Source organism: Gordionus sp. m RMFG-2023, chromosome 2, assembly GCF_954871325.1.
Source record: "Gordionus sp. m RMFG-2023 chromosome 2, tfGorSpeb1-WG-v2, whole genome shotgun sequence".
Lineage (NCBI taxonomy): Eukaryota > Metazoa > Nematomorpha > Gordioida > Chordodea > Parachordodidae > Gordionus > Gordionus sp. m RMFG-2023.
In genome coordinates, this window is record NC_088776.1 from 47,900,259 (window position 1) to 47,961,206 (window position 60,948).

Sequence of the window (60,948 nt, forward strand, 5' to 3'; positions counted from 1 at the left end):
GTGGAGGCGACAGGGCAATTTCAACAATTCAGTCTAATTAACTCTCCCACTAGCCTCAGCAATATAAATATCAATCCCATATTGGTACAGGAGATTCTAAATAAAGGGGGAAGGGGATGTATGAAATGACGATCGACACAAAGACAAAGAATTAGGTCAATGAAACATGGTGTCAATATCAATGGTCGTAATTCGAAAAAGAATAGAATTAGTCGTTTAATTAAAAGGAATTCGTCACAAGAGATCGTTATACGTACAAGTGATCGATGTAGCTAAAAGAAATTCGTTATAAATTTTTATTAAAGATATATGGTTGACTGTTATTTAAGTTGATAATATTTAGCAAAATATCAGGTTGTTGATTAACCAAAAAATCTTCATAAAGAGAAACGGCTTTTCGTCATTAGAAAATTTATGCCGCAATCGAGCTCAATTAGAGATCGGATTTTTATTTTGGATCAAAAGATACAAGAAATCATTATCGTATAAGAGATCTTAAGGCAAAGTGGATATATTGACAAGAAGACCAGAATGCTATCGTTAATCGTTGACAAATTATAGCCAATTGCTTATCAAAACTTTAGTATAGGAGAAAAAATCGAACAAGAAGTCGTGGAAACCATCATTACTCGCAGACAAATTATCGTCAGTGGTTTACCGTCATTAGTTACTAGAAACCGTTAGAAACAAGCAAAGACTAGGATAATGTGGGAGTAAAACGAGATATAATTAAAAGAGCTAGAAGAATGTATCGGGAACCATGCCTTACTCGCAGAATGGTGGGGTGGGACTAATCTAAGTGGAAGGGTGTTGTAATTGTAAACCAAATTACAAAGCCGAAGGATATTCAAATCTACTCAAGAAAAAAGAATTAAATTTCGAATGCAAATGATTTAAAGAAAGAGGAATAAAAAAGAATGATTATTCAAATTAAGATTTTTTCAGTTTGTTTGTAAAACATTATGTAAATGAATTATAGAAAAGTATATATATATTCGAGGATATTTGTATAGATCATGATTTTACGAACTTAATTATAATTTTTAATTTTAATTTTTGATTATTTTAATTTTTTTTAATTTAGTTGATTATATTTTTAACTTATTATTTAATAAAGATTTAGTATCATTTTAGTTCTAACTTTTCTGATTTGACCAATATTATAGAAAAATATATATAATCGAGGATATAAGTCTGATTTAGTATCATTTTATTCTAACCTTTCTATATTTGACAACGGTTCTAATCTCTCAATCCTGTCAAAACTACAAAATGTTACAATAAAAAATAATAACATAAGACTAGGTTCAAGCCTACAATATTTGGAAAAAATTTCCAAGCATCCAAGATCTTAATAATTTAAAAAGATTTTCTCAAGCCCAATTCAATTCCTAATAATTTTTGAAAACCAAGCCAATATTTATTTTGAGAAATATTTTTTAAGCCCAGTCCAACCCATAATAATTTTGAAAAAATTTTCCCAAGCCTAGAGATATTAAATTTATTGAATTAACTCAGTTATGAATTTCTATATAAAATTAATAATTTGTAATATTTAGTAAATAATGTAATACTTTGACAATTGGTTTTAATATGGCCTCCTACAGTTGCACTAATTTTGAAAAAAATCATGCGAATTGGTAATAAGGGAAACTGAGAAAGCCTGCACAAAGCACTTATTAAAGAATCGTGACAAAATAAGGTGTCCCCTAAAATTATTTATGTTTTTTTTTACATTTTAAATTAATTGGTAAATCAGATATTTATCCTTCATGTGTAAATCAATTAAAAATTTAACTATCTCCGAGGTGGGAAAATTTTCAAAATTATATTGGATACGACTGGGCATGGAACCTCAAAATTAATATTAGCTTGCACCTGACATTAGAATATCTTTTACAAATTATTAAGGGTTGAGCTGGGCTTGGTAAACTTTTTTATAATTATATGCTTCCTAATATTGTGAGCTTGGACCTGGCATGGCACTATCGTAAAAAATGAATAAAAATCTCATTCCTCGTAATGTTCAAACTTGAATGTGCAGTACGGCCATTTTCATCAACTTTATTAATGGAAAAATATGCAGTAGTTCTGTCGTGGCCTTTATAACAATTCTTACTACCTTTTTATGGTTGAGTTAACATTGTCGTTCATGATTCTATTTTAGAGGGGGCTACCAATGCTGACATTGACAGAAATATCATTTTGCGTTCTTCTTTTACCAGTATCCCAAGGCATAGGCATATGACTCATCTTTATCCGGACGTATTGTGTTTTGTACACTGCTTTGGTAATCCGTCATTACTTTCATCTACAACCCTAAATGATATGAAATTGTACATTAATTATTTCCTTTCCAGACAACCTTCCAGATTTATTTTGTCGCTTTTTCCATCAAAAATAAAAATGTCAACAAGGATTTGCTCTTAATTTTATCAAATACACAACATAATAATTATTCCTTATTATTTAAAAAAAAATTAGCCTAAATTTATATGTCAATAAAAATATTTTCTTAAAAAATATATATATATAATTTGCATATAAGTTTCATTAGTGTTTAATAGCACTTTTGTTATTTAAATAGATAGCATTTTTTTTTACTTAACATAAAATATAGACAAATAATTTGGGAAAGGCAAGACATACATTAAATTTATCCGAAAAGCTACAATAACCCTATATAATAAACAACAATTTATTTTTTATATATAATTATAATTGATCATATTACCAAAAAGTATAAGAGTCGGTTATTTTTATTTTATTTGTCATGATTCTCTAATAAGTGGTTTGCCCAGGCCTTCCCAGTTTCCTACGGAATTCACATGTTTTTTTTTTACATCTTAAACTAACTGGTAAATCAGATAATTCCCCTTCATGTGATGATAAATCAATTAAAAATTTAACTATCTCTGAGGTGGGAAAAAATTTTCAAAATTATATTGGATACGACTGGGCTTGGAACCTCAAAATTTATATTAGCTTGCACCTGACATGATATTATCTTTAACAAATTATTAAGGGTTGAGCTGGGCTGGATAAACTTTTTAATAATTATATGCTTCCTAATATTGTGAGCTTGGATCTGGCCAGACATCTATCATAAAAAAATGAATAAAAATCTCATTCCCTGTCATTTTTGACGGGCTTTCTACTAGTTTTATTTAATTCAGGATATTTTTATATGGTGTATAAAAACATTGTTATAAATAGTCTAGAAGAATAAATTATGATTTCATCTTTTGCAGTATCCGTACTTTTTGTTGAAATTATCCCATAAGAAGTTGCTCCTGTAGGCTAAGAAGTAGCATCAAATCAAATATTGATTCAAGATATTAACAATTACGCTAATTTGCTGGTTTACCTCAGTGTCCTTATATATATTACGATTTTTTAAAATGTCATATTGTTATTTAATTTAAATGAGCTTTTGAGATATCATTTTATAGCAGTCCCCTCTTTGCAGCTAACGCATTGTTTTAATTGTTGAATCTACTATTGTTAAAAGGCCCCATTTGGATCGATTTTTAAAAACGGCTCGAATAAGATTTTAACCAAGATAATATTATAAAAGCCTGAAGAGTTTGCTCATAGATATCAGAAAGGTTTAGCCCTCTATTTGCCAAATTTCAGGTTAAATATCGCTCGACTGATAAATCGCTCGGCTAACCACACTATAAATCATTTTATTACTAAATATCGCTCGGCTAACCACACTATAAATCATTTTATTACTAAATATCGCTCGGCTGAAAAATGTCGCTCGGCTAACCACATAATAAATCATTTATTACTAAATATCGCTCGGCTGAAAAATGTTGCTTGGCTAACCACACAATAAATCATTTATTACTAAATATCGCTCGGTTGAAAAATGTCTCTCGACTAATGACATAATAAATTATTTATTACTATATATCGCTCGGCTGAGAAATATAGAACGGCTATAAATAATCCTTTATTTATATATTATATTTACGATCATATTCTAAGTGAGCTTTCATTTTCTTAATATTAATTGAGAATTATTAATTTTTATGAATAAAATAAGTGTTTGGACAGGTATAAAAATTTTCTATTATATATTTTAGCTTCAAAACTTTTATAAAATTAAATTCAATCATGATCCTTTTTTTTATAAAAGTAAAAAATAATAATATTCTACCCGCTAGATGGCGTCAATATTAGTAATTTTTATTAAAAATATAAAAATAATGAATGTTTTAATAAATTTTTCTTAATGAGATAAATTCTAAATACTACCACGTTGGCCTCCTAAATCAACACACCCACTTAGTAACATGACCCAATCCACATCATGTACGCAACCTTCTTCCATTGTACTAAGTTTGAGACTGTTCCTCCCTACAAAAGTGAAATAGTAAGTATAATCGGATTCTGTTTCAGATATTATAGCTTCAATACATTTATAAAATAAAATTTACTCATTTTTTACAATCATGATAGTAAAAAAAATATTTTTCTATCCTCTAGATGATGTTTTTAATATTTTTTATCATTCAAATTTAGAAAGCAAAAATTTTGGACTGGTCTATTTTAACTTATTCTACCAAGATGCACTAAAATGTCTAACGGTGTTTTTTTTATTGTATTCTTTTCTATATTTTAGTAAATTAATTAGTAGTCTTTTTTAAATTTTACCATTTCCATTGATCAGAGTAATTAATAACGAGAGTAATTTTTTTTATTGATGCATAATTATAATTCATAATTTCACGATATATATATAATAATAATGCTGTTATAATTTAAGTGATTATTTACATAAAATATTTCGGCATCGATGAAGAGAGGATTAAAATATAAATTTAAGATAATATAGTTATATATATTGACGAAATAAATAATATTCGTTATTCTAGAAATATAAGAAAGGGGCAGGCGAAGGTCGGGAAAAATAAACAACAAGTTCACTTCACTATATTATAAACCTAATTATGTATGTTGATGAAATATATCTGTTACTTTAATGGGCGAAGGGCATGCGAAAATCAGGAAAAAATAGGGAATTAAAATTTATAATAAATATTTTCATAATTACGAAATTTAAAAAATATTAAGTAGTGAGTTTATAAATGCATTTCTAAATATATTAATGAACTGAAATAATAAAATAAATTAACGAAAAGAAATAGAGCATTGGAAAAATATAAGTGTAGGACCCCTAAGCGAGTAGACCTGATTCGCGAAATATTCCAATAAAAAAATTGTAAATGCTATTATGTCTAAAAAATTACAACAACATACTTTTTATTTTAATGGATGGCGATAATAAAAAATTTACGTGATTTATGCAACTATTGTAAAAATGAATTAAAATTTTTCGGCATATATAATATATTAACTTAAAAACCCTTTAAAGAAATTAAACGACAGAATTAAAGATATGACAATGATCTAAGAGAATGAATTTGAAAGATAAATCTCAGAGAGTGAGAAGAATATTTATTAAATAATTATTATCCTAATTTCTAATACCCGAATCAGTAGATGTTATGATATAATACTTCACTTAATAATCATGTAAAAATAAAACGTTAATATTGTACAACTAAAAAGCTAGAACATTAATTCCCTTAGATAAATATAATTTAGTTGATATTATTTTTTCGAGTCCTTTCTGCTTTAATTCTACGTCGCTGATGTGGTTTTTTTGAGCCTTTTGGTTTCAAAACAGATAAAGTTTTATCTAATGAATGTAATTTATCTTTGTTTTTACTATTAAGTAAATTATTTAATGTATCATGACATTCTATCGATTCAGGAATTAAATAGTTATGATACTCATTATTTAAAAAATATTCTCCTGTTCCTGAGAAGGATCTTTCAAATTCTTTTCTTGTAACATTGTTATATCTTTAATTTTTTCGATTAATTCTTTTAAAGGACGTTGTTTCATATATTATTTTAAAACGTGATTCATAGATTCACAGTTGTTATTTAACCATAAACAATTTATTATTTTATTTTTTAGGGGAATGTAAACATGTTCATAAATTACTCTTTGAAATTTATTTTATATATGGCAAAAATATATTTAAATTTTGATTATTACAATAATTATATAAATCATTTAATTTTTTTATTATATATTTGGTCGTTTCGAGAAAATACAAGCCCATTAAAAGAAAAAATATCCTGTATAATTTTTTTAGACATAACAGCATTTACACCTTGTTTTTCCGACAAATATTTTCTTATATTGTCTTTTAAATGACGCGTGCATATTAAATGAGTATTAAATTTAAATATTTACAAAATAGGTTTTACTATAGCCTTTTCTTGGTCACTACCAATATGATATTTGTAATATTTATTTTATTTTTTAAAAATGCAGAATGTAAATGAGAAAAAAAAGTATATGTGGTCATATTAGAATCTCCATGCAAATATATTGGTCCTAAAAATATTGGGGATTCGTCTGTTTTATATCTCTTAACTGCTATATGTTTAAATACTATAGCAGTAAGGTATAGATCACCCAAATTAAATGTTTTATCAACGTCTAATATACAGAAGTCAGCTTGGTTTGACAAAAATTTATAGTTTTAATAATAAAATGAGTATAGCAAATTATCGATGGTGTTTTGTCTTTGATATGAATGATTAATTGGATAAATGGCGAAATATGTAGATCATTAGTAATGTGTAAAATATTATCCGCGAAATTTAGACGTACTTTTGTATTTTTTTTAAGCTTATAATTTAAGTTATAAATTTGTTTTAAATTTTTTGGAAAATTGGTGATATGTCATAAAAGATTTTATTTTGAAATAAACTTGTTTGACGCATCTGTCACTGTTATTTCAATTGATATATTTTATTTTAAGTTTTTCTGAAAATAGCCTTATTTCCTGAAATTAATTTTTATTATTTTTTTTATTTAAAAACAACTCGATATTTCGCGGAAAAAACCTATTTTAAAATTTAGGTTCAGGGTCCAAACTTTTTTAAAAATAATTTTTGTTTAATTTAAAAAAAATAGAATATTCATTAATAAAAGATTTCATGACTATGATATTTCCAATGAAATATTAGGGCATATGAGATTTAAAGTGGATACTTATTTAAATAATACTCGAACCCAGATATAAAATCCTATAATAGAAGAGAAGAGGTTCACTCATAACCTTGTTGTCAAAAAACAACTATTAAAAAGGTTATTGATGTTGTTCTTGATCAAATCAGGAATTAAATAAAAAGGGAGAATGGTAACAAACCGGTTTAGTTTTCAAATGGATATATCTCAAGACATTAGCGTTTATGATCAGATCAAGCAACCATTTGCCTACAATACATATATAATGGCAAAATAAAAGAAAAGCTTTTCGCACTTACAAAAGTGACAAACTCTTCTGGAAAAGGATTTTTTGATATCTTGAGTCAATACTTTTAAAACATGGAATTCAAATGAGAAATTTAATAGGAGAATTATTTGATGGTGCTGCAAATATGCGGGGTGAATTTGTTGGGATTCACGCTCTTATTAGACTAGAGGCTCCAGGCAGGGTTGGGCAAATTTTCAGAAAATTGTATTCGGATACAGATACAGATACTTTATAAAATTTTGTATTTAAGATACAAGATACTAGATAATTTAGAAAAGTTTCAATAAGATATAAGATACAAGATACTTGTATTTTTTTTAAAAAAAGTATCTAAGATACAAGATACTTGTATTTTTTTAAAAAAAGTATCTAAGATACAAGATACTTTTTTAAAAAACTTTAAATAGTCAAAATCAAAATGTATAAAGCTTTATTTTCTTATCTATAATATAAATTTATAAAAAAATATTTAAAATAAATTGTAGAAAATAACAAATTTATTATAAAAGATAATGCGATATTCCATTTAATAAAATTATATAATTAGTAAATAATAATAAATCAGCATCATAAATCAGCATTATTTTTTAATATTATTAATTTTTCGTTCAATCTTTAGACGATTTGGTTTATTATCCATATTAGCAAAGCTAAATAATCTTTCAACGGGGGCTGAGGAGGGTAATATTGTGTTATATTTAATAAATATTTCTTTTATATATTTATAACTATTTAACATATTTATACTCCGCCTGTCATCTTTCATATAATTTAGGACCTCTATTTCAATATCATTTATTGAATTATTAGAATTGGATGTGGTACTTTTAAGGCAAAAGTAATCATCATCTTCATCAATTGAAGATTTTGTTGAAGTATTAATTTCAATATTATTTTTAAAAACAATTAAAACTTCATTTAATAACAAATCCTGAAGGTATTTTTTTTCTTTTTCACCATCAATCCAACGATTTTTAAAATAGGGATGAGAAATAGTTGCCATATATGCACTTTTAAAATTGTTATCAAAATCATATATATTTTTAAATCTTTTATTCAAATAATTTTCTATGGCAACAGCTAATGGTTTGCAAAATTGTAGATTGGTTTGAATTAAATTTGTAATTTTTTTTAACGACATTTAAAATTGGAGCTGATTCTTCATAATAGCAGTTGATTTCACTCTGTATTTTGTCAATCGCTATAGCCAATGGGGCCATTATATTGCAATATTCTTCTAAATATTGAATTTCAATATCTCTTAATTTAGGAAATTCTAATTTTTGACATAATTTAGGAATGTCGCCTTTAAATTTTAATAAACTATGAAGACTATCATACAAACTATTCCATCTAGTACAACAAGGTGTAACTAATTGTTTTCCTAAAACTGCTTTGATAAGTTCTGCAGTTTTGTCCTATTATTTGCATTCCATAGCTTAGTACATTTAGCTATTGCAGGGTGATGAATTTTAGAAATGTTAGGAGAATCCTTAATAGCTCTCTCGACATCTGTTGTGGCAATTAGACTTATCGTACGAATGTGTTGAGGCAATGTTATTGAGGCTTCTTTAGACCCTTAAATAAACAAATAAATAATTTTATTTGAATAAAATTTTTTTACTAAATTTACAATATCATAATAAATTTTAAAGAAGTATTAAATAATACTTTCAATGATTTCGAATTCTATACATTCATCATCATTGATGTCAAAGTCATTCTCTACAGCTTCGACAGAATATCCAAACTCCTTGAAAGCTTTCTTAAAGTTAGAGCCGTTATCTGTAACAGTTGCTATAACTTTTTCGTCAATACCAAAGTCACGATGAATTTCTTTATTATGATCATCTTGAAGTACTTCAAAAAATTTGCCATTAAGTATGTTTAGTTTTTAAATTTATTGTTATAATTTTCGGTTGAAGAATCATCTGAAGACGAAGATAAACATATTATTCTATTTTCTTCTTCTATATTAAAATAGACAGATATAAAACGATTCAAATATGGTAGTTGTAATTGTTAGCAAATTGCTATATGACGTCCAACGTCATATATCAAAAATTATCTTAAAATATCTAAATTTTGATTAAATTTTTCATTTAAATCTTAAAACAATATCATTTTAAATTTTAATACTATTTAAATTAACCAATATAAATTTTTATTAAAGTATCTGTATCTTTTTGAATACAAAGTTGGTTAAGATACAAATACTTTTAAATAATATGTATCTTAGATACTGGATACAAGATACTTTCCAAAATTTTAAAAAAGATACAAATATCCGCGATACTGCCCAACCCTGGCTCCAGGTAGTTTTTTATATTTGGTGTTAGAGTCACATATTAAATCTCTGTATTTGTGAATCATGGGATAATATTAAAGGCAAAAATTTACTTGTATTATTGAACAGCCTAGCAACTTCTTTGGTAAATCATATAAAAGGATGGATGCTTGGGTAAAACAGAATAATTCATCTGGCTAAAGTAAGTGGAGAAGGCTGCAAAAAATAGGTGACACAAGGTGGTGGGCACATGAAATGGCCCTTAGATGGATATATGGTAAAGAGAGCTTGCTCCCAATATAGATAAGTGCACATCAATTTATAATAGATAATAAATCATTTGAGGCAAAAACCTCATAAGAAGCTCAGTCTTTGATCGATAATTTATGTTGATGTCATTATATCTTCAAACTAAAAATTTTAATATTTTATCAGCATGAAAAATGATAAAAGATGCTAAGTCTTCTGTATCATCGATAATTATTACATCGATTTAAAATAAAACAATAAAAATGGCTTCTAATTTAAATGAAACTTTTTCATATTTATAGCTCCCGGAGAGTATCTGAGTACAAAATGCTCTGTAAAAAGATCGAATAGGACGAGCGAAAAGAATATATAGTGACGAAGGCTAAGATGGTCCTTAAGAATCTATTGACCTTTATAGGGTCGAAGTATTTTGTCCTAAAATTGTTCAAATTATAAATAGCTTGCCGGAACTGTTTTTTGCGAAAGTAGCTTATTTTGAATGGGCAATATTTGCATCTTGATGACATAAGTAAAGGTATTTCTGAAAAGGCCTTGGAAAACTGGCACAATTGGCAAATATATTGAGTGTTAAATTACGTAACGAATTGTGTTCATTTGTCAGTGTATTCAAAGATTTAATATTAAATGAAACGGACTATGATATCGTATGTACCAGTGAGAAGTCAAATAAAGTAGATGGAATATTACAATATGATAATAACTCAGAGTGTGATAATAAATGTATCAAGTGTTTAATATGCGTGTATGAAATTCTTAAAAATACAATATGCACACAAGTGCATACACTAATTTATTTTTGGCATATACATTTTAACTTTGTCATTTACGCAGGTAATTGCGAGAGAAAATTTAGTAAATTAAAAATTATAAAAAATAGATTGAGAGCTAATATAGGCCAAGAAAAATTAGAAGCATTTTTAATGATGTCAGTTGAACGAGAGCAGATTGAACTATAAGATATTCTTGTTTATTTGCGCAAAGGTTCAAAGTTAATGAGAGATTTATTAACGTAAAAAATATATATCTTAATTCTTACATGTTGAATAATTGATACCTTTCGGTCAAAATTTTATATTAACATTTTTTTATAAATCATTTTAATGTGACATTTTTTTTATTCACTTTGTATTTAAATTTAATCGGTGAAAATTTTATATTAACATTTTTTTATATCATTTTAACGTTATATTTTTTTTAATATCAATTTGTATTTCACACAATTAGTTATTTTTTTTATTGTTTAAAAAAAGATATATAAAGAGAAATTGTTTTTGTTGAAAGATAAGAAAAATGTAATTTATTATATAAAATAAAATGTAAATTATGATTAAAAATAAAATATAATTTGCAATAAAATAAAATGTAATTATGATTAAAATAAAATATGAACGAGGATTTAACACAATTCTTACATGGAGGCCAAATTACGTCCGAACTTTGCGTAAATATTATATCAAAATTCGATCTTGATTTTACAATTTATATCTATTCTATTTTACTCCTTTATCGATTATAATTCTCTTACGATGGATGCTTTGAACAATTCCACATACATGACTGAATTCGTCAAGCTGGATTTTCTTAAATCTAGTAGCGATGACAGCGCCTACATAGGGAAATTGCAGAATTTCTTCGACACCAGCAAGATTTCCAACGGAGAAAAGGTTGCTTTGTTTCTCCGAAGTCTTCCAGATGACGAATTCAATAACATTGGAGCAATTTGCAGTGAGGCAAACTTCCAGGACCCAATCGCCCTGCTTGGCAAATTCAAGCTACAACATCCATCGAAGACTGAGAACGCCAAATGTAATTATTTTATGCTGCCACTCAAGGCTAGGAGGAGACGTTCTCGGATTGGGTTACACGCGTAGCACGACTCAATAAAGAATGCAAATTCAATGGCATTCAGCGCATTATTGAGAATGTGAGAGTTGCTTCGAAGTCCAAAGATGTCAGGAAAGCGGTCAGGAGCTCTATGACTATAGAAGATATATACAATCTAGGTCTAGAGGAAGACACCACTGAGCCAAGTGACATCAAGTGCGTGATGAAATTGCTTCATTTGGATGAATCACCTGGAATACAAGAGGTTAATCACATGGGCAGAGTCAAAAATAGTTACGTAATAACAAAACCCATTCAGGACTCTCACGCACATGGTAAATCTCTTAAGCAACCCCAGTTCATTAATGACAATCGTCCCGTACAACATTTCGATGAACGTTACGATGTACGCTGCGACTATTGCCGCGACAAACGATTCGATGGACGGCACAGCAACTTCCACAACAATCGTTTTGATCAAAGCTACGATAATTGTCACTATAACCACAACCGTTTCGATAATCGCAATGATAACTACTACGGCGATCGATACAACAATAGAGGGTACAACGTCCATGACAATCGCCACGACTATCATTGTGACCATCATCAAAGCCCTGATCGACGGGATGACTGCTATAGAGGTGATAACCGAACCAACTATTCCCGTCGTGGTCAGCACAGACACAACCCTCAAAATATTGATGGTTTTCCGAAATATTCGTCGAGGCCCAACCAGTACAAAAATGACAATAATACCTGTCATAAATGAGTGACATATTTGATAATATTTATTGCGTGAACATTAATAAATAAATTGTGCCGGTTCATTATTAGACCGTATTTTAATATTTTGTTTTATTTTATTTTTAGATATAAAAATTAAGTTTTGTTGAATCATAATGAAATTGTATTTTATGCGCTTCCCTATAAAAGGGAAGCGAAATATTGTAAAAATTATTATTAACTATTTTATTTTTGTTTTTAATATATTTTTTTTTGGTTGTAATAGTAAATTTTGAAATAAAATTATTCATTTTTTTGTGTGGGAAATTCAATAAAATTATTATACTCGGAGTTTTGCTTTCTATTCGGACTTATACGGCACTTTATATTTTGGAAGGAGAATGCGAAGAGAAAGGAGTATTAGGATTCGTGGGCAATCGTTGTTGGTAGAGGGGCATAATGGAGAGGATGATAGGTTGGGGAGAGTGACGTGGTTACCGGTTCAAGAAATAATGAAGGGTTGGGTCAATAATGAAGAAATTGACCGGTTAAAGAACGAGAGGATAGATGACAGACATTTGGATGTATACCGTGGACGTCAAGATATGCCAAGGCCGTTCAACAGTGGGGGACAGAGAGGTCGGAATGGTAGATGTTATAAATGTGGGGAGATGGGTCATATTGCGGTGAATTGTAGAGGTGTCAAATGTTTTGCGTGTGGGGAGATGGGACATATTTCGACATATTGTCCGGGCAGAGCAGAGAGAATACGTTGCACGGGTTGTGGAAGATTTGGACATGTGTTAAAGGATTGCCGAGTGGGAAAGGTGGAAACAAGGGCAGGTTTTCCACAGAGAGGAGAGTCGTCGGGGGTCGTGAATATGAGGAGTATGACGGAGATAGTTGGAAAAGAAGGAAAGGATATTGGAGAGGAGATGACGTGTTTCAAGTGCCGAGAAAGGGGACATTGGGCCAGAGATTGTAATAAAGATTGACTATATGATGGGAAGGAGAGTAAAATAATGACCGTGGCGTTAGGAGGAGGCAAGAAAGAGTTGAGAGTTAAAATGTTGCAGCAGGAGGTTCAAAGGGAGTTAATGTATCTGCCGAGTCCAAGGGTATGGTTCGATATCAACGGGAAGATGGTATCTATGTTATTTGATACCGGAGCAGCTATTTCGGTGATGGGATATGAGGATTTTAGAAGACTTTGGCCGGGTAGTAATATAATTAGAGACGTTATGCAAGTAAGGCAGTTTGATGGATCGGAGATGGAGATGATGGGAAGAGTGCATATTGGGGAGGTAGGAAGAGAAGGATGTAAAATGTTGGACTTATGGATAATTAACCGAGACGTTGAGCCGGTGATGGGATGGGATTGGATTACAAATGTAGGGCCGAGGTATGGATTCTGGGGAGTATTTGCCCGATGGGGAGTATTTGTGGCGATCGAAGAAGATATTCGGGAAGACTTGATAAATATGGTCCGAGTGAATGAAGAGAAGAGAATGTCGAGAGGGAATTTGGAATGGATGGAGGGCCTAGATAATATTGAAGTAGACGATGGAAGATCCATGTTTTGGGGGGAAAGCGAAGAGAATGCGAGAGAATATATGTTGGGGAGAGGTCCGATTTATGTAGATGGAGAAATAGGAAATGTCCAAGACAGTAGATATGGAGTATTGAGGCCGCTGGTTAGTGAGAAGAAGGGAGAGAATTTTGTAGAACAAGGAGTTGCGAAAAATTTGTGGGGGTGTGGAGAGGGAATAAAGGAGGTCCAAAAGGAGGTGGAGAAGTTAGTGGAGAGGTATGGAGAAATATTTGAGGAAGAGTTGGGTTGTTTGAAGGGTTATGAGGTGGAGATTCGGATGAAGGAGGGAAGTGTGCCGAAGTATTGTGCTGTACGTCGTGTACCTTTTGAATGGAGGCGAGAGGTAGAGCAAGAGTTGGATAGATGGGTAAAGGAAGATATTGTATGTCCGGTCGAATATAGCGAGTGGGCGACACCTTTAGTACCGGTGAAAAAGGCTAATGGGAAGTTGAGATTATGTGCAGATTTCCGAGTAACATTGAATCCGTGGGTAGTGGAAGTAAAATATCCGTTACCGAGGATAGAGGAGATATTGGCGAATTTGAAGGGGAGTTTATATTTTTCGAAGGTGGATTTTTCTAATGCGTATTTGCAGTTGAAGGTAAGGAAGGAGATGCAGAAGTTGCTGACCATAACTACGCCCAAGGGACTATTTGCGTTTAAGAGATTGCCGTTTGGGTTGAGTGTTTCGGCACCCATATTTCAGAGGACAATGGCGGCCGTTTTTCAGGGTTTGGAGGGAGTGTTTTATTATATGGACGATGTCTTGATAACAGGTATTACGCAGGAGGAGCATAATAGGAGGCTGGAGGAGGTATTTTGGAGAATCAAGGAGAAGGGATTGCGTGCTAGTAGAGAGAAAAGTGTGTTTGGAGTAAGGGAGGTTGTTTATTTGGGTCATCGGATTAATGGAGTAGAGGTTAGACCTTTGGATAAGAATATGGTGGGTATTGCAAACATGTTGAGGCCGAAATGCAAGTCGGAAATACAGTCTTTTCTGGGAATGGTTAACTATTATCACAGGTTTGTAGAGAATTTTGCGGAGATAGCGGCACCTTTGTACCAGTTGTTGAAAAAGGGAGAGAGATTTGATTGGGGAGATGAACAGGAGGAGGCGTTTGAGGAGTTGAAGTGCCGGATTGGAAAAGAGCCCGTCTTAGTGTGTTTTAATAATGAACTGGAAGTGATATTGGCGGTAGATGCGTCTCAAAGGGGAGTAGGAGGAGCGTTATTGCATCGTATAGAAGAGCTGGAGAGACCGGTGTTATTTTTTTCTAGAATTTTTAGGGCCGCGGAGACGAGATATTCGGTAATTGAGCAAGAAGCATTAGCTGTAATTTTCGGATTGACAAAGTGTCGGGAGTATTTGATTGGGCGTCGTTTTGTAGTCTATACGGATCATAAGCCGTTGATTCATTTATTCCGGAAGGATAACAAGGAGTTGATGATGTCGCCGAGGTTGCAGAGGTGGTTATTGATGGTGGGTAGTTTTGACATGGAGATGAGATATCGTAGAGGCCGAGAAAATTATTTGCCGGACATAATGTCGAGATGCGGAGCAGGGGAGGATGTGGAAGAAGGTAATACAGAGGAGATGTGTAAGAAGGAGGTAGCGATGGTTATGGTGGTATCGAGAATGATGAAGGGAGGTCCGGTAACGTGGGAGGAGATTCGGAAAGAGACGCAAAAAGATAGGGATTTGAGTCGAATAAAAGAATGTATAATGGGCCGGAAGCCGTGGAAAGAAGGAGATAGAGCTTATAAAAATGTTGGAGGAGAATTGACGGTGATGGACGAATGTGTAGTCCGGGAAAATAGGGCAGTGATACCTGGGAAGTTGAGAGGAATGGTTTTAACAATGTTGCATGCAGGTCATCAGGGAATGGAGCGTATGAAACAATGGGGACGAGAATATGTATGGTGGCCGAGGATGAATGTGGAGATTGAGGAACTAGCAAGACAATGTGTAGTATGCAATACTTGGGCCAGGATGCCAGCAAGAGATAGAGAAGGGACTTGGCCGAAAACAACTGAGCCATGGGAGAGGGTTCATGTCGATTTCTTCGAGTACGAAAAAAAGGATTATTTTCTAGTGGTTGATGCATTTTCTAAATGGGTGGAGTTTGAAGTTGTAAGAGGGTTGACAACGCAAGTAGTGGTCAGAAAATTGAAGAATTTGTGGGCAAAGTTTGGAGTGGCTAAATCAATCGTGTCCGACGGTGGACCAGCGTTTAGTAGTGCAGAGTTTGCGAAATTTTGCAAAGAAAATAGGATACGGCATATTTTATCTCCTCCATACCACCCAAGCTCCAATGGGCAGGCAGAGCGGATGGTGGGGTTGGTGAAAGATTGGTTACGAAAGGCAAAGTATGGTAAAGGAGAAGTATGGACATCGGTGATGTATTATAATAATAGTAGGAGGGGAGAGGATTTGTCTCCAGCAGAGAAGTTTTTAGGGCGCAGAACGAGGATTGGGTTAGATGCTCTGAGGCCAGAGTCTGAGGGTCCGAGGAGAGAACGGGAGGAGGAGGAACTAGCAAAGTTTATGGTGGGACAGTTGGTGTGGGCGAGGGTATATGGTGAAAAGGAGAAATGGCGAGCCGGAGTTGTGATGGAAAAGGTGGGAAAAAAGTTAAGTCGGGTCCGTTTTCAGGATGGTAAGGTTGGTGTGAGACATGAAGATCAGATACGCAGAGGAACGGAAGCGGGGCGAAAGTGACAGGGGCAAGAGGTCAACGAGAGGTCCGAAGTTAAAAAAATATATATAGGTCAAGGTCACGGGGGTGGTGTAGGTGGTCGTTCCGGAAGGCGGAAGGGAAAGGGGAAGTATGATATAAAGAGGGGTATATAATATATAAGGTGGGAATATAAGTCAAAGTATGATCGAGTCAAATTGTAAAGAAAAATTATAATGTATCAGAGTAAAATAGTAAAAGGAAAATTGTTTTTTTGAATTGTTTTTTTTTTGTGAAATTTGGTGGAGCTGAAATAAATATTAGAGAAATGTTTAAAAAAATGTTGAATTAAATAAATTAAGGAGAAATAAAATTATTAAAAAAAAAAATATTTTTTGGGAGTTAAGGTTAAATGATAAAAAATATAATAAAGTTAATAAAAGTTTTTCTGTTAACGAAAATAGAGAGAGAAAGAGAGAAAAAATAGAGTTAGGGAGATGGGGTATTGAAATATAAAGGAAATGATTTACGAGTAAGAGAGTGTTGAGAAAAAGAAAATTTTGAATAAGTAAGAGAAGAAGAAAACATAAAATTCATAATTTTATTCGGTAGAGGAAAATATCATTTTATTCGGTATGCCGATTATTAATAAGTAAGTCGTTATATATATATATGCAAGGAGAGTGATGAGGAAAGGGGAGGGAAGAAAAGGGGGAAAGCAGAAAAAAAAAAAATAATAATAAGAGAAGGTAAATGATTATGTGATATAGATATGTAGACCTGGGTACTCATTTGATGCGAAATACGATAATTAGTGCGGATATGGAACAGCTTGCTAGTGAATGGAGGGCTTTAGCCCAGGAAGGCACGAGATCAATGGAGGGGAAAAGAAGACCATCAGAGCACTCAGGGGAAACGGTACGTGAAGAAAGAGACAGGGTGATATGTTATGGTTGTGGAATGGCGGGACATATCCGCCGGTGGTGTCCCAAGGAACGGTTTGATACTATGGGAGGGCGAACCTGGAAGGAGTCGGAGCCAACGTCCGCATCTTCCGATAACAGAGCAATACAATCATATCAACGAATGGCGCCGGACACGCCAGTGTTACGGGTAGGAGAAGAGGAATATAGGCAGTTGTTGGAGCCAACGAGGTCCGATAAAGGGGGGAAGTGTCATAAATGAGTGACATATTTGATAATATTTATTGCGTGAACATTAATAAATAAATTGTGCCGGTTCATTATTAGACCGTATTTTAATATTTTGTTTTATTTTATTTTTAGATATAAAAATTAAGTTTTGTTGAATCATAATGAAATTGTATTTTATGCGCTTCCCTATAAAAGGGAAGCGAAATATTGTAAAAATTATTATTAACTATTTTATTTTTGTTTTTAATATATTTTTTTTTGGTTGTAATAGTAAATTTTGAAATAAAATTATTCATTTTTTTGTGTGGGAAATTCAATAAAATTATTATACTCGGAGTTTTGCTTTCTATTCGGACTTATACGGCACAACGTGATAATACCTACAACAGATTCTGATTACAAAGATCGTGATTGTCAATTGAATACAAACCATGCTATGAACATCGAAGTAATCGATGATGACGACGACTCAAACACAGACCTTAAAGAATATAATCTGCAGAATTTGAAAGTGTGCAATATGGGGGTTAACATTATCCAGATATGACGCGTACAACATAACGGTCAGCATCAACAACATACCCACGCTGATGCAAGTTGACACCGGTACGAGGTACACTATACTTCCGAAACTGACAGCTAAGACTGTAGGCATAACTACGATACGTAAGACGGATATGAAACTCACTGGTTATGACGGCAGCGCCATCAAGATATTAGGTCTTGCCAATGTGAACGTTAAGTATGAAGGTAACTCACAAACGCTGGAGGCTATAGTGAAGGATTGTGACAAGATCCCCCTGCTAGGGCGTATGTGGCTCCACGCCTTCAAAAACATTTTAAAAACGTTCTTAGTGGGTAACGTAGAGAATGATCTCGAGAAGGTAATCTTGACAACAAAAAAAGACCTCGAATCAACTTACCTACAAACCCAACATGGTCAGACAAGAGAAAGTCCACTTGAAGTTCAATGCCGTGCCTAAGATCATACATCCGAGGAGAGTTCCATATGTCAGGGTTGATGCGATGACACGTGAATTGGATGGCTGGCTGAAGGACAACATAAACCTTGCTCGAGAGGAATCTAGATGCCATGCACAAATGATCTGATCGCAAAGTTAGCTAAGGGCTGCCTTTACCAAGCCATTGTTCGATTTACAAAGAAGACTGCACCATGAACATGGGTGGCGTATTGCGTGGCGATCGTGAACGTTAATGGCCTTACCACTCAACTTATCCAAGGAAATCATAAGCCGAATTTCTTTGGAGAGTGGAATGTTGAATAATTGAGATTATGCCTTTCGGTCAAAATTTTATATTAACATTTTTTTATATATCATTTTAATGTGACATTTTTTTTATTCACTTTGTATTTAAATTTAATCGGGGAAAATTTTATATTAACATTTTTTAATATAACTTTAACGTTACATCTTATTTATATCTATTTACAAAATGATCGGTGCCTGATTTTATAAGTGCAGCAATTTTATTCTCTGTGTAAAATTGAATATATAATTAATTGCAATAATTTTATATGTGTAATTAATTGATTTTATATATTGAGTATGTATTATTTTATATTTAACACGTGATATATGTATTGATTTTATGGTATAATATCGTTGTAAATCTATGAACAATGAATATTGTTGACTTCTGAAAAATTGCGAAATTACGAGAATTATTTTTTTTGTTTTATTATGAATCAATTTAATTTTCTGAAAATATAAAATAAAATTCGATCTTTTTATAATAAAATTTGTAACTAATATAATGTCATACAATTAGAATGAGTGTAGTTCAAAAAAAAAACAATTTAAAATTTGAATGTCATTACCAAAACAAAAACAAGTAATAAAAAACAATTTAATGAATGCCATTACCAAAACAAAACAAGTAGTTTAAGGATAATTATAAATAAATAAATAAAAAACAATTACAACTAACAAATATTTTTTTAGATCTGCAATGAATAATTTTAGATGTGCAATTTTTTAAAATAAAATATATGATTATCGTGTCATACTATTCTATTTTTATTAAAATGTAAAATCGTTTGAACTTATTTTCAAGAGATAATAAAAGTCCTGTATTTAGAAGAAGCCACTTAAGGGTGGCCCAGGGCCAGGTAAAAGCGGGCCGAAGGCCTGCAAAATAGGGGGGTTATGGGGTTGAAGCCCCCATTAAAAAGAGGCCGCTATAAAAAAATGCCTACAAGGCCGTAACATCGTCAGTCCGCCCCTGTGTTGGAGGAGCTTTGTTGCATTCTATTGATGAATTAAAAAGGCCGGTGTTAATTTTCTTAAGGATATTTAGAGCAGCAGAGACAGGCATTCAGTTATTGAGCATGAAGCGCTAACCGTCATTTTTAGATGAACAAAATGGCTAGAATATCTAATTGGACCGGTTTGTTATTTACACCCATAAACCGCTCGTATATCTATTCAAAAAGGACAACAATAATGCTATCGCCCCGCAAAGATGGTTATTGCTAGTGGGTAGTTTTGACGCACAAGTGAAATGAAGCCAAGGGAAGCAAAATTATTTCCCAGACATTTTATCTAGATGTGGAGCTGGGAAGGATTTTGGGGAGAAAGAACAAGAAAAACAAAACGAGAAAAACGAGCAAGTGCTGATTAGAACGATGGCCGGAATATCCAGAGGTTGGCCGGTGACATGGGAAAAAATTAAAAGAGTAAGTTTAAAAGATCGGGAATTGAGACTAATCAAAGCGTGTCTAAAGGGACAGAAAATGTGGCAATATGGAGATAAAACGTTTAAATATATAGCGAAGGAGTTAGCAATAGTAGATGAAGATCTAGGGCGAGAAATTCGGAGTGTTATACCGTTCAAATTAAGGGAAGCAGTGATGACGAGGTTATACCGTTCAAATTAAGGGAAGCAGTGATGACAATTTACATGCTGGGCATCAAGAAATGGAGCAAATGGAACAATGTGAACGGAAATATTTGTGGTGGCCGGGAATGAATAAAGATATTGGAAATATCAGCCGAGCGTGTGTCAGATGTAATTCTTGGGCTCCGATACCTCGAAAAGACAAGGAAAGTGTGTAGCCGAAAGCAACTCAGCCTTGGGAGCGCATACACATGAATTTCTTTGAATTTAAGAGTAAAGTATATATACTCGTGGTGGACGCTTATTCAAAGTGTGTGGAATATAAAAAAGTAAGAGGATTAACAACTCAAATAGTAATAAAAACATAGAATAGTCTATGGGTTAAATTCGGATTTGCTACAACAATAGTATCCGACGGAGGTCCAGCTTTTATTATTAGACAGTTCAAATTTTGTACAGAAACCGGAGCATAACATATTTTGGTGCAACCGTATCACCCAAGTTCAAATGGGCAGGCGGGGAGGATGGTAGATGTGGTCAAGAATTGGATGAGGAAATTAAAGGATGAAGGCGGAGATATGTGGGTGACAGTGGCCTTTTACAATAACAGTAAAAAGGGGGATGAGCTATCACCAGCGGGGAAGATTTTAGGAAGGATAACTAAGATTTGATTGCCAGCAGTGCAGAGAAAGAGGCTGATCAAGATATAGGTGAATTTATGGTAGGACAGACAATATGTAGAGAGTGTTATGGGGGTAATAAAAATGGGAATCCAGAATGAGGTTGAAAATATGGGATGCAAATTAAGAAGAGTGGAGTTTTCAGATGGTAAAGTAGGTGTTCGGCACAGAAACCAATTCCGCAGATGAGTGGAACCTGATAAATCACGACCGGGACTAATAAAACGATAGAGTAAATGATGGGAAATTTATAAAAAAAATATATATAATGATAATGGTATATTGTCGAAAATTTTGTCAGGGTAAAGGTGGCGAAAAAATATATATCTTAATATAGTGCTCAATATATCCGAGGAAAATCTAAGGGGATAACTAAAACAAAGATAGGCTATGCTTGGGCGATTGATAATAACAGTGAAAGGGGAATAAATAATATCGGGGTTAATGGGACAAAATGGTTAATGGGATATATAAATGATTAATGGACGAAGTCCAACTAAGACGTGACTTCTACAGGGAATCATCTATATAGTCGATCAAAGAGGGAAGACTTAAGGACCTAAAAAACAACGATAAGAATGTTACTGTGCGAATCCATGGAAGTAGTGTTGTTAAACGGCTCGTTTTGAGCCGATTTTTAAAATCGGCTAACTCAATATTTTAGCCGGAAAATATTTGCTAAGCCTCATGATTTCGCTAATAGATGTCCAAACCTTTGTTCCTTCTACAAACAAAATCTTCAGGCTTGCGTAATATTATTCTGGGTGAAATATTGAGTTAGCCGTTTTTTAAAATCGGCTCAAAATGAGCCGTTTAACAACATTACTTGGAAGTATAATGAAAGGCAATAGTTATGGGAAGTCGGATGCGAGTTTTAAGTGCGAAGTTTGATTTTCAATTAGTGGGGGTGTATTATGTGGGACATTTTTTTAATGTTATTGTGAATTCATTCATGTTTGGTGATGAATATTTTTTTGGATTATTTTTCCGCAATCATTCTTTTAATATATTTATTATTATTATTTGTAAAAGAAATAAAGAGGATTAATGATAAAAAATTTTATGTCATAGTTTGTAAATAAATTATATTATTAATCAAGTAGATATAAAAAGAGAAAAAGACGAAATAAAATTGTTGTTTTATTCCAATTTTTAGGATATTAAGAATTATTTCCTTCGAAATTATTAGTTTTGAAAAAAAATACTTTAGTATATGGTTTGATATAAGAAAACTAACAACAAGAAAAAAAAAATAATAAAAAGGTAAACTAATATTTAAATTCTTATATACTTTTAGATAAAAAAAAACCCTCCAATTTGAGTAGTTTTTATAAATCAGTTGTGAAATATTTGCAATAAGAATAACTAACTTATTTTGTTTTTGCAAGCTCAGGCTCATTTTCCTCATTCTGAATTTTGGCATCCTGATTATTCCCATCCTTCCACCAAATTGACTAAATTTACATCTTCTCCTTCCCAATTAATATATGAGGTGCGTTGCTGCCAATAGGTATTTCAGCAGATATGAATAAATAGTTTTTTTAAACCGATTTGTTGGAACAACAGTTATTTTTCTACACATTCTTATTTTTAAAAAATTGATAAAACTAATATAAGAGCAGTTTAAATTTTTTTACACCCCTCCCAAATGGGCCTAGAATCAGGACTGATATATAATATATATTATTTAAAAACTAATTTAATTAAAAATATTAACGTAATATCTTACTTAATACAATAAATATAATCAAATCTGAGAATTGGGACAATCTTGCTTTTGCCTCACATGCTTTAGCAATATTATTAATGAAATTATTGTTTTACAATTGCGTAAAGTTTTTATTTCATTATTTGCAGCAATATATTTATTATATTTTTTATAAAACAAATAATGTTTGTAATAGATCAATTTTTTACTCTTGAAATCTATGTACAAAATTGTTTAATTATAAAACATTTAATTTTCAAATTTTATTTTATACTGCTAAGCAATGGCATAGCAATGATAAGATTTATTTATTAAGAGGGGGGGGGGGTAATTCTCCGGCCTTAGACCGGGTCCATAAAAAAATATAATATATTATTAATTTTTTAATAGTTATCTTTATGTCATTTTTGTTAAAATTGGCTGACTAGTTCTAAAATTTGCCAATATTTTGTGCTTCTATAATGAAATTCTCTGTAAAATTTTGTTATATGCAAAAATTTAATTAAAATAATTACTTTATCATTGAATAAATTATACGATCATAATAAATGGGAGGTTTGAGGGTGGGGCGAATTATTTTTCTCTCTATACCGAATGGAATTAATTCACAATTGAACACTAAACATTAATAAACAATTTAAAGATTGATGCTTTCAATTGTTTATTAATCATTAATTTGACCAAAATAATTTTACTAGTATTTTTTTCATTTATGCTGGCTATTATAGTGGTCAGACATTAATAGATTTTGTTTATTATTAAAATACTTTATTATAAATAACATCCCTTTATTTAATTATATATTTATTTCAATGATAATATTCAATAAAATAAATTTCAAAATGTAGAAATTTTATACAGATTATTATATTAAAAATTTATTGTAAATGACTGAATTTTATAAAAATATAAATACAATAAAATATAAGTAATTCTTGTTGCAAATAACGGTATTTAAAAAAATATAATTTAAGTACTTTTATTAAAAATATCATAATAAAAAAATATTATTATTAATAATTTTTTATAATTAAATCTGTAGGATAAAAAATTAAGAACATATTATAATCATATTGCAATTTTATGATTTGATTTTATAAAGAGGTCTACTTTTTTTTAAGATTTGGCCATTCATATAGAATCAAATTTTTATCTAGAATAATCTCCTTATAAATATATAATAATGCTAATCCAATTAAATGGTTTTCACCAGTACTATTTCTTAAATAGGCTTTATGTTGAAAATGACCTATCATTAGTGCGTACTAATCGGTAAAGTAGCTAAAATAAAAAACAATTGATTTAAAGTGCTTGGTCTCAAAGAGCACCGTCTACATGACAGGATTTTAACTTGATGCAAACCTCCCTCAAAAATCTATGCCTACCCTCCTAAAAAAATTTTCGCTGCTTTCGGCAGTGTTATTTTCCCATTATTAATTACATGTTTTTAATTATACTGGTACACTTTATTGTGAATATAAGAGTTATTTTTTAGATCATGAATTCAATTAAAAACTTCCTCATTTACAAGAAGGCATTATTATAGCATATTCTTTGGCAATATGAGTTTCAGAGATATATAACACTTATAAATTACATTTAAAAGGGTAGCAAATTTATTTGGAAAATTATGTCTATGATTGTTTGAAAAATATATATTTGGTGGATATCACTATCCAGCGTCTACATGACAGGATTTTCACTGGATGCAAACCCCCTTCAAAAACCTTTGCATACCCCCCTAAAAAATCCCTACGCCTTCAGCGGCGATGTCTTTTCATCATTATTTTCACCTATTTATTTATTGATACTCTTTTCAAATAATTTATAAAGGATAACTTAAATTAATCTATCTCTACTACCAACTATCGATATTTTGTGAATATAAAGAATTTATTTTTTAGATAATAAATTTAATTAAAACCTCCATTATTTACAATGAATTAATTATTATGGCATTATGAGCTTGCTGAAATATCTAAACCTTTTAAATTATATTTAAAAGGATAGTTTATTTGGAAAACAATGTGCATGATTGTTTGCAATATATAGATTTGGTCGATGAATTGTATTATAATAATACTATAATAAAAGTATTAATTTTTACATCAATAAACTTTGTTTTATTTCATTTCAAAATTTAATAGATAACCCCCTAAAAAATTTATCCTACCCCCATTAAAGCAACTCTACCCCCTACCCCCTCAAAAAAATAGGATGCAAACTGTTCCTACCTCTCCCGCTCATGTAGACGCTGTCAGTATCATTGTATTATAATAGGTCTATAAAAAAAGTAATAATTATTCCCATGTGTCTACCCCCTACTCCCAATTAAAATTGGACGCAAACTGTTTTTACGCCCACCTCCCCCGTTTATGTATTTGCTGTCAAAGAGAACTCTATTCTGTCAAGATTTTTTTTCAAAATTCGATATCACAAAGCAACTAATCATACTATCCTAATAAACTCTGAGTTTTTCTTAATATCCTCTCGCGTTTCACGTGTAAACAATTCAGTCTCAACCGGAAAAAAGAAAAAAAAGCTTATAAAATAAAATTACTAATAAATATTTCTTTTAATTAAAATTACTAATAAATATTTCTTTTAATTAAAATAAAAATGTATCCATCAGGGGAATAAAAATATTCATCAATCGTGAACGCATCAATATTTAAGCGATTAGATTGTCTAGAAACTACTCTAGGTTTAAAAATTCCAATCCCAAACATATTAGCGATATCCATTACTTTCTCGAATATTTCACGAAATATTTCCCTTGCATCATTTCTGATATTGATATTTTAACAATATCCTTTGTCCACTTTATAACCTTCATTAAATCCAAATCAATTTTTTATCGCATTTTGCTAAATTCAAAATTACAATTAAGTAAAAAATAAGCTCATTGAGATATTAAAAATGGTCGCTTAGTAATGGCCTTCTAAATATCATCTGCAGACTCATATTGATATCGTATATATATATTTTATTTCTAAATTGAAACCATTTTTAAATAAAATTATTCGCAATAAAAAATTTTTTGTTCGGAATTTATGGGTAGGGGGTTCAACTCTAACCCACCAGACTACCACAAAGTTTAAGAGTATTTGAGGATAATAATTTATCTATTTTATTATTAATATATTAAAATACCATAAAGAATAAATGACTAGGTTGTGTAATAATTTTTTAAATTTTCTTATTATTCGTTCAAAATTATATTTGAACATAAATACAATAAATTATAATACTATAGTTGATTTAAAGAATTTCACCTAAAGGATTACATTATAAGGTTCTTTATGTTTGAAATTTTAAGATGCCAAATATTAAATTTGAATAAAAATAAAACGTCCATCAATGTAAGATCATTATATATATTAAAATAAAATAAACTAATTTGAGATACGGCCAGTATCTATAATATGCCTATTTTTTATTTATGACATTTAAAATTCCAGTTTATTCATCATGAATAAGGATAATGCGATTGACATACTTGTAGTAGGAAGTTGTAATATTGATATGCATTGGTTAATTAAGAGATTTATAAATATTATTTTCAATTTATATATTCTTTTTTAAAATATATTCATAATATTATGTATATTAATCTTATAAGTTAATTTGTTTTCTTTTTAAATATATAATTATATCTTTTGAAATTTCTCTATAGGTTCATTTCAGAATTACCACATCCTGGAGAAACATTATTAGGATCAAAATTTGTTAAGGGATATGGTGGCAAAGGAGCAAATGAGGCTGTTGCTACATCTAAATTAGGAGCCTTGACTGCACTAATTGCTATGGTTATATTTTTTTTATAAGTAGTTATACAAATTTGATTAAAATAATATGCTTAGTTTAAATAAATTATTAAGGTGATAAAAAAAATATTTTAGTTTTTGTACCTAATAAAAATATTTTAGTTTTTGTACCTAATAAAAATATTTTTATGTTTTATAATTTCTTTTAAAAGTTAGGTGATGATGAATATGGGAAAGAATATCTCCAAAATTTAAAAAATCTTAATATTATTACAGGTTTAAGCCTTTTAATCATTTGATTTACTTGTTATTATTAAAGAAATTATTAATTGCCAACGCAATGAATAATTTCTATATTTTTAGCTAACCAAAAATGGTTAAACCTTATTTTTTTTCCAAAAACATTATTTCCACTTTGCAATTTTTTTCCTAACTTTCACTTTGTATTTCTGAAAATATAGCTCAACTTTGAAGAAAAATAGGTTTTTTTCTACACCTTTTATCTAGCTATATTAGATGATTTATAGCCATAACACATTTATAACTGTCAATATTTTTAATATTGGATGCTTTTTGTGTACATTTATAACCTGAGATGTTTTTCTAGTATGATTTTTGGTTCTTCTCTTAATACAACCCCCCCCCCCCACTCCCCACTAATAATATGTGTAGGGAATCATCAGTAAGAAAAAGTGTTACTAAAAAGATTTAGTGGGTGCTATTCACAACACTAGCTTTGTACTTTTTATAGTCTCCTATTCTAATGGCTAGAAGTATTTGACTTTCCTACCATGTCAAAAGATATAATATTTATTTCATGGGTTTTTGTACACATGAGATATCCAGAAACCTTAGTGAGGTACAACAGACCACATTTGTCAGTTATGATTTTATTTTTTATCAAATCAAGCCAATTTTTTGTTTTTTTTAAAATATCGGTTATCAGCTGATACAGAATTTGTCAATGAACCTATAAAATGTCATCTTAATTCATATATTTTTAAATTGATTAATATTTAAGAATATATATATATATTTATATATACAGAACATACATATATAATTGAAATGATAATTTTTAAATAAATATCTAAATAATTGAAAATGTTTAAAATATAATAAAGACAATTTAAAAAATGTATATGTTAGCATGCGCGTACGCAGGAATTTGGTGTAGGGGGGGGGATAATTAAAATTTTTTAAATAAAATTATTGTTATTTAAAAATATCAAGCATAAATTTATTAGGACTAATAACTATTTCTAATATACAAATTTAAATTAATATGAATTATAAAAAATTAAATATACAAACCAGTATATAAAAATATATTTGAATTAAAAAATATTAAATGGATATAACCGGTGGCATATAAATACTTTAAATAAATCTGAATTATAAAATATTAAGTGGATATAACCAGAATATGAATGACTATAAAATAAATAACCCATAATAGAAATTTAAATTTTTTTGAGCCTTTAAAATTTATATATAAAGTATAAAAAATTTAAATGTTGGAAATATGAACAATTATATTTTTTATGTTAAAGAAAAATATATAAGACATTAAAAAATGATTGCACAAAAAATATTATAGAAATATTAATATTTTTATAATGTAAAATCGAATTTTTGTCGGGATTGAGCTAATTTTTCAATTATCTAATCCGTGCTTGGCGTCAAATGCCTATGAATATTCAAAAGGGCCAGACCATTCAATCTACTTTCAGAAGTTGTACTTCTTAGGTATGTTTTTAATCTTCTTAACCCTTTTGCACCCGACATATTTCCCGTGAACAAAAAATTTTTTTTTTCCAAAACTGAGTTAAATAAGACACAAATAACACATTTTCAACGTTTTTTATTTTAAAAAGTGTATATATATAGAATTATAAAATGTTACCAATTGTTATCATTGGGATATTCATATGAAAAAAAATATACAATTTTTGAATGATAAGAAATAAAACAATTGCGATTTTTATTTAAACATAAAGATATTTTACATTTTAAACATTCAAATCTGGTATAACCATTTTTTGCAATTCTTGCATCTTTGGCTGTTAGCCGCCGAGGGCCAATGCCCTATTTTATCGAATCTAATATCTGGGATTGGATGAAAACTATTCAATTTCTTTCTTTTTTTCAATCTTCAAATTATGTTTACCTTCTTTTCCATAATTTTCCTTTCCAACCATCATTAATCCTTTAGTTATCCGAGCTTTAAACGCTAAAAGAGATATATATTTATCATCTTTCTGTTTGATGTGGCGTCTATAGAGTAACCACGAATTCACCACACAGGAATCTAATAAATGAAAAAAAATTCGCATGTAAAAGCGCTTCCATTTTATGTCAATTCTGTATAGTTCAATTAACATATCATGGAGATCCACTCCGCCCTAACCAGCATTATAATCTTGAATTATAGCCGGAATTTCGACATTGATAAAAGATTTTTCAGATACCGACCATCTTTTCGTTCGTGATGTGGGATTTATACCCATAAATGATGATATCGTGATAACCAATTTGTTATCAAACCATTTGCAAATTATAATATTATTATTAGAATCCACTTTATAATCAAGGGACCCTCTTCCTTTTTTCTTTAAGATTTTATCATCAATCAGATGGCATCCTAATAATCGATTAGATCTAATGGTCCCCGACACGATAAAGCCATTATCTTTGAGCGCAACTGCTAAATTATATGAAGAAAAAAAGTTATCCATATAAATTTTATGATTTTTATGTGGGGGAACAGTTTCTAATAGTCGTATAACAATATCTCCGCTAATTCCCATCAAAGTTTTTTTTATATTTGTGCATTTTCCTAAATATATTTCGAAATCATATAGCATTCCAAATGATCCACATAAAGCGAAAATTTTAATTCCCCAATTATGCGGTTTTGAGCTAATATATTGTTTAAATTCACATCGCCCTTTGAAGGGGACTATCATTTCATCAATTGATAATTTTTCCTCTAATTGAATCTTTCTCATGTTCATTTTTAATGCACTAATAAATGGTCTTAGTTTGAAAAGTTTATCGTAATTAGGCTGGCCCTTAAGGATTATATTATTATTATCATTAATATGAAAGTATTTTCTCAATTCCAAGAATCTGTTTCTTGTCATGCATTGAGAAATTCGAGGAATCACTGTCTCTATAGCCCAATATTGCCTTATTGATGGCAATTTAACAATGCCCGTATAAAAGTGAATTCCGAGAAATTTTTCAATTTCACTACTATTTGTATTTGTTGATTTGCCAGATAATTGAAATAAATAAATATTCGTTTGCTCTACTAAATTGTTAATAATATCATCGTCTATAAATTTTTTAAAATATTTGTAAGGCCAAATTTCCTTATCAGTTGGAGGCAAAAATTCTTGTTTAAATTCTGTATTATATTTATATAAATCCTTATTTCGCCATAGGTTTTCCTATTACTTGGGATAATATCATTATCATAATCATAGTTTTTCAGTTCCAACCCAATATATGGTAAAATATCATAGGTCATATTTAGATCAACTACTGTGGCATTTTCAAAGTCATCATCCTTCTCAATATCTACACCAGATATATCTCCCTCTGGTATAATACATGTTGAGGTCATCTAAAAATTATTTATAAAATTTTTAAAAAAATATAAAATAAAATTTTCACTTTCTTAACTTTTTGCAAATATTATAGTGGCTTTGCTAAATGGAAAATAGCCTATATTCAATTCTTACTATATCATATTTTCAATATTTAATTTTAAAAAATTTATGGAAAAAATTACATAAGAAAATCCCAATGTTACCAATTTGGATTTTCTTTAAAAAATCATATAAAAAATAGTTATTGTTAATTTTTTTTTACTAAACATGAAATACTAGTAATACCCCTTCAGGCCAGGTTAAATCCATTAAAACTAAGTGTAAATACACTATGGTTTGGTAAAATTAAATTTAAAGCTTTTACTTGATAATACCAATATTATTTGTTAAATATTACTGATCATTTATACCTAATATTTAATATTAAAAAAATTCCCAGGCAAAGTACAAAGCCATAATAATTTTGAAAAATTCTTCCAAGCCCAGTGAATATAATAATTTTGGTAGTTGAGAACTGAAATAAAATATTTAAATAATCATAATGTTAAAAATACAATCAAAATCAGATTTTCATGGGCCTAGGTTTTTTGATCAGGCCGAGCCCAGGCCTGCAAAAATTTTTTTTAGGCCAATGTCTGACTCGGTAAGCGGAAAATAATTCCCCGGAAAAAAATTCCCGGAAAATAAATCCCCGGAAATTAATTCCCTGGAAAAAAATCCTCGGAAAATAAATCCCCGAAAATTAATTCCCCAGAAAAAAATCCCCAGGAAAATAATTACCCGGAAAAAAATACCCGGAAAATAATTCCCCAGAAAATAATTCCCACGTAAATAATTCTCCGGAAAAAAAAATCCCCTGGATAATAATTCCCTGGAAAAAATTTCCTCACTATATATTGAATTGCTAATGCATTGCTAAACTGCTTTGCTAAAAAGCAATCAATCATAATCAATTATAAATCAATCAAAAATTTATTACGTATATTTTTTTACTGATAATTTTTTAAACTTTTTTTAAAATATATTTAAATCATTTTTTTATTATAAATGAAGAATACTGATTAAATGATATAGTATATAATTTTATTTTTATTTAATATTATTAGTAAGAAATTTATTTTTCTAGCTTATTAAAACAAATATATCCGTAAGAGGGCGTTATATGTTTTAATATGTATCATTTTCGAAAACCGGAATGATGATTGGATAGCACTTTTTTTTATATTTGGGTATATATACATATGAAAAACCTAAAAATTAAAAATTTTTTGTAGGTTTCTTTGATGTTTAATTAATGAGTAGGTTTAGAATAGTAAAACAATGGAAATTTTCTAAAGTAAATATTGCTGGCGTTATTTATCAAAATCTCTTCATTTTTGTTTTATACGTGTATATTTACGTGCTAAGCATTATCCTAAAAAATATTTTGAAAATAATTTGATTTGACCGATTGCCGAGCTCAAAACCGACCACTTATTAAATATTCGATTGATCAAGTTTGCTATTAAGATAAATTGAAAAATGTTGATTTTTGTTTTATGTATCTATAAATACGTATAAAACATAATTCCAAAAAATATTTTAAAAATATCGTGATTTGAACCGAAAACCGACCGAATGACCAAATACTGCATTGCAGGCGTTATCCATGGAAAAATCTTCATTTTTGTATTATACACGTATATATATACGTGCTAAGCATTATCCTAAAAAATATTTTGAAAATAATTTGATTTGACTGATTGCCGAGCTCAAAACCCCACTTGCTAAATATTCGATTGATAAAATTTACTAGTAATATTATTTGAAAAATGTTCATTTTTTATTTTATATATCTATAATTACAAGTAAAACATATACGAGTCGGTTATTCGCCAAACCACGATATTTTTAAAATATTTTTTGGGATTATGTTTTATATGTATTTATAGATATATAAAACAAAAATGAACAATTTTCAATTTATATTATAAGTAAATTTGAATCTAGGAAAATAATTCCTCGGAAAAAAAATCCCGTGACCCGGATCTGCTCTGCAGTATTTAATTAAATAGAAATGTTTTTTAAAGTCAAATTTCTTCGAGGATTTGAGATTTTAAATAATAAAACGAAAGTTAAATAAATCTAGTTCACCTTTACACACTTTCATCAACTTTTAGGTATTTATTGAAAAATTATTTTTACACAAATTTTAATCATTTTTTTAGAAATATGATAAAAGGCTTTTCACAGTTTACTGACTCTTAAATAGCGCCCCTTTTTGTTTTTACAAGGATAAGCTATTAAATAATATAATTTTATAAATTTTGTGGCGAAATAGGAAATTAGCAATTCAATCTGATACCCTCTATTTGGTAAACATTATTTTACTAAAGTATTTACCTACATTAAGAATTTTAACTGACTGAATACAAAATCATTATAAAACTTGAATTATATTTTTTACTGCCCAATTTTAATTAAATACTGCCAAAAGTAATGAAAAATGCTGATTACTTTAATCAAAATACATCCAGAGGTGATTATCAGCAGTGAGTTTTATATTTTTCTAATCTAACAATTATTATTTTGCTTATGAATTTTTTTCAAAAGTTACAGAAAAGAAATAATTATAATTTTATTAAATGATATATAGAATAATAAATTATATTATTCAAAAGAAACAATTCTAGAACGTATATGTTCTCCAATTGAAGAGAGAAAATTGGGCAAGTCCCTTCTCTCTTCTAAATAATCAATGCATAAATTTTTTAAAATAGTTTGTTTCGTTGCATAAATACGATTTTTTTGGGAGTGTATGTCCCAATATTCCATTGGCCGATTTTTCCCATATCAACCGCTATTTCCATCCTTATTTTTTCGAGTAGTTCCCATATCTTCGGTTTTTTGTTGCCTACAATATGCTTAAATCGGTTATTCCATCCTTCACATACATTGTTTGTTCGATTTTCCCCAGCAATCGTAACATTGAACACATTCCATGTTTCTGGTGGGAACAATGGCTCTACTTGCCTTTGAGAGTTTTTCCTATGTCTCAATTCTCCATTCACATAATTTTTATCAAAATAAAACAATAATTCTTTGTTTTCATCCGATACAATGGTTTTTAAATACTCCATACCTCGTTTGACATCGTGTATAGGTAAGAATGCTAATCCATCAATCATAGCTGCAAATAAGCATAACATTGGATCATTCCGATATGATGATTCTAACCCCAATTCCTGAATCTTTCTATGAGTTGATTGAGTTAGATGATAAAAACATCCTTGGATGTTGATATCTCTACCTAAAAGTTGAAAAAATATAGATTAAAATTATTGTATAGGTTTTACTTAATATTTATGTCTTTATCAATTTTTATTAATTACACTGTGTGACAAGAAAAATGGGAGAAAAAATAAATAAAAACAAGTTTTGGTGCACAATTTAACATTGAGTTCGAATTCGTTTTCTAAGTTTTTCCTTCACGTCAAGTTTTAAAAATATTATCGTATAAAGGCAACTTTTCGAAATCTCAAAAATGGTAAAATTTAGGTCTTTATACGGATATGTTTAAAAAGTATCAAAGTAAAATCCCTGAAAATTGGTGATTTAAGTTTTCAATTTAAATTCCCGGCAAGAATCGTATAAATATGTTGGCCGACTACTGCTGGACTATCTTTTTTGAAAATAAATCATCAACTTCATATTCGCAGAAATATATTTAGATTTACCATTAAATGTTTTTAAATTCGATAAATTTTATGTTATTGTTTAATTTGTTTTAAATTCAATAAATTTATTGTATATTACAATTTAAATCCTATATAATAATGAAGGAGGGGGTGAGACAACGGACCGATAAAAGGTTTATTAAAAGTAAAATATGAGATAGATTAACTTAGCATAATATATTTATTTAAATATGAGAAATGTAACTATTTCATTTAAAATAAATTGTTTGGGAATCGTACCTTGTGCAGTGTAGCGAAGAGAACGAAAGCCACAATAAATATATTAAATGTAAGCTATATTAAAAAAGAATCTAGAAAAATAATACCCCGGAAAAAAAATCTCCGTTTTTAAGATAATTAAAATTACAAAATTAATAAATTAGGAGAAAAAATTCCCTATAAATAAATCAACGAAATAATAATTCTCAAATAAAATATTTAAAAATTTTGATAAAATTAATTCTGAAGAATTATTAGGATTATGTTTTATACGTATTTATAGATATATAAAACGAAAATCAACATTTTTCAAATTATATTACTATTAAATTTGGTCAATCGAATATTTAGTGAGTGGTCGGTTTTGAGCTCGGCAATCGGTCAAATCAAATTATTTTCAAATGCATAGCACGTAAATATACACGTATAAAACAAAAATTAAGAGATTTTGATTTATAACGCCAGCAATTCAGTATTTAGTCATTGGGTGAGCTACGAGTCGGTTATCCTCCAAATCACGATATTTTAAAAATATTTTTTAGGATTATGTTTTATACGTATTTATAGATATATAAAACGAAAATCAACATTTTCAAATTATATTACTAGTAAATTTGGTCAATCGAATATTTAGTGAGTGGTCGGTTTTGAGCTCGGCAATCGGTCAAATCAAATTATTTTCAAAATATTTTTAGGATAATGCTTAGCACGTAAATATACACGTATAAAACAAAAATGAAGAGATTTTGATAAATAACGCCAGCAATATTTACTTTAGAAAATTTCCATTGTTTTACTATTCTAAACCTACTCATTAATTAAACATCAAAGAAACCTAAAAAAAATTTTTTAATTTTTAGGTTTTTCATATGTATATATACCCAAATATAAAAAAAGTGCTATCCAATCATCATTCCGGTTTTCTAAAATGATACATATTAAAACATATAACGCCCTCTTACGGATATATTTGTTAATTTTTAAAATTGAATAAAATGTATATTTGTTTTAATAAGCTAGAAAAATAAATTTCTTACTACTATAAGATTTGTAAACGGAAAAAAATTAAAATTATTTCTTATTTTTTAAAATTAACATAAACAATAATAATAATATAAATATTATTTTGAATATTGAGCATATCTCCTCTTCCGGTTTTTATATTTTCTGGATTTTCTTATTCCCTGAGCCTCTACTAATGCCCGATCATAGTTATCGAAATTGACTATTCTTTCCTACGATGATTTTCTCCAACAATTTCTTATATAAGGTCGTAGATAATGTCCTCTCCATTCACGGAAAATATCGTCCCTTTTCAATTCTCCCAAAAAAAAGAAGACATCTTGTCCAATTAAAATGTCGATTTCTAAAATATAATAATCTACACTCTTCAAAGATTATATAATATTATACCAACATATTCGAAATAATCAATTATCGCTCTTCCAACTACTTATCAACATTCGCGGAAAGCACAATTTTCGAGCAATAAAAAAAAACAATATTTTATTTATTTTTGAGCATATCTCCTCTTCCGGTTTTTATATTTTCTGGATTTTCTTATTCCCTGAGCCTCTACTAATGCCCGGTCATAGTTATCGAAATTGACTATTCTTTCCTACGATGATTTTCTCCAACAATTTCTTATATAAGGTCGTAGATAATGTTCTCTCCATTCACGGAAAATATCGTCCCTTTTCAATTCTCCCAAAAAAAAGACATCTTGTCCAATTAAAATGTCGATTTCTAAAATATAATAATCTACACTCTTCAAAGATGATATAATATTATGCCAACATATTCGAAATAATCAATTATCGCTCTTCCAACTACATATCAACATTCGCTGAAAGCACTATTGAGGGAGGCTTGTCCTATCAAAACTTTCTTTTTCAAATAGTAGAAGCGCTTAACTTCTTTTGTGTAACGAATAGTTCTAAGACAACCTTAAGATTTCCCTATTTTGCGGCCGTAGAAAAATTTCCTTAAGTTTGAATTCTTTTTACATCTCCACACCCTAAAGATTTCCCCGACAAAGTTTAATTTTTTTTTTTTGCATTTCTTGGTTTACCAGTATTTTCGATTATTTTTTTTATTTGCCAATGCATCTAATTTATTATTATTTTAAATTTACCAACCCTCCTAATTTCGATTGTTCATAATCTTTCTTTTTTCTTTCAATTTTTGATTTTTTCTTTCCCCCTTTTTTCTTGTTTATACCCCCCCCCCCTTTTTTTTTGTTCGTAATAATACTTTTTATACTTTATGTACCTAGTCTTATTTTATAAATATTATTGTTTATTTATTATTATTTTTTTTTCAAATTTACCAACCCCTCTAATCTCGATAATACTTCTGAAAGGATAGATCAGGTATTCCTCTCTTCCCAATTTTGATTTTTTTTTTCCCCATTTCATCTTTTTTTTTCTTCTTCCAATCAAAATTATATCCGTTAATATATATATTTTTTTTTGTGTTTTCTCCCTTTCAAAGCCATCTCATGGTTAACTCTTGTTGTCAAGTATGCTTAAAAATAGTTTCGCTTAATTTAAATGGCGTGTTTAGGAAACATGGTTCACCCGCGTGCCACAATTCTGGAAAATTTCCCCTCTCTTACGGCCCAGATCCTTTAATTAACGCTCCTCACTCGTATGACCCCATTCCACCATGTTCCTCAAGCTCTGTTGATTTATTCCTTAATTCGCATAAGCCCCCTGTTCTTTCTAGGATCCCTATAGCCGCCCGAGAGTCTATCTCTAGGTTCCTCATGTCACTTATAAATAATTTGAATTCGGATTTCTCCTCACTACCCTTATGGTTAGACCTGGTTAGTTTTTGTTTTCGAGTCCTAGTTAAACCCAAAAATAAAATAAATAACTTATCTGCCTTAATTAAGGAAAAAGTTTCCAATTTTGGAAATACAATTATCGATGAATTTTCTCCTTCGTACGCTTTAAACCCCAACTCCTTCCGTCACAAATTGATCTCCGAAAAATTAGATCTTGGAGATATTAGCGGTGCGGCCCGAATATTGTCTTCCGATGACTCTATTTCACCTATCAACGTTACCATATTTAAACAACTTCTTGAAAAACATCCACGAGCGTCCCCTTTTAACATCCACCCGCATGCCTCCTCCCCTATTCCCTTTACCTGTGACGAAGTACTTAAGTGCTTAAAGTCCTTTAAAAAAGGGACGACAGGGGGGTTGGACGGCTTCAGACCTGGTTTCTTTGTGGAGTTAATTCAATGCCCTGATAGTGGCTTCATTGACCCTTTGTTGAAAGCATTAACCAAACTGTGCAATAATATCCTCATACGCGAAGTTCCCCTTTGCATTCGTCCTATTATTTTTGGCGCCCGTCTTGTCTCCTTGACCAAACCGGATGGCGGCGTTAGACCCATAGCCATAGGGTCATTCTTTCGTCGCTTAGTCGCCAAGGCTATCGTAAATAGGATTCGGCCTAAGGCTAGTTCCTTCTTATTTCCTTCACAGTTAGGATTTGGAGTGAGAGGTGGGTGTGAAGTGGCCTCACATGTTGCGCGTATTTTTATAAATACTGAGGCCGATAAGGTTTTCTGCAAGTTAGACTTCAGAAATGCCTTCAACACCATCCATAGGAGGGCATTCTTACCATCTTTTTTACACCATTTCCCAAAATATGGGAATTTCCTTAATTCCTGTTATGGATTCCCTTCGTTACTCAAATTCGGGGAATTTTCCATATCCTCCGAAGAGGGGATACAGCAAGGTGATCCTCTAGGCCCCCTGCTCTTTACTATAGGGATTCATGATTTGATCAAAAATTTAAAGACTAATTTCCAATTAGACCTTAATTTATGGTATCTCGACGATGGCTCTTTTGGCGGTTCTTTATCCAATGTTATGTCGGCCATAGAGTACGTTGAAATGGAAGCTTCGAAAATTGGTCTTTCCATAAATAGGAAAAAGTGTGAAATTTCCTCCCTCAACAATAAGGATTTTATTCCTCCCTTAGATTTTACAATCATTCCGCACGAGGAACTCTGTCTTTTAGGTTCCCCTATTGGTTTTTCAACCTCCTTTTGTCAAAAAACTTTTGACGATTTGATCCATTCCCTTTCCAATTCACTCAAGAATCTTCCTCATCTCCCCAAGCATCAGTTCTTCTTTCTCACCAAAAAATGTCTTTTTCTACCTAAATTCTTACATTTATTTAAATCTTCCCCCGTTTTCCAGTACAATACTCTCCTTAAGGTCTTCGAATTAAAATTTAAACATTTTATCGAATCCCTTTTAGGCTTAAATTTTTCCGATTTCAATTGGTCCCTCGCCTCTATGCCCGCTTACCAGGGTGGACTGGGATTGTTACCCCCCTTCCTTATGGCAATTGCGTGTTTTCTTTCATCTCGAATATCCTTCGCCGATTCTATTTCCTCGCTTATCGAGTTGGACGATCCCCTTCTATCTTCAGCTAAACAAGAGTGGCTTACTCTAATCACCCAAGGCTCCGAGCAGCCAATTTCCTGTCATCTAAAGAGCTTCCTGGTCCCTATGCTTCAATGCTCGTTTGAAAAACTTTGTATGTATCCTGAGCTAACTAACCTTCAACTGCTCAGAAACGCAAAAAAAAACTCTAACGGCCATGAATGGCTAGACGCGATTCCGAGTGGTAAAAAGGAAACGTTACTCACAGACGATGAGTTTCAAACTGCCATTGGCCATAGGCTTGGTTGCCTTATCCCTTCTGTGGACACCTGTGCCGCCTGTCACAAACAGGTTGATCCTTTCTCTAGACATTGTTTCTCGTGCCTCAAAGTCAGTGGCCGTTTCCTGAGGCACGACAACCTTAATAGGTTAATCGGCAAAGCCTTGATTTCGGCCGGTTTCCCCAATAGCTTGGAGCCATTGGGTCTCCTAAATGCTGACGGTAAGCGCCCTGACGGCATGTCTTTAACGTCTTGGCACGGCGGCAAAAGACTTGTCTGGGACGTCTCTTGTGTTACCTCCTTTCCGGCTAACGGAAATACCGACCCCTTGGAACTACAAGAAACCAATAAGTTTAATAAATATAGATTCCTCCCTAACTCTTTTATATTTATTCCCCTAATTTTTAGCGTCCTTGGAAACCCCGGTCCCCAATCCCTAAAGTTCTTAAATCAATTGGGTAGAAGAATTTCGTTAAGGACAGGGGTCAAAAACGAGTCCCTATCTCTTAAACAAAAAGTCCAATTTGAAATCCTAAAGGGGAACTACAAATGTTTCTTCGAAACACTCCCATTTCCCTCCTAGTTTATCAAATATAGTCATTGTTAATTTTATATATATTTTGCATCGCAACTATATTTAGATTTTAACCACAAAAAAAAATATTTTTTTTCGTTATAATTAAACATTTATGTTTTAATATATATATATATATATATTTTTCCGAGTATGTACTATATTTCTTTGAGATAGTTATTAACTAAAGATTTATAAAATGTGATATAAATATTTTTTATAAAATATATTTCGGAATTTGTAATTATATTTTATCTATATGTAATATTTTAAATAAAAAAAATTTACAAAAAAAAAAAAAAATAAAAATAATATTAAATAAAAATAAAATTATATACTATATCATTTAATCAGTATTCTTCATTTATAATAAAAAAATGATTTAAATATATTTTAAAAAAAGTTTAAAAAATTATCATTAAAAAAATATAAGTAATAAATTTTTGATTGATTTATAATTGATTCATAAGATTGTTTGCCTTTAAGCAAAGCAGTTTAGCAATGCATTAGCAATTCAATATATAGTGGGGAAATTTTTTCCGGGGAATTATTTTCCAGGGGAATTTTATTCCGGGGATTTTTTTTCCGGAGAATTATTTACCTGGGAATTATTTTCTGGGGAATATTTTTCCGGGGAATTATTTTCCGGATATTTATTTCCTAGGAATTATTTTCCTGGCGATTTTTTTCAGGGGAATTAATTTCCGGGAATTTATTTTCCGGGGATTTAATTTCCGGGATTTTTTTTCCGGGGAATTATTTTCCGTGATTCGTCTGACTCATAGTTAATAATAAAAAAATTATCAAGCATTCTAGCTCATAATAATTTTGAAAAATTTTCCCCAAGCCCAGCCTAATATAATTTATAAAAATATTTTTCAAACCCAGCCCAACCTATAAAAATTTTATAAAAAAAATTTTCCCAAGCCTGGCCAACCCATAGTAATTTTCAAAATTTTTTCCCAACCCGGGAGATAGGTAAATCTCTAAAAACCATATCTATTTTTTATTCTATTTTAACCCAGCTCAACCCTACTTCAGACAAAGGCCACCCATTAAGACTGAGAATGAATACTATTTTTATAAAAATATATTTAAATTAGTTTTTACCTGAGGGCCATATAAATATTCTGTGTTAAATTTTACACCTATGCCTAATATTAAAAAAATTCACAACCCAGGTCCACAAACTTGGGAAAATATTCTCAAAAAGGCCATAATAATTTTAATAGTTGAGAACTGAAATAAAATATATAAAAAGTCACAATGCATTTAAAAATACAATCAGAATATGAAAGTTGCATGGGCCTTGGTATTTGATCAGGCCTGGCCATGTCTCCAAAAGAAATTTTCAGGCCAATTTCTAACCCATATTTAAAATTAAAAAATTTTCAGGAATCTAAGACTATATTAATTTTAAAAAATGTTTCCCAAGCTACTTCCAAGTCCATATTAATTGTGAAAAATATTTCCCAAACCCAGGAAAACCCAGAATAATTTATTTTTTCCTTGGATCCAGAAAAATAGGTGTGATGTAGGGGTTTATAAGAATTAAATCTGTCTAATATGTATATATTTTTTTTGCCATTTATATTATTGGGAAAATTTTTCAAAATTAGGATCAAATGAAGGGGAAATATCTGATTTACCTATCATTCTACTGGTTAGCTCCTGCCTGGTATTTATATGAAAATCATGAATACATATTAAAGTACCATGCTATAAATATGTTCATCCTAATTTAAATTTTAAACAAACCACCCCCCTTCCAAATGATTTATTACTTAGTTACAAAATATAAATTTAAATTTAAGACATTGTTATTAAATTACAATAGAAAAAATAAAAAGATATTCTAAGTTAACAATAATAGGAGGTTAACTTTAGGGTCATTCCATGTCAAATCAATCACTTTTCGGCCGACCCCTTTCGATTTTGATGAAAAATCGTAGGCTGGTTATATATGTTCCCATTAGATTAGAAACAAAATTTTAGCGGATTAGCAACTATATTAGCGGAGATATTCGGGATTAAAGGTCTAAAAAACGTCTTTTTTTGCTTTTTACTGATGTTAAAACTAGTTTTTAATTTTAAACTAAATATGATCAAATATTGAATATAATATCAATAGCTAAGTTAATAATTTATGATTATGGCAAAAACATTAAAGTCTAATTTTTGATGATTAAATACTAGTTTTTAATTTTAAACTAAATATGATCAAATATTGAATATAATATCAATAGCTAAGTTAATAATTTATGATTATGGCAAAAACATCAAAATTAATTTTTGATAAAATATGGGTCATCTTATGGTCAGTTGAAAACTTGAAATTAATATTTTGAAATGTATATGATCTCCGATTTTTAATTATTTTTAAGAAATATTATCCGTTTACTATTTTTTTAATAATTTCTTCAACAATTAGCATGGCTGGATATTTATTTTAAAAAATATTGCGATTTTTATACTTTAAAAAAAATAGATGGCGCTATATATAATAGTTTTAATATGTTAAAATTCATTTTTTTATTGATTAAAAATATTTTAATGTATATATATCATACTAAATCGATTACAATGTCCATTATATATATTTATTTGTAATTCAGATCATAAATTTTTAAAATCTTCACAAATTTAGCCTAATTAAGATAGTTTATAAATTAATTAAATCTTACTTCATCTAAAGGAACACAAAGCCTGGCTAGCTTGTGAGATTTCTTCAGGAGATAATATATATGTTCGACCGGTGGGAGTAGAAGGATTGACCAGCGAAAGAATATGAGATTTAGGTAACACTAAAATATCATCTTTCAGGGGAAATTTAAATGAGGCTGAAGGTCCACAAGGGTGTAAAAATCGGATTTTTACTTCTTCATTTGTATCATATTTATCGATTATATATCCTAACCACCATTTATCATCATATACACATGTTACATATCCATTAATATTTTTAAATATAATTTTTTCATTTAAAAACGAAACTTGTTTTATATTATATTTTTTAGAATTTGAATATATTTTGGTTTTTAGTCTATTTTGATCAATGGGAATAACCCCGTGAATTTTTAAGGTCCCATGTATGGGCAGCGCAGAATTAAATCTTTTGCGAAGGGCTAATTCCCCTTCGATATATTCTTGATTGGATGTATATTCAAATTGAAATCCATTAATATTTTCTTTAGCATAATTATATAATTCTAATGGGGTTAGGATTTTATTTTTATTTGGCCTTTTAAGACTAGCTCTGGCAACTAATCTTTTGACAGTTCCCCCGATACCGTCACATGCATTTTTACCGTGAGCAGTGGCAAAGAAATGCCATTCGGCAGGAATATTAAAATCGTATTTATGAAGGCATATGTTCAGAAAATTTTTGCGATTCTTGTATTGAGACGCGGCTCCATCTGAAAAATATATTATTTTTTCTGGTTTAAAATTAAATTTGGCTGTTAAGAAATTAATAAAATTTTTTTGGTAAAGGTGGACTGCACTAGTATTATGGTTTAATGATTCGGATATAATAACAAAATTTATATTTTTTAAATCTTCTCCAGATTTATAATATGCTACAAATGGATGTATAGTGGCCTGCACGTTGTTCCAATGAAATCCCTGAACTTCATCTTGTAAAATGAAGGAAAATTTTCAGAATAATCTAGAATTGTTAAAAATTCCCCATCTTTTAAATTTTCTTTGGAATTCTTCAAAAATAAACTTTGTTGTTTAGCTATAAACGAGTGACGCAGTAAAATTTGAACTTTTTTTAATAAATAATCGATGAAATCATCAACGGACTTTATAATAGTTTCAAGATTTGTTCTATCCACCGTGATCCATTGTTTAAACGTGACATATTCTATATGATTTCTCTGAAACAATTGGTATAATTGTTTCTTAAGAGATTCTATACCAGGGCATTGATCACAATTTGTAAATAACATTTTGGCTGAGATGGATTACAAATAATTTGCGCCAATAGATAGTTGTAAGAATTTATACAGTAATCTTCTCCTGCTGTAATTTCAGCTATTACATTTGTCATTAATTTCACATTCTGATGAATAGCGCAGACACAAACAGTGTGTGTGCCACTAGCTCCAACTAAAATACAGTTTTTTGGTCTAAGTTCGGCAAATTTAGAGAATCCAATTGATATATTTGGGTATTCTTCTTTAAACATCTTGAATATTTCTTTAAGATTATTTAATATAAGTCTTTTTTGAACTGGTTCTTTCTCGCCTTTAACAGATACACAATCTTTTATTCCTGGCATGAGTCGGCTTATTTCATCAGAACTATAAAAATCCTTGACGAGTTTAAATGTTTTTTCGTTTAGTGTCTTTCCTGCCTTATGTTTTGGAAATGAAAGAATTCCACTTTCTTTTACCATCATTTTAGATTTTCTTGCCATGTATGATGTTACGAATTCCTTTTGAATTTTATTTACACTCCATCTTTGAGGCAAAATTGTAAGAATTTGATATTGTTGATTTTTTGATAATTTATCAAAGTTATCCTTTAATATAATAAGAATTTCCTCTTTCATTGGACTATCAATCTCGGAATCAGATATTTCTAAAACCTTACTCTTTATTGCTTTTTCAATCTTTTGAATTTTATTTTTAGGATATTTTTTCTCCATTAAACGTTTTCTTTTAATTGGTGATTCTCCAATATTGTGTAATGTTTCATTAATCGATTCAAAGGCATCCTGATTATGGGTTATTGGGGATATAAATTCTTCGGGAATGTGTGGACCAATTTTACTTAACTGGTATCGGCACGAATTACATATTTTTTGTTGAAGATATAAATGATTATTTATATTAAGCATCCATGGAAGAACTGATCTTAAATTTTTTTAAATTTTATGATTTACTTTATTCAGTGGATTGCAACATTTTATCTTATCTTTTAAGGGTTTCATTTAAAAAAATTTATTTATTTTTAAACGACAAGTAAAAATATTTATATGTAAAAGATATGAATCGGTGTTTGTGAAAAAATATTAAAGAAATCAATTTGTATTTTTAGCAACTGTGATTTATCGATTAAATTCGCTAATTAATTTTGCTAATCAGTTTATTTTTAATAATTTTAAGAAAAGATAAAAACAGCTGACTTACTTTTATTAATTTTTTCAGTGTTAAACATATGCTCAAAATTCAAAGACTTTGATCAAAAATTTTATAGAGAATGCTCAAATTCATTTGATACCCAAAATTTTATAACTTAATTTTTTGTTAATTATATCGCTTAAAAATTTTTTAAAAATCTTTGAAATTTTCTGGTTAATGACAATTTTATAACATTCTTGGTCTTGATGGGTATGACTTAGTCTGTTGAGGGGGGATGGGGGGTAGGCCGGGTAATTATATGATTTTCGATTTTTCCCTTAATAATTTTCCTGCACTCCTTTAATCCTGCTTTTTTGTTCGCATGTTAGTCGGATTTTTTAATTATTTTTAATTTACATTGAAATATTAAAAAAATTATTAAAATTTTTTATCCTGCGAATATCTCAGGGGAATAAGGTTTACAAAGTTATATAATCGAATTTTATGATATATTATACATTAAAATATTTTTAATCAATAAAAAAATGAATTTTAACATATTAAAACTATTATATATAGCGCCATCTATTTTTTTTAAAGTATAAAAATCGCAATATTTTTTAAAATAAATATCCAGCCATGCTAATTGTTGAAGAAATTATTAAAAAAATAGTAAACGGATAATATTTCTTAAAAAAATTAAAAATCGGAGATCATATACATTTCGAAATATTAATTTCAAGTTTTCAACTGACCATAAGATGACCCATATTTTATAAAAAATTAATTTTGATGTTTTCGCCATAATCATAAATTATTAACTTAGCTATTGATATTAGATTCAATATTTGATCATATTTAGTTTTAAATTAAAAACTAATTATTTGACATCAGTAAAAAGCAAAAAAAGACGTTTTTTGGACCTTTAACCCAGATTATCTCGGCTAATATAGTTGCTAATGCGCTAAAATTTTGTTTATAATCTAATGGGAACATATATAACCAGTCTACAACTTTTTATCGAAATTGAAAGGGGTCGGCCGAAAATCTTGATTTTTTTGCTCATTTGACATGGAATAACCCTTTAATCATAGTCAAATTATATATAAGTTAAACAAAAAAGTTATGCATTTAATCAAAAATGTTATGATAAGTTATGAAAAATATACATTCTACAATTAAATTTTGAAGTTATGAGAAAATATACAAAACTATGTAATGCATGTAGAAAGGCCAATTTCAGAAAAGATAAGAGAGATGCAAATATTTACTTATGCATAAAAATTACCTAATTAAGAGATATTAAGTTGTATAAAATTCAATGTGGAATGGATCCTTCTTAAGGGTTTTAAAACTCCCATCTGCAAGAATAAATTTTTAGATTATAAAATACAAATGAATAAAAATTTATTTTAAAAGACTTTTTAATTGTACACATAAATTAAAATTACTAAATATATACTTTATTAACATTATAATAATAATGGAAAATTTTAGAATAACCCTAAATAAATATAAATTTTTAAATAACACCTCATAAGATAGGAAAATTTATAATTCATCCCTCATCAAATAAAAGAGAAAATTCTGAATCCCCATATAATGGTTTAAATTTTAAATAAAATATTTTACCAGATTAAGAAAAAAAACATTTGCCGGGATTCGAACCCAAGTCCAATAATCCATCTAGATTTGTAAGCGAAGTTCTTGCCCTATTGGGCCACAGGCACTTTTCAAAATTAACGATTTTTTGAATATATATTATAAAGTGGGACATGAGAGCGTAACGCTATTTTTGTGACAAGGGTTTTATATATATTATAGATGTTTTACAGAACTGTTAATATTTTTTATTGTATATCTAATTTTAAATAGAAAAAATTATTGTAATATGTTAATAATGAACACTATCAAATAATTAGAGAAATAAAAGTGCATATTACTTTAATTTATAATATTGAAACCTATTTTAAGGTCGACAGTATTTCTTATTGTTTCTTCTTTATAAAACATGAGATTTATCCAACTAAGAAAGACCATTCACAGCAGTTTATGTTTACCTTGTTAATCACATCACCCACTCAATTGATAAGGTATAAGTAGAAATGAAATGGCAAATGATTAAATTTATTTTTAAAAAATGTCTAATATACCGATTAATTTAAATATTTGATCAAATTATTCGAATAATAATACAACTAATTAGTCGAATAATTATTTATTATTTGAACATAACGAATAATTATATTCGCATTCATTACTATCTAACTCGGTTGAGCGGGCCTAAATATCAATATTGGAAATCTATTGTTAAAATTTGAATTTAGAATTAATCTAATCATTTTTTATTTAGCTTGATATTTTGTTAATGTTTATATAAAATATAATTAAATGATTATAAAATATTATTGTATAAAATATAGTATCAAATATTTCTAATACAACTAAAAATGTGTTTTAATACCGGTTTTTAAAATAAAATGTATCTAGATTAGAGGTCGAATGTGCGAGTTTTTAACTCGAATTCCCACCCATCATTTTAAAATATTAAGCTTGCTCATCCACCTATGATTTTTTTAAATATCGGCTGAAAATAAATGCCCGGAAAAAAATTCCCACAGAAAATATTTCCCTGAAATAAATTCTTCCATATTTTAGATTTTTGTTATATTATCATTTTAGTGGAGATGATGAAAATGTATATAAGATTATTTTTACAAGGCTCAGGTAAAAAATTTAGGTTTAACTATTTTTTAAATGGGAATTGAGAATATGAGGAGTAACTTTATAAAACGAATCCTTCTTCCAGGTAATTGAAAAAATTTCGTATAACCAACCATTTTTAAGGCAATTGTGAAAATTTTCTATTAAAATCCCCCAATTTTATATTTAAAATATTTCTAAAAACTTCTTGGAATTGATTAATAATTTAAAACAAAATTGGTTTATAAAAATTATTCTTTTAAAAAATAAAAACTGATATGAAGATTGCTGAGGTGTTCAACATGATACTTACTAAGCCATTATTTATTTCACCGTAATTATCTATTTTATTGGTTATTAAGGTTTAATAATACGCCTAAAGTATATTTTCTATTAATCTAAATTGTTTTAAAAAAATATATATAGATAAAGGATTATAAAAAAAGGACAATTTTTCGTTCGATATATATTAAAAGATTATTTGATTTATTCTTGCGTTGATTTGATTTGATTTTGGGATAAAAGTAAATTCGTATGGAGTAAGAAGGCTCTTGACAGAGATATTTCTTATAAAATTTCCTCCAGTCATGAATCATGATAAGCCTAATTCTTTCCAATAAATATCTAAAAGTTGGGAAAAAAATATTTATGGGCAAATCAAAAATTATTTAATTTTCTTTAATTACTTGAAACCTCGAAACAAGAAAATTTTAAAAAAAAGTTTTTTAAAACAGAGACCTGCCTATCAATGGTGTTAATTTAAAAATTTGGGCCGATCTTAAAAATTTAAAAAAATGAAAGATCCGGGACAGGCTATTACAATTTAATTTGAACTTATGATAATATTTTACTTTTAGATACTAGGTATCTATCAGGTAATTTAGGTTAGGGGTATGATATAATTAAGCATTCATTTATTTTATAATAATTGTCATTCATAATTTTCACCAATACTGGGTTCAGTATACTTTGCACACATTATATATTGTAGGTAAAGTTTATGCCACCAAATATAAAAAATAAACCTAAATAGAGTGTCATTGCTCAAAAACTTTTTAGCCTATACTAAAAAACAATTAAGCCGACCTAGAATAGAACACAACCTAACTACATTTTATTGTTTATAAGTTTGGTTAACAATATTATTTGGGAAATTTTTGGATTTTATTTGGGGATATTTTTGAATTTTTTTTTCCATTTTATTAATTTTCTAAAAAAAATACTTTTAGGTTCTAAAAAGCGGAGAATCATTTTCCTGGGATTATTTTTTCCGGGGAATTATTTTCCTCCTGCCCAATGTATAAAAAATATTTTATTGGTCAATTTGGCTGTTTATTTATTTTATTTGCATGTATTTATTTTTAAACTTATGAAATATGCAATATTATGAAGTAAAAAATTTTTTTAAAAATAAATTTGAGATTTCCTAGTTTCACCCGAAGAGTATTTTAAAATACACCCACCCGCCTATTCTGCTAAGAATATTTAAAATCCGTCCCTCATCCGCTTTATGTTAAAATGCGTAACCAGGGCGGGCGGACTAAAAACCTGCCCATTGCATCTCTGTTCTAGACACTTTAACTAATTCGTGACACATAAACTGATTATTAAATTTTAATAATAAAGTTGTATTCATAAATTACTGAAATAACTTTTTTTTCAAATTTTTTAATATGTTTTTTAATAATATTTTTTTAATTTTATGTATAATTTTAACCTCATAAAAAGGTTAATATTATTTTTTAGAGATTTTATTTTATACATATTTCTCTTCTATATAATCATGTCTAATATTTTTTTTCATCAACATAATTTAAGATTATGTTGGAGTAGCAAAGGATACTTCAACAGGCTTGGCCAGTATAACAATAGACAAACATGGTATAATAACAATATTACAAAACAATTGATCTTATTTAAGCACATGATATCAATTTATTTTGCCTAAATTTGACAAGTTTAACTAGATTTTATCGTCGTGTGAGCATAGGCTTAGCCAGGATTTTCCTGAAATATATTTATATTCATTTTATTTATATCATACAAAAACAGGACAAAATTTTATAATAGTCATTCCCGGCGCTAATTGGCTTATGAGCCCTCAAATCTTGAATCGAATTTTGTACCAAATCAATGAAAATGGTGAAATAGTTAAGAGTAAAATCAAATGCAAAGTGCTGGTCACTCAAAGAGAGGTGCCGGATCTGGTTGTGTTGGAAAGTCTGAAATGGGCCAAAGGATATTACGGTCACTATGAAGAGTATTATTAATTTGCAATAACAATACCATTATTATTAACGTATATGATATCATCGATCTTTTATTATTCCTAATATTATTCCATACAGGAGGTCAAGTGATCTAAAAGAAAAATTATATTAAGTTTTTTTAAGAACCCCAATGAATTAGGATATTAGTTGATATGCAAAAAAAAATTTAATTATATTTTGATTGATTATCGGTGAATCAAAGCATTCATTATCTAAATAAAAAGCGAAGTTAGAATTTGCATATATTTTTTATGAACGTCATAAAAGGAGGTAGACCTCTATTCAAATCAGAATTCGAAAAGAAATCTTTGAAGAAGGGTAATTTTTGTCAGATTTTACCTAGAAATGCTAAGAATCTTTCATAAGTAAATTTTTGTATTTATCACAACATAAATAATTTGCAAGATGAAATCAAAATTTTTTTGAAAATAACTTCAAGATGAAATCAAAAATTAATCTTTTTGCTCAAAATTTTTTAAATTTGCAAACTGATTTAAATAAAATAAATTTGTCAGAGAAATTTCCAACGACAATGACGAAAAGGAACCAAGAGATCATTTTAGCGATACATTAACTATATTTAATCCTTCACCAATCAAGGCCTCCGAACGTGATGAATTGTTCAAATCGGGAATATTTGATTATTGCGATATTGTTTGCCTCAATGAAGTTGAGATCGGGATGCTCACAATTACAGATGAGCCATATAAAGGTTGGGTAAATTTTTTTTAAAATATAGCACTTTTTTTCGACCTTGTCTACCAATCACCAAGATGAATTTTATCAATAAAATAATTAGGCAGTAGATTTTATAAAATTAGTGATCCTTTGTCTCGGGCCTGCGGTGTTTTAAAAAATGTGTTTAGCTTTTAACCATTTTTATAACTGTGTTCCTTAAACCGGAAATTTTTAGAACAGTTAAAAGAAAGAGCGTAATGATTAGTTATCCTATCTCCTATATGCAGTATTTATATTGTCAAACCATGGTACTATTTTTGAACAATTACTGTCTTTCACATAAGTAATACTATTATTTGAATGATTTTTTTTCATCGATTCAAATAACTTAAATAATTGACGAATCTAATTGAATCAATTATTCAAATAATTACAATATTCTAATTAAAATTTATCTAGAAATGATCTATATAATTTTTTAATTAAAAAAATATATTAACCCCTTAAAATACCAAGGTATTAAAGACCTAATAAAAATTAAAAATTAATACATTCATAATAACTTACTTATCTATCAAAATTTCAAAACAAATTTATTAATTATATGATTTTTTGAATGTTCTAAAAATCAAACATTGGGAGGTAACGAGTTTATTTTTTGGTTAAATAATTTAGAGCATTTTATAAATTGCAACGACCTTGACATTGACTTTAATTGGCCTATGACTCATTTATACCTCTCGGATTAAATAAATTGAACTTCTTGATGGGCCAAGGCGGTAACGTTTTTCAGGTGCATTCAAATAAAAAATCGCTCAATAAATTTTATGAATAGTGTCGTGATGACGTTGAAGAAGTGATGGGCTGTCATTATTATTATATAAAATACATAGATACCGATTTTGTTTACTTGGTACAATATATTCATATTTAATACAACATATTCTTATTGTCAATTATATTTGATACGGATGATGATGAATGGTAATGGGCAAATTGGAGACAGATGGGATTTGGTTGAATGAATGGAATGGTATGATGTCGAAGTAGGGTCAAATGGGAGGCAAATGAGATTTGGTCGAATGAATGGAATGGTATGATGCCGGAGTACATTGGAATTTCGGCACCAATTGTAGTAATCTAATCGATTGTATTTGTCGTAAACGTACCAAATCGCATCTGCCTCCCATTTGCCCATTACCATTCATCATCATCCCAATCCCATATCATTGCTAAATCCCATTCGAATATTACCCATCATTCATCATCATTCTCAAATCCCCATTTGACCATTATTTATGTTAATCATTTGCCCATTATCAATTCCATTACCATCTCTAATTATTTGACCATTACCATTCTTCATCATTTCCCAAATCAAACTAGCTCATTGCATTACCCTTCATCATCATCCCCAAATCAAATTAGACCATTTCAAATTAAATTAGACCATTGCAAATCAAATTAGACCATTACAAATCAAATTAGACCATTGACAAATCAAATTAGACCATTGCTAAATCCCATCTGCCATCATTCATCAACATTCCCAAATCCCCATTTGACCATTACCATTATTAATCATTTGCCCATTACCATTCTTCATCACCCACATCTAATTCATCATTGTTCTCCATATCATTATCCATCTTGTTTCTTCGCAACCTTCTCCATCCCTCCATCATCATCCTCAAATCCCCATTTGACCATTACCATTGTTAATCATTTGCCCATTACCATTCTTCATCACCCACATCTAATTCACCATTGTTCTCCATATCATTATCCATCTTGTTTCATTCGCAACCTTCTCCATCATATCCCATTTGATCCTTTATTTGTATCATTATCATTGTACTTTCCTCATTACTCATCCTCCAATCTCAATTGATCATTTCACCCCCCATTTGAACATTCCCAATCACCCCTCATTTCACCATTTAATACCCATCAATTATCTAACACCAAGATATTCTTTTTTCTTTTTTTAATCTTTATAACTTTTCCTTTTTTAATTTTCATAATTTTCTTTAATCTTTTCTTTTTTTTTAAACTTCATAATTTTTCTTTTTTAAAAAAATTTTTTTTCTTTTCTTTTTAATTTCTTTTTTTTTACAAAACCACATCTTTACAAAACCAATAACCATTATTTAATACATATAACATTGCTTTCAAAAATACTATCTAAATATATAATCATTTATCTACAGCACTCATTCCAAAAAAATAATAATTAAAAACACCATATTATAATCGGTTACCACCAAATAAATTGTCTAGTAATATATATATATTTTAAATCACTCATAAACATTAATTATATATTATTTCTTTTTACATTAAATATACTAATATTAAATTATATATACAATCATCCATTCCTTAATTCTTCTTCATCACCATCAACAATTACAAAAGACAATTTAATTAACAACCTTTCCAAAAATAAATAAATAATCGAACAAACATTAACACCATTAAATTTCAACATTTCCAAAATCTCCAATTCCAATCAAAAATAAACAAAAATTACATTTAAACACATACACTTATATTATTACAACAATTAACTTTTATTTTTATGACCTTTTATTATTCTTAATTAAAAAATAAAATAATCCCCATTATTTACCAAAAAAATTAACTTTCAAATAACATGTAATATATTTTATTTTCCATTTCGTTAAAAATAATATAACACTAATCAAAATTATCATAAAATCATCTTATATCTTATAAGAAATAATTAATCTTCCTATACCCACCACATTTCCCTTTTAAATTAATACACAACATTTAATCTATTTCTATTAAAAAATATATCTCGAAATTTTACTTATAATTTACATCAAAAACAAAATACTTAACAGCTGCATTTTTACTTACTATTCCTTAACTTTTATACAAAGAATACTATTAACAATAATCTTTAGACAACTAATTATAGATAAGAATTAAACTAACATATATTTGAAATACCAATCACCGAAAAATAATATTTCATTCTCACCACTACCACTTAAGACTCCAAAATTTTTCTATCTATTTAAATAATTACTATTAATCTCACCTATGAATATTACAATAATTTTTTTATATCCTCTTCCTCTCTATTATAAACATTCATATATAATCTTTAATTATATTTCCGATTAAAACCTGGGAAAAAAATGATCTTTATTATACTAAATCAGAAATCTAATAAAATCAGTATTGCATCAAATTACCAATATAATTTCTTTTAAATTAAGATTAAAGAATATATCTATTTCCATGTTACTATAAATGATCATCCTTTCCACATCTAAAACATCTACAGAAACCTTCTATATTCCTTATCTCTACCCCACTCCTGCATACTCTACTCATATGTCCCTCCTCCCACACCTAAAACACCGTAATCCTTTCGCTCTCCCCATCCACTACCTATACCTACTATCTCAGCACTCCTCTCCATTCTAAACCCCATACTACAACCACCTTCACAAACCTTTCTAATACTCAACTTACCTACCCAAAACCCTATATAATACACTATTATAAGCACTAGTAATACCACCAGTGCTAAAATATGTAACTGATTAATGGTATAATATATAAATTTTGCCATTGTTACTCCTACCTTTTATAATAAAGAAATTAAAAATTTAATCAAATAAATCCTAAAAGACTGATTTGAAAACAATAGAACAGCTGTTAAGATCAACAAGGTATAAATGATGTAATACATTAAAATCTAAATTAACCTGATACTTCTAAATATGCCCAGGTCCCGGGTTTCGTGTACCAATTGTAGTAATCGATTGTAATTGTAAACGTATCAAATATAATTGACAATAAGAATATGTTGTATCAAATATGAATATATTGTATCAAGTAAACAAAATCGGTATCTATGTATTTTATATAATAATAATAATAATTGGCAGTCCTTCACTTCTTCAACGTCATCACGACATCTTCCCCCTTTACAAACAATTACAATCGAATCGATTACTACAATTGGTACACGAAACCCGGAACTGGGCATATTTAGAAGTATCAGGTTAATTTAGATTTTAATGTGTTACATCATTTATACCTTGTTGATCTTAACAGCTGTTCTATTTCAAATCAGTCTTTTAGGATTTATTTGATTAAATTTTTAATTTCTTTATTTTAAAAGGTAGGGGTAACAATTTCAAATTTTATATATTATACCATAAATCAGTTACATATTTTAGCACTGGTAGTATTACTATTGCTTATGGGTAGGTAAGTTGAGTATTAGAAAGGTTTGTGAAGGTGGTTGTAGTATGGGGTTTAGAATGGAGAGGAGTGCTGAGATAGTAGGTATAGGTAGTGGAAGGGGAGTAGCGAAAGGATTACGGTGTTTTAGGTGTAGGCAGGAGGGACATATGAGTAGAATTGCAGGAGTGGGGCAGAGATAAGGAATATAGAAGGTTTCCGTAGATGTTTTAGATGTGGAAAGGATGATCATTTAATTAAGGGTTGTCCCGGGTTTCGGCACCAATTGTAGTAATTGAATCGATTGTAATTGTTTGTTAAGGGGGAAGGTGTCGTGATTACGTTGAAGAAGTGAAGGGCTGTCAATTATTATTATTATATAAAATACATACCTATTTTGTTTACTTGATACAATATTTTCATATTTGATACAACATATTCTTATTGTCAATTATATTTTATACGTTTACGACAATTACAATCGATTCGATTACTACAAATAGAAAGTGAGACATTTTCACCAAAAGAAATATTCTTCAATTGGCTACAACACATGAATTAAGAAAGTTCGCGAATAAGCACCACCCCCATTTTTGCTGTGCAGTTGGGGGCGTTAATCGCTCAAAAATCTATTGAATGTATCAATACCTCCCTTATTTTTATTATTATGTAATCATATTTGGTTGATAGATATAAATATATACCTTATGCTTAGAACTCCTTTGCTTAATTTAGTGGATATATTCCATATTTACTCACCACTGCTATAGGACGACTATCATTCCAATAACACAGAGCAATCTTTTCATCACTGAAGATTTTATAAGATCTTCTGAAACTGATAATGACATTTTTCGTTCGATTTATTCGGATTGTTCATGTACATCGTAAACCCTTTTCTCCTAGTATTCTGCATAAATTTGTGGAAGTGAAAATTTTATCAAAGAATAGTGCATGTTCTTGAATATTAAAAGTAACAGCTGTCAATTACTACTACCACAAGGACAAGCTTCATTGTTATCATTTCCAGTATCAATATCAAAATCAAAAAGTTATTCACAAGATGAAGATAGCCAAATATATACATCAAATTTTGCTGGCTTTCCTCGCATGTACATCTTTTATAGTTTGGTTTCCATAATAGGGGATCATTTTTTCACCCAACCTAAATTTTCTTTGAATATCCCAAATTTTTGTAAATTTTGATCAATAATATCTAAAAATGGTCTGACCTTCACTAATTTATCAATTTTATCGATATCTAAATTGTTGCCCAGATGATATCTTGATCGTTACCTTCTTCGCCTGCTACGTCTCCTATATTGCCTGGTGGTAATATACAATATGTTTCTAAAGCTATTTTAAACGAGTGAATTTCATGCTGGCAATATCAAAAAAATTTTACAAATTAAAATTTGAAATTTATATATCGTTATTTAACAATGTTTGAAAAATGGAACTAAAATATTTCTTAATTTTATTCTATTATATTTCTAAAATAACTCTATATTTTAGATTTCTTAATATATATTTAATCTCTTAATATTTCTTGATATATATTTAATCTCTCAATTTAAATATATTCTATTTAGTATTTTTTTCTATTAATTTCTAGGTATTTCTTTATTCTATTTTCATAAAATATAATCCATAAATTTTTATATATCAATTTTATAATTTTTATTAATAATAATCATCAATACAAAAACATTCGTTTTTCTTTTGTTATTACCAAAACCTTCCGCGCCGATATAAAAATCAATATCAACAAAATCAATATTATTACTAACTAAATATATATTTATAATAATTGACATCTATCAATCATTTAATAATAATAATTTAAATATATATAAAATATATTATATATATATAAAATATATTATATATATATATAATATATATATCACGACCGCCCAAAAAAAACAAGACGTGATAATAAAAAAAATATGTGAACTGGAAATTTTTACATTTATATATTATCTTTGTCTTCCTTCAACATCTCTTCTTCTTCAGTCTCCATATGAATATATTTCTTTTGTAAATCGATATTGTCATTCACTTTAATCACTGTTGAACCCATCTTAGTAGCCTTGTCACTGGTATTTTGCGTCTTAGCATAATATTTGTATTTATTCTCCATCAAGATATTTGATTCTCTCAAGTTTTTAGCTTGTATATTATTTGCTCTTTTAAACTTTCCTTCATAATTATGCGGAGGCCATGGTCTATTACCGTATTGGTTACTAGATTCAATTTCATTTGTTTTATTATAATTTACATATTCAACTAAGGTATTGATGAAACAAGAGTGTAATGATTATGTGAGTGACTCGGAGGAAGTCCCTACAACCAGTTATTTTTGTGGAAAAAATAAAAATGTAATATCGGGGGATAAATATGTAAATTATAATAAAACAAATGAAATTGAATCTAGTAACCAATACGGTAATAGACCATGGCCTCCGCATAATTATGAAGGAAAGTTTAAAAGAGCAAATAATATACAAGCTAAAAACTTGAGAGAATCAAATATCTTGATGGAGAATAAATACAAATATTATGCTAAGACGCAAAATACCAGTGACAAGGCTACTAAGATGGGTTCAACAGTGATTAAAGTGAATGACAATATCGATTTACAAAAGAAATATATTCATATGGAGACTGAAGAAGAAGAGATGTTGAAAGGAAGACAAAGATAATATATAAATGTAAAAATTTCCAGTTCACATATTTTTTTTTATTATCACGTCTTGTTTTTTTTTTTTCTAAATATTTCAATTTTTATATTTTTCTCAAACTTATTTTTTTCCCTAATAAGTGTTAACGTATCCTGGTACCACTGCACCAATAAAATATTTCTTAATTTTATTCTATTATATTTCTAAAATAACTCTATATTTTAGATTTCTTAATATATATTTAATCTCTTAATATTTCTTGATATATATTTAATCTCTCAATTTAAATATATTCTATTTAGCATTTTTTTCTATTAATTTCTAGGTATTTCTTTATTCTATTTTCATAAAATATAATCCATAAATTTTTATATATCAATTTTATAATTTTTATTAATAATAATCATCAATACAAAAACATTCGTTTTTCTTTTGTTATTACCAAAACCTTCCGCGCCGATATAAAAATCAATATCAACAAAATCAATATTATTACTAACTAAATATATATTTATAATAATTGACATCTATCAATCATTTAATAATAATAATTTAAATATATATAAAATATATTATATATATATATAATATATATATCAGGAACATAATAATATTTTACTCATATCTTCTGGGAATACCTTTGAGGCTAATATTTTAATCAATTATAGTTAAAGATTGGTTTACTAGAATATATAATTTTTTTGAATAAAATTTTGTCTAAACTTGTTTTTTTTTAAAAAGTTTTTATGATTGAAAATAAAATCTAGAAAAACTTTAAAATCTTAAAGATTTTACAAAATAAGTTGAAAAAATTTTTGCTTGCATTTTTAGAAAGAAATAGATGGCGAGACACGCCACACCTTTTTTAAAATTGATAAATTACAGAACAAAAGAATTATTTAGCCCCAAAGTGATGTTCCAAAATTCAAACTTTGGTGGATATAGAGGTTAAAGCACTAGTAAAATAAAATTTATTATACAAAAAAAATGTTGTAAATTTTAATGGAAAAACGGAATTTAATAAATTTACTTCCAGTCTGACAAATAAATAAGAAAATACTCTATGGGGCACTCTAATTCTAATCCTAAATATATAAAAAATACCTAAAATGAATGGAACAGGAAATTGCACACTGCAATTATCGAATTTGGATCCGGGTTTTTTAGACCATTGTAAATCGGCCTTGTCAACTCTCATGGATCGACTACCCAGGGTTAAAGCCATAGTCCTTACCTTGGGTCAATTGGGTGTCCTTCTTTGTCAACGTAATTCCAATCATTCCGATAATGCTAGCGACAAAAATGGTAATTATTCTTGTAGCGAACATCTAAAAAATGGAAAATGGGATATAAGGCATGTGGTGGCCCCTAAGGTGGATGCCATCGATACTTCGGTATAAAATATGCAATTTTCTATAGTTTAATTTTTAATAAGAGAAAATAGTGAAAGTTTGATTATCCATAGGACATACCATACAAGATAATCTAGTCATAATCACCGAGGAACTGAATTAATTTATATTATAAAAAATTAATTTAAAAAAAGTTAAATTATCCCCATCTTTCAACATAAATAGAATTTCTCTTTATTTTTTTTTCTAATTTCCCGAAACTTTTTAAAAAGAAGAATTTAATTACAATTTATAGAAAAAAGAGAATAAAGCCATATCAATAGATAGAATTTTACCATCATGAAAATGACTTTATTCTCTTTTTTACTTTATAAATTTTTTTTTAGAGACTGATAGTTTCTAATTACTAATATAGTTGAAATATATTGGAAAAATAATTATTATTGAGCAACTTAGTAATCTTAAACAAAAATATATATCACCCATGGACCATCTAGCTGAGAGAATCCACACAATTAAGTTACGTTATTCAAATTTTCGGATCTAATTATTGTATTATTCAGACTAATCGACTAATTGTATTATACATATTAATGGAATAAATCATTATTTAATTTTAAAATCATGTTTTAAATTTTTTTTCAAACGAATGATAATTAATCCTTATCTACTAAGAGAATGACATCTTGAAAAATAATATTCACATGAAATGAAAGTTTTGCATTAAAAAAGTTTTAGAAAACATATTTAATCTTCCTTTTCTAAAAAAATATATACAAACTTATAGGACATATCTGCAGCAGAATAAAAAAGCATGTTTTTTTGCTCAAAATAATTTGATATACAAATAGTTTCTCTCGGGAAATCAAACAGTTAATTGTAGTATAAAACTCTAATTACATTCGAATCACAAGGAATCTCCCAGTTTAATATATAAAATAAAATTACCTGGGCTCGGACTCCGAGGTAGAAGGAGGCTTATAAAACCATTGAATTTTCAAAAGTGAAATTTTTACCAGTTCTGTATATTGTATAAATGTTAAAATTGTTAGCTTATACAATATATATTTTTACAATGCTTATTAATAATTAGTGGATAAATTTAGATATCGGAAATTTGATTTATGCCTCATTTATAATAACATAGACACGATTTAACTATGCGGTATTTGGCGCTGTTTCCACAAAATCAAGATAATATAAATATGGAACGAAACGATTAAAACGCTATGATAAAATTTGAAAAACACATGCGACATATATTTCAGAAATTATTATCTTTATGCTGTGATTTTGGTAGCACTAAATACCACTCCGCTTGAACGAATCAGATTTATTGATAATTTTTTTTTTATTTCACATCAAAATATATAACAATCTTTTATTTTTTCATTTATAGGGAGCTGGTGATAGTTTTTTAGGAAGCTTAGCCTTTTACTGCGCCATGTATCCTTCCTTAGACTTGCATCAAATGATAAATCGAGCTTGTTTCATATCGTCTCAAACAGTCAAGCATAGGGGCACGCAATCCAGCTATCTCACTAAAAATGAATTACCCCAATTTCTCTTTTAAACATATTAAAAATATGCAAGAGCTTATAAATTGTGATAGAAGAAAAAAATATTTATTTATATTATATAGCTTATTTTTTCCCAAGAGATGTTATAAATTCTTATTTCAAGCTATTATCCTTCTCCAAACAATTCAATTTACATTATTACATAGATCAATTAAATTGTCAATCTTTTTAATATTTTGCTGGGCCAATTTTATTTATACAAACATGCCATATTAATATAAAATAAAGATAAATCACTAAATAATCGCCATTGATGCTTTTTTTCATAAAATATTTTAATGATGTTCTTTAATTTTAAAAACGGCCAATCCAATATTTGGCCAAAAAATACTATGCAAGTCTCAGGATTTCCTTAATAGATGCCCAAAACATTTCTGCCACCTATGAGCAAAATCTCCACCCTTGCTTAATATTTTTTGGCCAAAATCTTGGGTTAACCTTTTTTAAAAATCGAGCTGTGTATAAGGTAACTTCAAACAAAATTGCCTACATGCAGCGTCTACATGAGCGGGAGGGGTAGGAACAGTTAGCATCCTATTTTTTGAGGGGGGTAGGAGGTAGGCTACTTTAATGGGGGTAGGATAAATTTTTTGGGAGGTTATCTATTAAATTTTGAGATGAAATAGGACAAAATTTATTGCTGAAAAAATTAATACTTTTATTATAGAATTATTATC

The 60,948-nt window shown here is 29.1% G+C and overlaps 2 protein-coding genes across 3 annotated transcripts; both read left to right on the plus strand.

The window, feature by feature from the left end:
• The first annotated feature begins 12,860 nt into the window (after positions 1-12,860).
• On the plus strand, positions 12,861-13,454 carry LOC135924399 (DNA-binding protein HEXBP-like). Its single transcript, XM_065459456.1, has one exon. It carries the CDS (start codon positions 12,861-12,863, stop codon positions 13,452-13,454), a length of 594 nt encoding a protein of 197 aa, XP_065315528.1.
• Positions 13,455-26,520: 13,066 nt separating this feature from the next.
• On the plus strand, positions 26,521-60,474 carry LOC135923717 (ribokinase-like). Of its 2 annotated transcripts, none has more exons than XM_065458624.1 (8): positions 26,521-26,659; positions 26,803-26,935; positions 27,106-27,169; positions 49,299-49,361; positions 49,533-49,740; positions 50,266-50,462; positions 58,462-58,733; positions 60,091-60,474. In XM_065458624.1, the coding sequence occupies exons 1-8, from the start codon at positions 26,598-26,600 to the stop codon at positions 60,262-60,264; spliced, it is 1,173 nt and encodes a 390-aa protein (XP_065314696.1). In that variant the 5' UTR covers positions 26,521-26,597; the 3' UTR covers positions 60,265-60,474. The 2 variants fall into 2 exon arrangements, with proteins under 2 accessions (XP_065314696.1, XP_065314697.1); XM_065458625.1 differs by having other exon boundaries at positions 26,618-26,637.
• Positions 60,475-60,948: the final 474 nt, after the last annotated feature.

Excerpts from the sequence above, each read along its gene's own strand:
- LOC135924399 (XM_065459456.1), top strand. The coding sequence starts at position 12,861 with ATGCGAAGAGAAAGGAGTATTAGGATTCGTGGGCAATCGTTGTTGGTA.
- LOC135923717 (XM_065458624.1), top strand. The coding sequence starts at position 26,598 with ATGAATAAGGATAATGCGATTGACATACTTGTAGTAGGAAGTTGTAAT. Across the intron at positions 26,660-26,802 it reads TGTAATATTGATATGCATTG|GTTCATTTCAGAATTACCAC; the intron begins GTTAATTAAGAG and ends ATTTCTCTATAG. Across the intron at positions 27,170-49,298 it reads AAATCTTAATATTATTACAG|ATTATGTTGGAGTAGCAAAG; the intron begins GTTTAAGCCTTT and ends ACATAATTTAAG.